Below are 72,089 nucleotides of genomic sequence, written 5' to 3' on the forward strand. Positions count from 1 at the left end.
GGTGCCCTGATGACAGACGGTCCACTGGTGGATATGCAGTCTTTATTGGATCCAGTCTAGTATCTTGGATCTCTAAGAAACAAACCGTCATATCCAAATCCAGTACTGAAGCAGAGTATCGATCTATTGTCAACACCATTGTTGAAATTATGTGGATCCAATTCTTATTAAAAGAATTGGGTATTCCTCAAGATAGAAGTCCCATATTATGGTGCGATAGCATCGACGCCTCATATCTTGCTCAACATCTTGTGTATCATAACAAGTGCAAACCCATTCAAATAGACTTGCATTTTGTTTGAGAAAAACTTGCCAAAGGAAAATTGATGATTTGATATATCTCAACCAAGGATCAGGTATTCGACATTTTGACAAAGCCCCTCATTTGGCAACAACACCTTCTTATGGTTAGCAAGTTCAATCTTATCAAAGATGTGATGAGCTTGAGGAGGGATATTAACCAAAACATAGAGAGTGGAGATGATATTGCAGAAGATCCAGATTCCACATTCAAAGGAGATAATGTTGCCAAGGATCCCACATCCAGAGAAGGCGATATTGCTGAGGATAATTGTGGTCAGTACAAAAATAAGGAAGGTAGTTGTAATAGCCATATCCTGAATAAAAATGAAAGGTGATACCAATATTGTTGAGGATAATTGTGGCCAACACAAAAATAAGGAAGGTAGTTGTAACAAAGGAAAGGCTGATGGAACACATATATATTACTATTGTATATAACGATTAAGAACATATGAATAGAGAGTGAAAAAAGGAAGGATTATTGTTGTGGACACAGGTCATATTCGACCGAACCAGGTTAAAACCATATATGCACCTTTTATTTGCTTCTCTTATTTCTGTTTTCCTATAGAATGCACTTTAGAATTTGATTCAAATCTGTTAAATATAATTGTTTTAAGATATGGATCCTATTTGGATCTAGATCAATATTGTAAGTTGGGTCTAATTATGTTTTATGTCAAAATCCACTCCATCTTCATTTTTTCCTATGTAAATAGTTTGCTTTTTCTTTCCTTTCTTTACCAGATCCAATATTATCACATATACTTCAGATCAAAAATTAACCTTAGCTCATGGATCTTATTTGAATCCAGATTCGGATTTGGATATACTGTTCAGATTTCAGCTCTAGATTAGGACCTGGTATGATGGGTCCGTTCTGATCAGTTTGCACCCCTACCGCAAACTGCATAATGCAAAGCATTAGCAATGTAAGGAATTCGTGAACAAGGTCACATATTGCTCAATGTCAAACATTAGAAATGTCGGAATTTTTTGAACTCGCCCGCATCCAGTTTGATACCTACTATAAGGTGAAACCTATTTGGTCTCAATCTTGGTGAGTTCCTCGCATAGTCACAGATCTCGTTCTTGTGAAAATATCGGCAAGGAAAATCTTGTGATATTTTGAAAAAACATATTTTTCTCAAAAAAAAAATGTTGGTATATAATACATAAAATAATGAAAACCCAACTAATATAGAAAATAAAGAAAGAGTGCTATATTGTGTATTATTGGGTTAAAATTGCAATATTTTCAAAACAAAAGATATTTTGAAAATATCAGGTTTCATGGGGTATATAACATCATCCTTTGAAAATATACGTGATAACATCATGTTACTTTCAATATATTTGTGATATTTGTAATTAGGATTCATTTGCTAAGAATTGGGTGTTGGATTGTACTTTTTCGATGAAAAATATGATTTTCTTAGCCTTGAAACTTATGAAAATTTCAGGCCATTGATTTTTGAAGTATTATAAAAACCTGCTCAAATGTTGTAATCGGATGACCCAAGAATCAATTCCTACTAAATAAACCATATAAATGACATTTGAAAAAAATGAATCTAAGAAATAAAAAATTCAAAAGCGTCCACACTGTATAGATGGCAGGAGAAATATATATATATATATATATATATATATATATATATATATATATATATATATATATATATATATATATAGAGAGAGAGAGAGAGAGAGAGAGAGAGAGAGACTGAAAAATAAAATGGATATAAGAAGCCGATGCGTGAAAGCAAAATCAATGAAGTGAGTGTTAAAAAAGTAATATGAAGCTACAAGTGGGATATAGTTGCGAAACGGTTATGCAAGAAGAGACATAAAAAGCCTTATAAAATGCAGGCAGAAGGAAATAAAAGATGACATGAACACAAGTACAAAACCATATAAAACTAATACGTAAGTTTGTTATAAAAAAAATATTGTTTTTTAATATGAAAAACGTAAGAAATTAAGGGAAATAAGTGATAAGAATTGAAAGGGAAACGTTAAGAAAGCAAAAAAAAAAATTTATTTTGTAAAGGAGAAGGAAGCAAGCTGCCCATTAACGAGAACTGAATTTCTCATATTTGGAAAGCAGGGGGTTTTCAAAACTTCCCCTCAAGCAAGGAATTTTCTGCTTTCGAAATGAGTATGCGAGGAAGTCAGCTTTCTCATGTAAAAAGAAGTTTGAATTTATTTTTTCTGCGCAGGATGAGGAAACCACCCTCAAAACCAGAGACCTAGTCATGCCGGCCTGTTGTACTTACGATCGTTGTCTTGACGGCATAAACCTGTGGAGCACCGCTTTCCCCTAGGAAAGTTGCTTCGGCTGAACAAAGCTTATCCTTGCTCTCAATAATGCAAGGGGTTGACCATAGGCGGAACCACATTGGGGCTAGGGTGGGCACGTGCCCACCCTGACCCGAAAAAGCCACTTTAAGGGGTATTGGGTTAGGGTGGGCAGTGCTAGAGAGGCTCGAGTCAAGGTGGGCACCAACTGAGCCCAATCCACTAGGTGTCATGAAGTGCCTCTCTCTCTCTCTCTCTCTCTCTCTCTCTCTCCTACTCGCAAACTCTGCTCGATCCCAACCCTGTTCTTGACACCCACACCAAGTTCAAATTCAGGCATTGTCTATGAGTCTGACCTCTCACGGCTTCCCTCAAACCTGGTGTGCCCTATTCAATTCACATTTAGGTATTGGTGTTTGTCTACCAGTATGTTATTGGTGTTTGACACTTTTTTTTAATTAATATTTAGGTATTTCTGTGTTTTTTCTTTTCAATCAATATTAAACTTGATTCTACCTGCTTGATTTTAGTTATGAACTTAGAATTTTAGGGGTTTTGTTTTTTTAATTATTATATATATATATGAATAATGTTTGTTAGGATTTAGGATTTAGGATTTAGGATTTAGATTATTATTTTTTTAATATTATGAATATTTAATTATATTTTAAGTTTTACACTTTCTCTAAGTAGCATTTAGGTGTTTGATTTTGGTTTTTTAAATGAGATGGATATTTAATTAGGTATTTTTGTGTTTTTATTTTAATCAACATTAAATATGATTTCACATACTTGATTTTAGTTTGAAACTTAGAATTTTAATAATTTGTTTTTTTAATTAGCATATATATGAATGATGTTTGTTAGAACATAAGATATAAATTTTTTATTTATTGTTTAAATAGCATAAATATTTACTTAGGTATTAGTATTTTTTGTGCTTTTTTTCAATTAACATTTAAGTGTAAAAATTAAGGTTTTGATTTGGTGTTTTTCTGCTTTAGAATAATTATTTTATTTTTCATTGAAAAGCATGCTGTTATTATTGTTTACTAGTAATTATTTTTCTATTTTTACTGTTCATTTGTGCCAGACCCAGATCAGGTTCAGCCATTGGAGATGACACTCATGAGAATGAAACCCTGACTACCTGTCTAGTGGATAAGTCCCCTTCCACTGCGTCAAACCCCTTGGGGGCTAAAAGAAGCTTCAGTTTACTGTGAGAAATATATAGTCTAGTTGGAGATCATAACCTTATGGGGGTCTAGGTCCACCTATCTTTACTCCATGGGGCCAAGGGGTAAGCCCAATTAGGTGCCCACAAGAATTTCGCTCGTCTGGTAGAGATGACTTGTGAATGTAACCAAGTTGACGGAACGTAGCAAATTCGAAACCCACAGGTGGGTCAGGTCGAAGCTGCGTTTACTCCAGGGAACCTTAATATAAGGAGGGTTTTACCAACCGGAGGCCAGCCAAGGTGCCGTCGGTGGTTGGGATTTTCTTTTGAATTATCCAAAAAAAAGAGCCAATCATTTCCCCTTCAGAAGGCAGGCATCGCTATGATCTGAATCAGCAGGGATCACTGATACAGTGATTGTGAGGGCAGCGTTCGTGCAACCAAAGCTCTCCTATAAAAGGGAATAATTCCCGTTTCCTCCTCACTCCTCTCCCTGATGATGAGATGATCAATTTCTTCCCCAAGATCTCTTCCCTCCCCTCCGCTCCCTCTTCCGCCTTCCCCAGCTACCTGTCAACCCCATATTCCCGCGGGTTTGCGGCCAAACCCCGCCGGGTTCTTCCCGTCTGCCGCCGGGTTCCGCCATCTTCCAGGCGGCGTCGCCGCAGAGATGCTCGCCCATCGGAGAACCCCCCGATGGCGTCGGAGGACGATCCCAGAGTCAAGATGGTCATCAATGTCGAAGAGGCTAGGGCTAGGGTCTCTAACGCCGTCAAGGGCTTCGTCTCGGACGGAGAGGAAGCCGTTCGGGATTTGCGGACTCTGGTCTCGTTCGATCGAGACCGTAGGGTAATCGTCGTCGCCTATCGTCGCTCGTCGTTGGAGTTCTTGGGAACGGTTCTGCTGTGCTCGCTTTGCTTGCTTTCTGTTGGTCGAGCCTTGGTGAGATTGGGATTGGGGTTTGGGAGCGGGAAATTCTGGGGTAGATTCGGGAATGAAGGGTTGGTCAGGAGGGATAGGAGTCTCGGAGGGAGGGAGGTCGTCGTTGGGAGGAGAAGTGGTGATTGGAAGGTGAGTAAGATGGATTTCGACGAGAGGAATCCGCTCTCGGCCGTTGGGAATGTCAGATTAGCGACAGGGGAGCAGGAGAAGCGTGCTCCAAGGGTTGAGAGTTTGCCGGGTTGGTGGCCGAACATAAGATCTTCTCAAACGAAGAGGGAAGTGGACCCAGAGTTCCAACGGGAGGCTAACAGGATAGCTCGAGGTGTGTTCTCTTTTCGCTTCTTTATTTTTGTTGGTGGATTTGAGATGGGCATGTTATTTTCTTACTTGATTTTTAGGTTGGATTAAAAACTAGCAATTAAACTACAAAATGTGAATAAACCCAAATTCGAAATTTCTCATTTGCTTTCTTTAGGGCTTCTATTATGGTCTTTAGCATCAAAGAAGGTTTTTGCAGTATTAAAAAAATATTTTTGCCATATTTTCTGGATATTTTCTTTTTGAAAATCTCACCAATAACAGTGAGAACGAGGGGGAAAAGAGGACCTTCCAGTGTAAGATATGCTGCCTTGTTGTTTTTTCCCAAGCATGTAATGCATTAAAAAAATTGTTCCTAGTATATAAACTGGAAGAAGACCTTCTTGAAACAAGAAGAACAATGGAATGGTTCATATAACATTGACTCGTTAGGAGAATTGAAGCCTCTCCAGGTTTGAACTATCGATTCTGGCCCTTGATTGATAATATGAAATGTTAGTACCCTCTTTTCCTTGCATTACCGATTGTTGTAGTTCAGAATAATAGGTCTCATTCTTTCCTGTACAAATCACTTCTCTTTGGCATGTCATGTTTTTCCCATACTGTTTCTCTTTTCTTTTTTCAATTTTTCTGTTGTGCATCCTGCCACTTTGTGTGACTTTAAATGCACCTCTAAGTCTCACTCTGGGTACTTTGCTTGTTTTCTAGGTAATTTACTTCCCTCGCATGCCTTGGAAATGTTTGACTAAAGGGCCTTTTTCCTTCTAAACTCGTGATCTCCTTGATCTTCAGCAATTATGGATAATAGACTGATCGGAAGGGAGATTACAGAAGATGATATGATGCAAGTTAGTGAAGTTTCTATCTTACGTTTTTCTTTTTATTCTGCAAATTTATTTTGTCCTACCTGCATGCATGTGCAAATGTACATTAAATTATGTATCTATACCCTTGATTAATGTCTGTTTTCATAATTAAAATAGGTACGGTTCATGGTTCCATATGAAAATGTTATTATTGAAACTAATTAAGAGTTTTTGGTTACCTGGCATGTAAACATTGGCTGGTCTAAAGAAATAGATATAAGTGTTGGCATGTTTAATATTTTTTTGGATTTATAACCTGAAGAAACCGCACCTGGCACAAAGACCTGGTCGTGCTGTCTCAGCCTGCCATACCTAAGGTCGTCGTGCTGGCAGCGTAAAACTCCAAGGCTAGGACCCCTGCCCCCGGGCCCTATGCTAAGCGTTGGCTTTGCACAGAGGGGCGACACCCATGGGAATCGAACTTTTACTGCCTGTCTAGCAGTCAAGGCGCCACCCCGCTATGCCACCCCCCCTTGGGGCTGGCATGTTTAATATGTTTTCTCCCGTTTTCCTTTTGGAACTAGCACGGGTTTTAGAAGATAAAATAACTAAAACCTCCCTTATTCAAAAAATGCATGAAACCCTAAAACATGCATATGAAATATTCTTAGTAGAACTTGAGTTTTTAAACTGAAATAGTTGTCGAGTATATCTATTGCTTGATTGAAGTTGTCAGATATTTAACAAGACTGATATATCATTCTACTTTGCTATTGGTCCATCAAACCACTCCAGATAAGGACTGATGGAACCAATTTTATTATACTGCACAATGAAAACATACTTGTGATACAGGATGACATGATAATGAAATTAACAGTGGAAGGAAGCTATGTATCCACAGTCTTAGTTTTGTGGCTTTTGTTCGATATTAACTATTTTTTAAAGTTTTTTCTGTTTAGTTTATAGTTCCTAGAATTGGCATATTTTGGGCCCTATTTATCTTTTGGTTGCTTTTATTTGCACAGGTGAACAATTTAAACCGTGAATGAATTCTTTATGGTGCTCTTTTTTTGAAGTGCCTCAATACTTTCTCTTGAGGAGATTATGCAAGCTTTGTAAAATTCTTAGCTTCTATTGTTGTACATTATTACGAAGAAGTTATGGAAGCTACATATGTTGTTATTTGATCATGACCTATTCTAGCTGTCCCAGCTTCACATAGGACAATTCCATAAAGGCTAGGCAACGAATCTGGCTGCTCTCCAACAAGCTGTGAGGCTTTCACATAGTTAGGAGCATAGTTATCGGAAATGCCAAAGGCATTGGGGAAGCACATTTCGGAAGTACAATTTTTTTTTTGGGAAGCACATTTCTCATTTTTGGGAAGCACACTTCTCCCTTTTTTTCATTTTATTTTTATTTTTATTTTTTTCTCTTTTTTTGCTTTCCCCTCACTTCTTAGGTCACTTCCGGTTCACTTCCTAGGTCATTTTCTATTCGCTTCCTAGGTCGCTTTCGAGACGATTCCTGATTCGCTTCTAAGTCGTCTGACACTTCCCGCTTCCTAAAATTTTGAAAGTGCCTCGCTTCCCATTTCCGCTTCCCATATCACTTCCCGCTCCCGCTTCATCAACTGACAACTCTGGTTAGGATTATCATCGAGTTGATCAGGCATGGTTCATTATAGAGTATCAACTATCAAGCTCCAGCTTTAGTCCAAACTAACCTCAGTCTTTGTCATCCAAGCTTGAACTTGATTTGGTTTAGTTCACAAAGTTTTTCAATGTCAACCCTCTGTTTGAAGTTTAAATACTTCTACTAATTGCCTTAAACAAGCTTCATTTCAGGAGATGCCATCACAGAGATTTTTTTGAATGATAAAACTTGAATAACAGAGCAGCACTAAAAAAAGGAAGCCAAGAGAAATTATTTTAAAATTTCGTAAGGCCTTAATTACTTGAAGTGCTTCAAAGGGAAGTTTTTATTTTTTCAAAAATACCATAAATAAGAACAAAGGTCACATATTGTATGTATGCAGAATGTTTTTCTCTCTGCATTACATTAAATACTATGTAACATGGGTACTTCTACCAGGCGCTGTACCTCTGCTATACCAATACCAATATTGGGTGCTCTTTATATGGACCAACTGGGTTTTGAACTGAACTTGACCCATTTTATCCATCTTGTGATTCAATCAATATGTAGCTTTCAACATTAAAAATGTTTGTTGTTAATTACATATTTGTACTTGTGCAGCTATGGGTATGATGCAAGTATGAAGGGTATGACATGGGAATTTCATTTGATAAGTTTGTAGTAATGTTGTGAAAAGTGCACCTCAAGTCATAAAAAGTATGCCTCTCCTCAAGGCGAGGGCATTTATGCCTTGAGGCGCACTGATATAGTGCAGCTAGCCTGAGGTGTGTGCCTCATACGCCATGAGGCATACACCTCATAGTGAGGCACACATCAGGTTATTTGGGTCAAATTGGGGTCGAGAAGAAGAAGAAGAAGAAGAAGAAGAAGAAGGAGAAGAAGAAGGAGGAGGAGGAGGAGGAGGAGGAGGAGGAGGAGGAGGAGGAGGAGGAGGAGGAGGAGATTGGCTATGTAATTGAGTTATCCGATTTGTTCTTTGTTAAGGATAGGACGTGAAGGGTATTTTGGTTATTATCAGTATCCCAGTCCTACGTAGTGCGTGCTTGACATTAGAGAAGAAGAGAGGAAGAAAAGAAGATAGGAAACAATAGAGGTCGTATTCCCCTAGGGAAGATAGGAAACATGTGGAGATAGATAAGTATTTTAATATAACTACTTGAATAATGAATTTACACAACTACCCTTAATACAATAATAAAGTGCATGTTTACATGGCCAAATATACCCCTGCTCTATAACACATATTAACGTATTCTAACACTTCCCTTCAAACTGTACAGGTTTCTAACCATGGATAATTTGCATTTTAAAGACCAATGTCTCAAAGAGGAGAGTGGTTTGGTGCACAAATCTACTACTTGATCTCCGCCTCTAAAAAAGAGTGGATGAATCTCTTGACTTTCAACATTTTCTCTAACAAAATGCTGATTTATCTCCACGTGTTTCATTTTTTCATGTTAGACCGAATTGGTGGCAATCAGTGTTGTGAAAAGCGTTGAGGCGTAGCGAAGCGCTCCACTAAAAACCGAGGTGAGGCGTAAGCCTCAAGGCGTAAAGCATAAGCTTTAAATTTTTTTTGAAAACTTTAAAAAAATTATAAAAAAATATCTAAAAATACAAATAAATAAAGAAATGCTTTATTGATGAAATAACAACCAATAAGAAATAGAAAATCTCAAATAAGTACTAAAAATATGAGATTAACATATAAAAGTAACTAAAAACTGATTACATAACTGGAAAATATATGAGATTAACCAACAAAAGTTAAAATATACTAAGAAACTGATTACCTAACTGAAATAACTAAAAAATATATGAGATTAACTTACAAAAGTTAAAATATATGAGATTATTTTAAAAAATATGAGATTAACATATAAAAGTGAGTTATTTTTATATGTTACTTTTGTGAAAGTATCTCCAACAAGATACTAATATCAAGACCTTAATATTCTTGATATTGAACCCACCACGAAAGCACAATAAGAACACTTTAGAACACTTGTGCACAAAAAGCACAACCCACAAATAACTCACAAATGCACAAAGGCATAAAATAATGGAATCAATTTATTGAGAACTTGGGCTTTGACTCAAAGCCATGAAGAAATACAAAGGGGAGAACCCCTATTTATAACATCACTAAAGGGGGCCTTGGAGGGGCTCCACCCATAGTCGTTGGAGCCCCTCCAACGGTCACAAATGTGGCCGTTGGAGAGGGCCCAACGACTATGTTGGTGGGCCCCCCAAGGTACCTTTTAGGTACAAATCCAAAAAAGAAATAAAAAGAACAAAAATAAAAATAAAAATAAAAATAAAAGAAACATAATTACAGTCACATCCGAAAAGTGAATGTGCGCAAAAATAGGGAAAAGACTAAACTACCCTTATGACAAAATAAATAGAAATATATATTTTATATATATATATATATATTTGAGTAGATACATATACATATATATTAATATATGTATATGTATTACTATATATATATAAAATATATATATTACATAATATGATTAATGTACATAATTTAACACCCCCCCTCAAACTTAGGGCAGGATGACCGAGAGTTTGCTAAGAAGGAAGTTGAAGCGCGGAGCACACAAGGCTTTAGTGAAGAAGTCTGCCAACTGATACTCGGACGTGACATATGGAAGGTCAATGATTCCTTGGAGATACGCCTCCCGAACATAGTGACAGTCCATCTCGATATGTTTAGTCCGCTCGTGAAAAGTGTGATTTTTAGCAATATAAATCGCACTTTTGTTGTCACAGCAAAGCTTGGTAGGCCCTTCAATTTTGATTCCCATATCTTCCAGCAACTGATGAATCCAAACAATTTCCATGGTAGTAGTTGCCATGGCACGATATTCAGCTTCAGTTGATGATAGAGATACCTTTTGCTGCTTCTTGCATCTCCATGAGATCAATGAGTCTCCTAAGAAAACACAAAAACCAGTGGTGGAGTGACGGTTATTTGGGTCACCTCCCCAATCAGAGTCAGTATAAGCAATTAATTTTAACTCAGAACAGGAAGACAAAAAAACTCCCTTATTAATAGTGTGCTTTAGGTATCTCACGACACGCAAGATAGCACCCATGTGAACAGAAGTTGGTGTATGCTGAAATTGGCTTGCCGTATGCACCGCATGTGAGATATCGGGTCTGGTGATACTTAGATACATCAATGAGCCTACTAGTTGCCTGTAGGGAGTAGGATCGGAGAGAGGAACACCATCATCAATCTTCATTTTTGCTCCCACTATAGCAGGAGTTTCACAAACTTTATCATCTGTAATACCTGACCTGTCAATAATCTCAGATGCAAGCTTAGTTTGAGACAAAAAGTACCCTCTATGAGAGTATGCAACCTCAATACCCAGAAAATAAGTTAAGAAACCCAAATCAGACATTTCAAACTTATCCTTTAATATGGACTTTATGCTTTTAATCCCTTTAGAATCACTCCCAGTAATAAGCATGTCATCCACATATAGCAACAGAATAACAATCCCTGCATTAGACTTTCTAACAAACAAAGCAGTATCAGTAAAGCATGATGAAAAACCATTATCTAACATTACAGAGTTAAACCTATCATACCAAGCTTTGGGAGCTTGTTTTAAACCATACAGTGCTTTCCGAAGACGAAGCACTTTCCCTTTAGGATACTCCATTCCAGGAGGAACATCCATATGTACTTCTTCGTTTAGATCTCCGTTTAAAAACGCATTCTTAACATCCATCTGATAGATGTTCCATTTGTTTATTGAAGCAACAGTTATAAGACATCGGACGGTGACCATCCGAGCAACGGGGGCAAAAGTCTCCTCATAATCAATCCCATATTTTTTACCATACCCTTTTGCAATTAAGCGGGCCTTATATCTCTCAAGAGACCCATCACACTTAGTTTTGACTTTAAACACCCATCTACACCCTATTGCTTTCTTATCTTTAGGAAGGTCTTGAAACTCCCAGGTTCTTGCTTTCTTTAGGGCTTCAAGTTCATTGTTCATAGCAACTATCCATTCTGGGTATTTACGTGCTTCCTCAAAATCCCTAGGTTCTATGTACGAGTGAATGGCGCTTAGACAGGCTCTATATTTTGGTGAAAAAGACTCATATGAGATGAACCTAGAAGGGGGTTTTCTTGATCTTTCGGTCCTACGAAGATTTCCTTCACTTGAAGGGGTAGACTCACTATCATATCTTTCGAGAGCACTTCTAAAAGTACTCCTATCTCTATGAGAGTAGGTTATAGGATCTCTATGTGGTTCTTCATTAATGGATTGATCAGTATGAGATTCAACATTTAGATTTGTTTCATCATCGCTAGTATCATCATCTTCAGTTAACAAATCAAACAGAAAAGAATAATCTATATTCTCATCATTAGTTTCAAGTTTTTCGAAACCACTAACATTTTCCAAGAAGCTTACATTTCTGGAAACATAAAGTTTATCACTCTTAACATCATAACAGCGAAAACCTTTATGAGTTTCAGAGTAACCAAGAAAGGCACAAGGAATGGCCTTAGGGGAGAGTTTGTCATTTTTATCAGTAAGGACAAAACATTTACATCCAAAAACCCTTAACCTGCTATAATCAGGTTCTTTTTCGTATAATTTTTCAAACGGGGAAATCTTGTTCAAGTTTTTAGATGGAAGTCTATTTATGAGATAGACAGAGGTAAGAGCAGCCTCCGCCCAGAGTTTTTTCGGTATATTTTGAGAAATGAGCAAGGTTCGTGTGGTTTCAATAATATGCCTATGTTTCCGTTCAGCCAACCCATTTTGTTGGGGGGTTTTGGGACAAGATTTTTGATGAAGAATTCCATAGTTTTCAAGATAGCTTTTAAATTCATTGGAAAGGTATTCGCCACCTGAATCAGTTCTAAAAATTTTCAAATTTCCATTGAATTGATTTAAAACCATCATATGAAATGTTTTGAAAGTTGAAAAAACTTCATATTTATGTTTAAGAAAATATATCCAACTAAACCTAGTGAAATCATCCACAAAGATAACATAGTACGAAAAACCTCCCTTGGATATCACCGGAGCTGGACCCCATACATCGGAGTGAACGATTTCAAAAGGTTTTGTTGTAAACATGGATCTTTGAGGAAAAGGAAGACTTCTCATTTTTCCAAGAATACATTCATTACAAACAAAATTTTCATTACAAAGATTCTTAACAAAAGGCAAATAAGAGATTTTAACAATGTTGGGATGACCCAATCTCTTATGCCATACATGAATATCTTTGTTTTGAGCAACATTACAAAATTGATTCTTGGGAATTTTAAGAAAATCAACATAGTAGAGGTCTCCTCTCCTAGAGCCTTCCCCAATCAATTTCCCGGACTGGCGATCCTGTATCCAACATTTATTAGAAGAGAACTTTATATCGCAACCATAGTCCGAGAGTTGAGAAACGGAAAGTAAATTTAAGTTTAGTTTTGGAATAAAACGAATTTTTGGGATAAAAAAATCTTGTTTTTCAAAATTACCCATTCCTTTAATTTCAAGAGGGGTTCCATCCGCGGTTGAGACAAAAGATGGAAGGCGATTTTCAGAATAATTAGAGAGAAAACAATGACTTGGAGTCATATGAAACGAAGCACCAGAATCAAGTAGCCAAGATGTCTTACCAAGAGAGGAAGAAGATGACATGGCGGCTCCAGAAGTGCCTCCTTTGAGAAGAGGTTGAAGAGCATCCATAATTTGATGAAGCGAAAGAGGTTCATTCGATGTTGAAGGCCGTTCCTCCGATTGGGATGCTAAAGCCGCGGCGAGGAATTTCTTCCATTTAGGACAATTTGGTTTGATATGTCCCGGTTCTTTACAAAAATGGCAAGTTAATTTGCTATAATCTCTCTTGCCATATCGATCATTTTGCCCTTGATTTTTGAAATGGGGCGGTTTGTAGGTCTTCAAATTATTACCGGGTCTTGACACGGCATTGACCACTTCATAGTCATTTTGAGAAGGTGTAGCAAGAATGCTTGGGTTATTTTTACTAATCCCCATACGTGTTTCCTCACCACTTAGCTTGGTGATGACATCTTCAATAGATGGGGAGGTAAAAGCCGATAGAAGGGAGGACCGAATTTGCTCAAATTCGGGTCTAAGACCATTTAAGAAGTTGAAGAAACGATCTTCCTCAAGTTGTTTGTGCCTTAACTCAATAGCTTCTCCACTCCATTTTGGTTCGAGCATGGCAAGCTTGTCCCAAATAGATGATAATTCGGCAAAATATTCCCGAATAGATAAATAATTTTGTTGAAGAGTCAAGGCTTTCTTTTGGAGGTAGTATTTGTGAGACAAGTCTCTTGACGTATACATTTTTTCAAGGTATAACCAAGCTTCGGAGGCCCTTTTAAATTTGATGATGTTGGCATTGATCTTGGTTTCAACGGACGAAAAAATCCAAGACAAAATTTTGAAGTTCTTCATTTCCCACTTATCATGCCTTTTGGAATATTCTTCTAAGGCCTTTTGTCTATCTTCTCCTTCAAGAATTTTGATTTCCCCTTTCTCTATAATAAAAAGCTTGGGTTCGGGTTCCGATATGGATCCTTGAACATAACCCCAAAGACCTTTCCCTTTGATGTGGGCTTCCATGTTGCCGGCCCAAACATGGTAGTTTGAACCACTAAGTTTAAAACCAAGAGAGAAGTGGGAGTCTTTTTCACCCATTATGGAGAAGAGAAGATGAAAAATAAAGCATACCTTAACGGATTTTCAACCTTTTCTTGACAAAAGTTGCTTCTAAAATATTGCCCGGAGCAAATGCTTTACTCAAAAACTTCACTGGCTTGAGGGCACGATTTTCGAGGTGCTTCACAAGAGGCGAAATGCACGATCTTCTTTCTTCCAACGAGGCTCTGATACCATGTGAAAGTATCTCCAACAAGATACTAATATCAAGACCTTAATATTCTTGATATTGAACCCACCACGAAAGCACAATAAGAACACTTTAGAACACTTGTGCACAAAAAGCACAACCCACAAATAACTCACAAATGCACAAAGGCATAAAATAATGGAATCAATTTATTGAGAACTTGGGCTTTGACTCAAAGCCATGAAGAAATACAAAGGGGAGAACCCCTATTTATAACATCACTAAAGGGGGCCTTGGAGGGGCTCCACCCATAGTCGTTGGAGCCCCTCCAACGGTCACAAATGTGACCGTTGGAGAGGGCCCAACGACTATGTTGGTGGGCCCCCCAAGGTACCTTTTAGGTACAAATCCAAAAAAGAAATAAAAAGAACAAAAATAAAAATAAAAATAAAAATAAAAGAAACATAATTACAGTCACATCCGAAAAGTGAATGTGCGCAAAAATAGGGAAAAGACTAAACTACCCTTATGACAAAATAAATAGAAATATATATTTTATATATATATATATTTGAGTAGATACATATACATATATATTAATATATGTATATGTATTACCATATATATATAAAATATATATATTACATAATATGATTAATGTACATAATTTAACAACTTTAAGTAACATATAAAAACTGATTACATAACAGGAAAATACATGAGATTAACCAACAAAAGTTAAAATATACTAAAACAAAAGTTAAAATATACTAAGAAACTGATTACATAACTAAAATAACTGGAAAATATATGAGATTAACCTACAACAATCTTGTTGATTATATCTTAGAAATCTTTAATTTTTTTTTTTTTGCACCTTAAGGCACAGAGGGCCGCGCCTTTTGCGCCTCAAGGCGCGTTTTTTATAACACTGGTGGCAATAGCTATAACACTCATGTTATCACAAAATAAGAGTGATTTCGAAAGTCAACCAAGAGTCTGGCATAGTTGCCTAGTGCATTGTAATTAGGCTTTTGTTGAGAAGCTTGTTTCTAGTGGTTTAATTTCTTCGTCCAGTTTGAGTCAAGAGTCAAATAATAAAATCTGTTCCTGTTGTTAGGTCTCAAAAAGTCACGTACTGCCATATGTTTCTTCTAATAAAAGAGCTTGTAAATTGGTTGAAATTGTTCATTCTGATGTATGGGGACCGGCTCCCAATACTTCTTCCTTTGGAATTCGATATTATATTACCTTTATTGATAACTATTCTAGGTATACATGAAATTATTTTATGAAGCACAAACATAAAGTTTTTAAAATCTTTTAAAACTTTCATGCTTTGATTCATGATCAGTTGTCCCTACCTATTCTTAATTTTCAGTGTGATAGTGGAGGCGAATACTCTTCAAATGACTTTATTGAATATTTTAAAGAAAATGAAGTCAAGCAAAAAGTATCTTGTCTCCAAACACCTCGGCATAATGGGCTTGCTGAGAGAAAACATAGGTACATAGTAGAGAGTGTTCTTGCCATGATGCATGAAGGATGTGTTCCTTCGTTTCTCTGGACGGAAGCCTTTAACATGCTGCCAATAAAGGTGATCCAACACAAATCACCATATTATGAACTGTTTGAACAACATCTTAATGATGATTATCTAAAGACATGCGGCTGCACCTGTTATGTTTATATTGATGCATCTTTAAGAACTAAATTTGTCAGGAAAGCCTACATTTGCAAGTTTATTGGATATGCTTATGACTACAAATGGTACAAATGCTATGATGTCAAAAACATGTGCATTCGTATTTCAAGAAAAGTTGTTTTTGATGAACTAAATTTTGACTTAAAGAACAAGTCTCAAAGTATACAGTTACAACCTACTCATCTATATCAACCCTGGTTGGATGATAGTTTGTTTCTCATGGAGATGGGTGCTGTGAATAATGCAGCTAACAATGAACTTGGTGATTCAGAAGTCTGAATAAAGGAGTAGATTATTATAGGACAACAAATCAGCAGAACAAATTCAATAGATGGGAAGTTTAAAGGAATTATATACAGCCGCAGGAGTCAAAATGAACCAGAAAATTGTTTAGAACATGGAACTTTTGAATTGCCATATGATCAAAATGTCCAAACAGCTAGAAGATCCAGAAGAGTGCGGCATCCTATTAATCATTGGGTGAGTTATAAGAACTTTAGTGCTGAGCATCAAGTATGTTTAACTGTTGTCTCCCAACATCAAGAGCCTCAATCCTACAATTATGCCTCAAAAACCAACAAATGGATTAAAGTTATGAATGAAGAGATGCAAGCATTGTATGAGTGCCTCAAGAGGCCTGAAGGGAAGAATGTGGTTGGATCAAAGTGGGGTTTTAAAATCAAATACTAACTAGATGGTAACATAGAAAGGTAAGGCAAGGTAGGTTGCAAAGGGGTTCACCCAAGAGCATGGGTTGGATTAGAAAGGTACAAGAAAACTAGATGGCAGCATAGAAAGGTAAAAATGAGGACTATCAGAGAAGTGGGATTTTAAAATCAAATACTAACTAGATGGTAACATAGAAAGGTAAGGCAAGGTAGGTTGCAAAGGGGTTCACCCAAGAGCATGGGTTGGATTAGAAAGGTACAAGAAAAACTAGATGACAACATAGAAACGTAAAAATGAGGACTATCAGAGGTATTTTTCAGCTAGATGTTAAAAATGCCTCTTACATGGAGACCTCAAAGAAGTGTACATGGAACAACCACAATGATATAGTGAAAAGGATCCGATGAGTTATGTGTGTAAGTTGAACGAGGTTATATATGGACTAAAACAAGCATCCATGTCATGGTTTGAAAGCTTCTCACTTGAAATTCAGTAACATGGCTTCCAAAGATCTCATCTAGATCACTCTCTTTTTATTTATAAAGGTCAGAATTGGATAACTATGTTACTTATCTATGTTGATATATCATACTTGCAGGGGATTCTGAGGAGCATATTGATGAGATCAAGGAGGTGTTGAGTCAGAGATTTAAAATGAAGGACCTAGGGGATTTCGAGTATTTCCTAGGTGTTGAAGTCAATATGAGAAAAAATGTATTGATGTTAACTCAACATAAGTATACATTTGACTTGCTTACCAAAGCTGAGATGAAAGATTGCAAGTTGATATTAACTCCAAATGTGTTGCAACAGAAACTTGGATGTGATGGAGAGATTTTTTATGATCCTACGAGGTATAGGAGTATTGTGGGTATGCTCCAATATCTCACTTTTACTCATCCTCATGTTTATGCGGTAAATCAAGTTTCTTAATTCATGCACTGTCCACACATTAATCATGTTGAAGCTGTTAAAAGGATCCTTAGATATCTAAAAGGCACTCTTGTAGATAGACTTTGTTATCGAAAGAGAGACCGTATTGAGAGTATGTTGATAATGATGACTTTCTCATATGCACACTGGGCAAGGGACCTAGATAAAATATGATCGATTTTTGAAAATTGTGTTTTCATTGGAAAAAATCTAGTTTCATGTAGTAGCAAAAAGCAAAAGGTAGTGGCTCATTCTAGTACTAAGGTTGAATATTGGTGAATGACAGTAGCTTTATCAGAAATAGCTTTATCAGAAATAACCTGGATCGGGTATTTCTTGTTTGATCTAAACCAATAGATGCCAAGCTCAATATTGTTTTGTGATAATCAAAGTGCTATTAAGATCTCACTTAATCCAATTCAACACGAAAGAACCAAACATATTGAGATAGATTAACATTTCATCAGAAGAAAAATAGAAAGTGGGGAGATCGCGACTCAGGATCGAGTTGTTGATATATTCACAAAAGGGCTAGGCGGTGTTTTTGGTAGTTGGAGAGCAAGTTGTCCATAGTTCTTACAATGCACAACTTGAGTGAGGCTATTGAGATGTGACGTTTTGGATCCAGATCCAGATTGATGTGTTTGGGTGCTACGGCCTTTTTATGTAATGCCCTAAGTCACAGGGACTCGGCAAAGCAGGTGCCGCACCTGCGTCGACGCGACGCAGGTGCGCGTGTGGGTGCGGCACCCGGTGTGGTCAACACGACCCTGGGTGCGGTCAATGCATCAGGTTCATTTTTGTCCAATTTTTTAACGTAATTTTTTTTTGATGCCCGATCAGAAGGGGCTGCAAAAGAGGATTAGGGCAAAATTTTTTTGCCCTAATCCTCTCCTCTCCTCTCCCACGCAGCTCCGCTCTCTCGCTCGCCTCTTCTCATCCCGACGTCTCACAGGGGAGCTCGATGCCACCTCCTCCTCTCCTTTGTCGCAGGTACCCTCTCGCTCTCTTGTTGGGTCGGCAGGGGAGGGGCCGAGCCCCCCCTGCTCCCTCTCGCTCTCTTGTTGGGTCGGCAGGGGAGGGGTCGAGCCCCCTCTCTGCTCCCTTTGATTTCAGGGGAGGGGCTGAGCCCCTCCCTGTTTTCGGCAAGGGAGTGGCCGAGCCCCCACCCTGCTCCCTCTGATTTCAGGGGAGGGGCCGAGCCCCCCTCCCTGCTCCCTCTAATTTCAGGGAGGGGTCGAGCCCCTCCCTATTTTCGGCAGTGGAGGGGTCGAGCCCCCACCCTGATTTCAGGAGAGGGGCCGAGCCCCTCCCAAGAAAAAATTTCTTCCGGGGGGCGCTGCCCCCCTACGACCCCCCATCAGGGGCGGCCCCCTACCACAAATATATATTTTTTTTGTGTTTTCAAGACAAAAATGATGGATAAAGGGAAAGGATTCGCGTCATCTTTATCCCCATATGTGAGTTTTGCTGCTAGTTTTGTTGATAGTTGTAGTGGGAGTGATGATGTAGGGCTACTATGGGTACATGTAGATAAACCGACAAAAACTGGAGAAGAAGGTGGTGGAAACAAGAGATTTTGATGCAAGCTCTGTGAAAGAGATTTTGTTGGGTCTTACACAAGAGTGAAGGCTCATTTGTTGAAGATACCAGGACATGACATTTCAGGATGCAAAAAAGTTGATGAGGCAATGCGAAGACAATACAAGAAAATACAAGAAGAATATGAGAAGAGAAAGACAATGAGTGATTCTTGTGCAATTAGTGTGCCATTTGGAAGCCACTAAGAAGATGCTGAAAAAGAAAAAAAAAGTCAATGTAGGAGGTAGAGGAATGATACAAGCATCATTCAATACATATGGAAGGGAGGATATAAATAGAAAAGTAGTGAGGTATTTTTATTCTATTTCACTCCCATTTAATACGGCTAGAAATCCTTATTAGAAGGATTTAGTAACATCTTTGGCAAATTATAATTTGAGTGGCTATGTCCCTCCAAGCTCATAAAAAATACGAACCACACTTCTTGCAGAAGAGAGGGCAAATGTGAAGAGGTTGCTGGAGATTAAAAGATATTCATGGGAGCAAAATGGAGTTTCTATTATTTCTGATGGATGAACAAATATTCAAAGGCGTCCACTGATCAATTTCATTGTTTGTTCGCTTAGTGACCCAATACTCTTGAAAGCAATTGATGCATATGGGGAATATAAAAATGCAGAGTATTTGAAGGGGTTGTTTATAGAAGTCATAAAAGAAGTGGGTGATCAGAAAGTGGTGCAAATCATTACAGACAACGCTCTACTTTGTAAAAGTGCAGTGTTGAGTTTGGAGAGTGGGTATCCTCATATTTTTTGGACTCTCTGTGTAGCACACAGCGTAAATCTGGCCTTAAAGAGCATCTGTAACCCCAAAGAAGAAGAAAATTTACAAGCATATGCTTTATGTTCATAGATTGAAGATTTAGAAAGAAATGTCAAAATCCTTAGGAATTTTGTTAACCACCATCGTGCTAATGCTATATTTAATAGGCATTCTGACCTGAATTTGTTGGTCGCTGAAACACATTTTGCGTCCATCATTGTGATGGTGAAGAGGATTAAAAAAGTGAAGAATGCTTTGGTTAACATAGTGATTGATGAAAATTGGACATTCTATCATGTTGATGATGATATCAAGACTCAAGAAATTCATTCTTGATGATGAGTTTTGGGATAGAGTGGTATACTTGCTTAAATTTACGCAACCTATTTGGGAAATGTTAAGAGAAGTTGATGAAGATGAGCCCATGCTTCACAGAGTTTATGAAATGTGGGATAATATAATTGAAAAAATACAAGCTATAGTTTTCAAGCATGAAGAAAAAAATCCATTCATTAAATGATTCAAATTTTTTTAACCATATTCATTCAATTTTAGTCAGAAGATGACATAAGAGCAATACTTCTTTGCATTGCATGACACATTCTCTTAATAAAAAATATTATGCAAATAAGTGACAGGAAGGTGGTATTGGTCGTGTCCCTCCAAATTTAGACCCAGAGCTATCAAGACATAAAAATATGTGTATGACAAGATTTTTTCCAGAAGCATATCTTCTACATCAAGTCACACAAGAGTTTGAGAAATTTTCATCTTCGAGATTATATGGACCGACATTATTCGCGAGAGAAGAGGATATTCGCAAGAGAAGAGGATAATATAGATCCTATCACATGGTGGTCAACATTTGGATCAGAAACACCTCTTCTCCAACGTCTTGCATTAAGATTGCTATCACAACCTGCTAGTTCATCTTGTTGTGAAAGAAATTGGAGCATATTCTCAAATTCACAATATGAAGAGAAACAAACTCACCAGTAAGCATGCAGATGATTTAGTATATGTTCATTCAAATCTTCGATTATTTTCGCGAACCAATGATGAATATAGGTACTGATTTGCTCTCTTAGTTATTTGATTATTTCTTAGTTTTCATTTAAATATACTTGTATTGTATTTAATATTTTCAAATTGGGTTTGTAATGCAGACAAGGAACATCCAAATTTTGGGATGTAAACCCAGAATACTGTGACTTCGAGGGAGAGCATAATTTCAACATGACAAACATGGGCCCAGTATTCTTTCTAATGATGCATTTGATGATGAAGAAAAAAATTATTAAGATCCATTACTTCATCGTCATATACATTGTAGGATATGCTTTTGGTATGTAATTTAATTCTTTTCTGCTTTACTTATATGATTGATATTTAGGTTGATTTATGTAATATCTTTACTTATTTGATTGATATTTAGGTTGATATATTGCAGGCATGATGAATGATATTATGACAATGTTAACTGTTGAAACTTTAAAATATATATATATATATATATATGCCCTGCCGCACCCCCGCACCCAAGGTTTTTGAAAGTGCCGCACCTCCGCACCCAAGGTTTTTGAAAGACCATAAAAAACTACGGTTATAACCAAGGTTTTAAAACCCGTGACTCGGAACTCGACTCGTTCTTTATTGACTCGTGACTCGGCGGGTCAACTCGGTGACTCGGACCGGGTTTTGTTAACTTTTAATTTTAAAAGAAAAACAATATATAATTTGTCTGAAACCATGTTTTTGAGTAAACATAGTCTCCAAATGTCTGTAAGAATATAAAAACAACTGCAAAGAGCTATAGAGGTTTGCTTGAATAATTGAATTTGATATCTATACGAGCACTTTGACAGTCAATTTGTCATGTGCCACAGAAATCTGGGAGTTTAAAGATTAAAAGTTTATTAGATGTAGAACAGTTGGTCACGACAAGCAAAAATTCATTAATTTTGCTAGTTTAAGTCCCGACTGCCAAACCATTTCATCAGCTTGCAGAAAGTACTAGACTCTTTTAGCCTTACTCAAGACTTGGTTCTCCATTTCAACAGTTTATCTGATTTTTCATATCAATCCCAATTTTGAGGTAAACAAGGTCTGAAACTGCAAAATAGACCATTTTTTATTCGACAAAAGCAAATGCATACAAAAATCTCCTGGTTTTGCCAATAGAGTAAGTTTTTCAATGTATGTTTTTACACAGTCAATTGTACATACAATCTATTAGAACACAATTTTTTTTTTCAAATAGTTTGTCAATATGTAAGCAAGTTTCTCAAGGGCTTCACAAATCAATGGCCTACAATATGCCAAAATTTCATGACTCAAAAAAGCATATTTTTACATAAAAAAATATGATAAAGGTGTGATTCCTAGCAAATAAACCATGTTGAAGTTGAACACATATATGAGGTCAGATTGCTTAGATACAACTTGCATCTATGATTTTTCAACTAGATTGTACAGACAGTAAACAGTAGACTGCATATATGTAAATATATCATTACCATTTTAAACTCAAAAAACAAATTTCAAACATCCCAGAACTCGCCCGAGTCAGACCGAGTCAGGCCCGAGTCAGGCCCGAGTTTTGGCAAACCGAGTTTGCCTTGCTGGGTTGACTCGCTGGAGGGCCGAGCCGAGTCAGCCGAGTCAACGAGTTGACTCGGCGAGTTTTAAAACACTGGTTATAACACGCTGATACCTATGTCACATGGGTGCGGCGCAATTTTAAAATTTTTGGACACGGGGACTCGGCTATATATATATATTATTTTTTTAAAAAGTGCACAGACACAACACAGTCTGTGTCTGTGTCTGTGTCTATGTCTGTGTCTGTGTCTGTGTCTGTGCACAGTCACAATTATTATTATTATTTTTTAAAAAAGTGCACTGCACTGTGACTGTGCACTGTGACTCTTTATATATTTTTTTAAATAAAAAATATAAAAAAATCATTTTTTGGGACAAATGAACATTTTTTGACTCTGTCAAAGTTGACCGAGTCCAAAATGTGGATGGACTCGGCCTCAACTCGTTGACCGAGTCCGACTCAGCGTTGACCCAGTCCAGGCCGAGTCCGAAGCCGCACCCGTGTCCCCACCCGTGTCGGGGCGTGTCGACTCGAGTGCGGCACCTCCCTAGCCAAGTCCATGTGACTTAGGCTGATACGTAGCGTGAGGGAGGAATCCGGGAAGGACTACCATTACGCCCATAAAGAATAAAAAAAAGTACTAATCATGAGTATTGTTGGTATGTATTCTAATGTTGATATAAAAGTAACGTACGACCCATGAGGTAGGGTGTGGAGATTATTTGCTGCAGCCTTCTTCTCCTTTTCTCGCATTCACTCTTGTGAAGTTCTTAGTGACATGATCTGAATTTACAATATGTACTCACATATCGCCCATTGACGGTCCTTATTCCAACACGTTTTCGTGTGCTCTCAAGTGTTCCTTTTGGAGCTCCAAGGCCCCTATCTCCTTCTCCAACATCGCCTTTGTGTTCTGCATTAGTGGCATCATATTAGGATCATGATACACTTAGCACCACGTTCAGCAAGTTGAATTTACAACAACCCCATATAGTGATTTCGTGGCCTACAGGTACATATGCACAACAAAATAGTAAAGTGCAGCCTGCTCCTTCCTCCTTTTAGGCTTCTTCCTCTCATAATACTTGATATCTCGATTCTGGGAAATTGAAGTAAATTTGTACATGCTATGCCTTATCATGGATTGGGTCGAATTATTACAGTGAATGGTAAACATCGCCCATCACTCATAGGCATTGTCTTGGTCCCTACCAATTTTGGTCCCCTTTATTTGTCCAATACTCTTCTTTCTCCCAACATTAAACACAATCTTATTTTTATCTCTCAATTGTCTGATCAAATGAATTCTCATGTTATCTTTTCTTCGTCTTTAGTTTTTGTGAAAGATATTCACACGAAGCGGATGCTTCTGGAAGGGAAGAGATGTGGTGAATGAAGTTTCTTCTGGGAAAATGTCTTCAAGACCAAAGCTATATGCACAAGGACACTAGATTCTCAATAAACAAATATGTGCACAAAGGCAAATTGAACACTCACAAAAGAGTACACATGCACAAAGGCATGAAAAAATAAAGAACAAATTTATTGAACGGATGAGTGAACCTTTACAAAAAGGATACTTTTACAAGGGTAATAACCAAGGTTGCAAGACTAGAAAGCGGAAGCGGGAAAGGATACGGTAAGCGGAAGCGAGAAGCGATGCATTTTAAAATGTATAGGAAGGAGGAAGCGAGGAATAAAATATATATATATATAAAATAATTGAATGTGAATAAAAATGAAACACAAATAAAAACTAAAATAAAAGTGACTAATATTAAATTTCATGATTTTTTAGGGTAAGAATTAAATTTTTAACAAAATCTAAAAATGATGATTACCAATTTAGAGAAAGCACATGGAAGTGAGTGAGAAGAGTGAAAGAAAACATATAAAAAACATGAAAAGTTGAGTAAAAGAACATATAAGATGAATAAATGAAGTGTGTGGAAAACGTGGCGGAATCGAGGTTCTCATTAAGTTTCGGAAGCAAGGAGTATCGCGCTTCAGAGGCGAGTTTCCGGGGAGCGAGCTTCCCACATATCTAAGAAGCTTTCGGTAACTCTGGTAATAACCATATTATTTATAGGCTACAATGGGACCCAAGGAGGGGCTCCATATAGACGTTGGAGCCCCTCCAATAGTCACATTTATGACTGTTGGAGGGGTCCAACACCTATATGGTTGACCCCTCCAACCTCCAATCAAAAGATAAATAAATAAAGAAAAAAAAAGAAAAAAAAAACGGCATATTCTGTTTTGAATATGCTTATTACAAGTGAAATGACAGTTTTATCCTTAGAGGATGTTACAAAAAGAAAAGTATATATATATATAGATAGATAGATAGATACATATACATATATATGAAATATATATGTATTTCTCTCTCTCTCTCTCTCTCTCTATATATATATATATATATATATATATATATATATATGAGATACAATTTAACACCCCCCTCAAACTTACAACGTAATGACCGAAAGTTTGCCAAGGAGAAAATTGAATCTAAAAGAACTAAGCGCCTTGGTGAAGAAGTCAACCAATTGATATTCTGATGTTACATAAGGAAGATCTATAACTTTCTTCAGATATTATTCTCTAACATAGTGGCAATTCATCTCAATATGTTTTGTGCGCTCATGAAATGTGTGATTTTTGACAATATAGATTACACTCTTGTTATCACAACACAACTTTGTGGGCCCTTGAACATGAATCCTCATATCCTCTAGTAGTTGACAGATCCAGACAATCTCCATGGTTGTAGTTGCCATGGCCAGGTATTCAGCTTCAGTAGATGACATGAACACCTTTTGTTGCTTCTTGCATCTATAAGAAATTAATGATTTTCCTAAAAATACACAAAACCAGTGGTAGAGTGACGGTTATTTGGATCACCTCCCCAACCAGAGTCAATATAAACAATTAAATTTAATTCAAAAGATAAGATAAGAATACTCTCTTATTCAAATATCCTTTTATATATCTGATGATTCGGAGAATTGCACTCATATAAACTGATGTATGTGTATGTTGATGCTGGAATTGACTTGCAATATGAACATGTGAAATATTAGGTCTAGTGATGCTAAGATACATTAAAGATCCAACAAGTTGGTGAGATATTTTAGAAGAACCCCATCATCGTTTTTCATCTTTGTTCCTATAACTTCAGGAGTTTCATAAACTTTTTATCATATGTAATTCCTGACCTTTCAATAATCTCAAATGCAAGTTTAGTTTGAGATAAAAAATAACCCCTATGAGAATCTCAAGTTTGACATTTCAAATTTATCTTTTAGTATAGATTTTATGCTCTTAATCCCTTTAGTATTGTCACTTGTAATTAGCATATCATCAACATATAATAATAAAATCACAATTCCTGCATTGGATTTCTTGACAAACAAGGCTATATCAGTAAAACATGAAGTAAATCCATTTTCTATCATTACATTATTAAATCGATCATACGAAGCCTTGAGAGCTTGTTTCAAACGATAAAGAGCTTTTCGTAGGCGAAGAACTTTACCTTTAGGAATTTTCATTCCTAGAGGAGCATCCATATAGACTTCTTCGTTTAGAACACTATTCAAAAAGGCATTTTTGACATCCATTTGCTATATGTTATATTTTTTAATTGAAGCAATGATAATAAGACACCTAACAATAATCATACACGCAACAGGGGCAAAAGTTTCATCATAGTCTATTCCATGTTCTTGACTATATTCTTTGGCAACTAGACAAACTTTAAACATTTCAAGAGACCCATCACTCTTGGTCTTGACTTTGAAAACCTATATACATCCTATATTTTTCTTTCCATTAGGAAGATTTTAAAATTCCTAAGTTTTAGCTTTTCTAAGAGCTCTAAGTTCATTATTCATAGATTCCCTGCATTCGACAATCTTCTTGGCTTATTCAAAGTTTTTAGGTTCCACATATGAGTGAATGACGCTATGATAAGCTCTATATTTAGGTGAGAACAGTGTTGTGAAAAGCGTTGAGGCGTAGCAAGGCGCTCCACCAAAATCAGAGGCGAGGCGTAAGCCTCGAGGCGCAAAGCGTAAGCCTCAAAATTTTTTTTATTAAAACTTAAAAAAACTATAAAAATTATCTAAAATTATAAATAAATAAGAAATGCTTTATTGATGAAGCAACAACCAACAAAAAATAAAAAATCTCAAATTTGCAGATTTTCATATCACGTGTATTTGCAGATTTTCATTAAAAACAAAAACACGTAGATACCGCGATTTCAACATATTATATCTTTTTCACTGTCAAACACGCGTATCAAAATTTTCCCCAATGCTGGAAATGCATATCAGGTGTATTTACAGATTTCCAGCAAAAGCAAAAACACGCAGCTGCAGTGATCGTATCCATTAACATACAAAAAAATTAACCATCTAATGAAACATAAATACAGACATTTTTAATGTAACACCATGTTTCTGTACATAAAAGAAATTGCAGGACCCCTAGCAGATACACGACAAAATGTATTTGGCACAGAATCATCCTGACAAAAATAAATAAAATCACGCCTCATAGCAAAGTGCACTAATCTTTTGTTTTTCTTTTATTTTCAGATGCATATTGAGAATGCCGAGCACATTCAGAGGTGTATTGAAAACGCAAAACACCTTTGGATGTGTATTGAAAACGCAAAGCATACTCGGAAGCATCTTGAAAACGCAGAGCACATTCAGAGGTGTATTGAAAACGCAAAACACATTAACTGAAAACAAAAAGAATAAATTAGAATAGTTGAATGCATTTTCTGTGCATGAACTACGGCAAAAAGAGAGACAAAATCTGTGCATTTTTTTGTATCACGCGAGAGACGAGAGAAGAGACAAGAAGAAGAGGAGAACGAGAGAGCAAAAAAAATCCATACCTGTTTCGGGGCTCCACCATACGAGAGAGAATGTTGTGAGCTTGTGAGAGCCGTGAGGGAGAGAAGGCTGTGAGAAAAAAATAGAGATAGGGGTGAGAAAAAAAAATAAAAACACATAAAGGGGTCGTAGGACTTTCTTTAAGCCCTAATTTTTTGGTCGAATGAGGGTTTTGACCCTCATTTGACCAAATAAATCGAGGCGTGTACGCCTCAGACCGAGGCGCGCCTCGCCTTAAGGTGTGCGCCTCAAGGCCTATGAGGCGCACGCCTCAAGGGTATTGCGTTTCAAGCCTGCACCTCAAGGCATAAAGGCCCTTGCCTTGAGGCGAGGCGTGCTTTTTGCGCCTTGAGGCGCATTTTTAATAACACTGGGTGAGAAGGAATTATAGGATATAAACCTAGAAGGAATTTTTCTAGCCCTTTCGGTTCTTCAAGGATTTAGATCATTTGTGGAGGTAGGTTCACTATATTTCTCAATTGCACTTCTAAAAGTGTTTATCTCTATGTGTATAAGTGATAGGATCACTAGATGTTCTTTCTACGATATGATGATCAATAGATTGATGACAAGAATTGTTATTTTCTTCTATATTTTCATTATCATTAAGATCATTATATACGAGCTCATCATCACTAGAAACATCATCATTTCTAGATAACAATTCAAACAAAAATGAATAATCCACATTTTCTTTACGAGGTTCATGTTTTTCAAAACCACTAACGTTTCCCAAAAAGGTTACGCTCCTAGAAACATATAATTTATCCTTTTTAATATCATAACATCTAAAACCTTTTTGAGTTTCGAAATATCCAAAAAATGCATAAGGAATGGATTTCGGTAAGAGTTTATCATTTTTATCCATAATAACAAAACACTTGCATCCAAAGACTCTCAACATATTGTAGTCAGGTTTTTTTTATATATAATTTCAAAAGGTGATAATTTATTTTAATTTTTTAGAGGAAAAACAATTTATAAGATAAATGGATCTAAGAGCCACCTCGACCCAAAATCTTTTAGGAATATTTTGAGAAATAATCAAAGTTGTAGTGGTTTCAATAATATGCCTATGTTTTCTTTCAGCTAAATCATTTTGTTGAGGTGTTTAGGACAAAAATTTTGATGAGTAATTTCATAATTTTCAAGATAGTTTTTGAAGTCATTTGAAAGATATTCTCCTTCGGAGTCGGTCCTAAAAATTTTAAGTTACTATTAAATTGATTCTTAATCATCGTGTGATATGTTTTAAAAGATGCAAAAAACCTCATGTTTATGTTTAAGGAAATATATCCAACAATATCTAGAATAATCATCAAAGGGTATACTTAGGTGCATGGCCTTGATTTTAATGAAACCTTCAGTCCTATTGTTAGAATTAGGGCAATTTATGTTATTCTTTTTTTTGTTACTTTTGGTTGGTAGTTGTATCAACTTGATGTAAAAAATGCATTTCTTCACGAAGAATTATATAAAAAAGTATATATGGAGCATCCTTCTGGCTATCCTGAAGTTGATGTTGCAAAGACAACTTTGAGATTAAGAAAGGCTATCTATGGCCTCAAGTAGGCTTTCGGGGCATGATTTGAGACATTCAGGAGGGTGCCGCACCCGCGTCGACGCGACTCGACGCGGGTGCGGGTGCCGCACCGGGTGCGGTCAACTCGATCCTCGGTGCGTTGACCGCACCCAGGATCATTAATGTCCATTTTAAAAAAAAAAAATTTGCCCAAATGGGCTTCGAAATTTTTTTAAAAAAACTTTATGCTAGTCTGTCAAGCATAAAGTAAGTTTTTCACGCACAGCAGCTGTCAGCACAGCTGCAGCAGCTGTCTGTCAGCTGCAGCAGCTGTCTGTCAGCTGCTGACAGCTGCAGCAGCTGTCTGTCAGCTGCTGACAGCAGCTGCCTGTCAGCTGCTGACAGCAGCTGACAGCTGCAAAGTTTAAAAAAAAACCCCGCCTATTCCCCAACCCCCTATATATATATATATATATATATATATATATATATATATATATATATATATATATATATATATATATATATATATATATATATATATACTTATTACATTTTTGCCCCTGCCGCACCCCCGCACCCGGGTTTTTTGGAAGTGCCGAATCCCCGCGCCCGCACCCGCACCCATGTGACATATCTTTATTCACCTACATTGATGATTGTGATATGATATTGATTCTTGTCTATGTTGATGACATAATTATAACACGGAGTAGTCACTTACACATTCAAGATTTAAAGTCCTTGCAACACAAGTTTTACTTGAAAGATTTTGTTCTCAGGTATTTTCTTGGTGTACAAGTGGACAAGACATCCAATTATTTGGCTCTTTAACAGAGTAAATATGCCCACTATCTTTTGCAACGCAGTGGTATGGCAGAACGTAAACCTGCTAAAACGCCAATTACACTAAATACAAAACTGCAAGGAGATAGTGAGTTAATTTGGACTTTCCAGAGAAATCCAAATTTATAGTAGGGGCACTTCAATACCTTTCTTTTAAAAGAAAAGAACTAGCATATGTCGTTAACCAGATATCACAGTTCATGCATGCCCCTAGGCGAAGTCATATTGATGTTGTGAAGAGGATCCTTAGATACATCAGAGGCATAATTATTGATGGTCTTGTGTACTCCAAGCTGACAAATCATACATATCCGATGGACCTTGTGGTGATTGCATATTTAGACGCAGATTGGGCAGGTGATCCCTCCACGAGAAGGTCAGTTACAGTTTATGGAATATTTTTAGGAAGACATTTGGTCACATGGCCCAACAAGAGACAAAGAACTGTAGCCAGATCAAATACAGAGGAAGAGTATAGGGCCACAACTGTTGTCACAGTTGAGATTTTATGGATTCGTTACCTACTTTCGGCCTTGAGGCAACAAATAGATAAATCTGTCATATATTGTGACAATCTAAGTGCAGTGGCAGTTGCAACTAATCTTGTTCAGCATGGGAAGATGAAGCATGTTGAGTAACGAGTGGAAGATAAGGAAGTACAACCACATCTTATTCTTGGAGAACATAAGTAGCTGGTCTTTTCAGCAAACCATTACCCTTCCTTTGTCATTGGATACTTCAAAAACAAACTGTCCATGGTCTTGACCCTTGCACAATTTAAGGGGTAGTGTTAAGGATAGGATGTGAAGGGTATTTTGGTCATTATCAGTATCCCAGTCTTATTATGATTCAGACCCTAGGTGGTGCCTTGCTGAGGGTATTCTGGTCATAATAGTATATAAGTCCTATTGTAATGCAAACTCTAGTTATATCAGTCTTGTTGTAATGCAAACTCTTGTAGATCTCATCTTATAAATAGATACATAAGGGCGTCTCCTCATGTATGAGAAGAAAAGAGGAATATCCTATTCTACTCTCTCTCTCTCTCATTCTAAACTACTCAAGTTCCTCTAGGGCTTGTTTGTTGGCTCGTCCAAGGTTGAACATAACTGACAAAACTCATGTTTTGTCTATTTTGTAACAACTGGACTAAGGCCAATGTTTGTTTCAATTGTACAAGAAGTTGTGCTCCATGTGTCTAACGTTTTATTTTACGTTGTGTGCGAACAATATGAACACACACGGATAATGGGTCAGATAACTTTGTTTTGGATCATACGACTTGATCCACCCAACCATATGGGTGTTTTAACAAACACATTATGGGTTTTTTGTAATGAAATATGCGGAAAAGCAAAGAGTGCACTAGGCACTTACAACATCCACTAATGAACAAACAACAAGGGCTAATACCCAAACCCACAAGAGACAACACAACATAAAAATATAAATGTCTCTTATTGAAAGAGAGAGAGCTCTCAAGAGTGAGAAATACAAGAGGGGTTCACCCCTATTTATACACAAGAGAAGGAGAGGGGAAGGGCCAAGAGGCCTTAAAAGGAGAGCCACATAGGGGGCTCCCCATGTAGTCGTTGAGAGCCCCCAACGGTCACAAATGTGACCGTTGGGGCCCCCATCGACTACATTGTGGGGCCCCTTTTGTGTGAGCAAAAAAACAAAAAATAAAAAATATGATTTACAAAAAATAAAGAGAAAAATAAAATAAGAAAAACAAGTACTCCTATCGGGTACTTGTGAAATGACAAAAATACCCCTATCGGGTATTATATATATATATATGAATTACATTTATTTTAACACCCTCCCTCAAGCTTTACGGGGATATAACCGAAAGCTTGTTAAGAAGAAACAAAAACCGAGGAGCCGCAAGAGCCTTAGTGAAGAAGTCCGCCAACTGGTACTCTGATGTGACGTAAGGTAGTGCTATAGTTCCTCTTAGGTATTCATCACGAACGTAATGGCAGTCCATCTCAATATGCTTAGTACGCTCATGGAAGGTGTGATTGCTTGTAATATAGATTGCGCTTTTGTTGTCCCAACACATCTTCGAAGGAGTAGAGATGACAATGCCCATATCACTGAGGAGACTTTTTAGCCACACAAGTTCCATGGTTGTAGTGGCCATAGCACGATATTCTGCTTCCGTCGAGGACAAGGATACTTTGTGTTGCTTCTTGCATCTCCACGAAATCATAGAGTCACCTAAGAAAACACAAAATCCGGTAGTTGAGACTCGGTCATTGGGATTTCCTCTCCAATCTGCATCAGTATAAGCAATTAAATCAAGTGACGAGGCAGAAGAAAGAAAAACTCCCTTAGTTATGGTATTTTTGATATATCTGACAATCCTTAAGACTGCACTCATGTGCACGGTTGTAGGTGCATGTTGAAACTGACTGACAGAGTGGACGGCATGAGCAATGTCTGGCCGTGTGATGGATAAGTAGGTTAGAGACCCAACAAGTTGCCGGTAGGGAGTAGGATCCTCGAGAGGTGTTCTATCTTCCAACCTTAATTTTGCATTGATGACTTCTGGGGTTTCTGTCTTCTTATCATCGGAGATACCAGATTTGGAACAGATGTCAGCAGCAAGTTTCATCTGAGAGAGAATGTACCCTCGAGGAGAGTACGCCACTTCAATTCCTAAAAAATATCTCAAGAAACCAAAGTCAGACATATCAAAATTTTCTTTCAAAACCTTTTTAATATCATTAATGCCTTGCTCATCACTTCCTGTGATGATCATATCATCAACATAAAGTAGTAAAATAACTATTGAAGACCCTGCACTTTTCACAAACAAAGCAGTGTCAGTATAACATGAACGAAAATTCAAACTTGTCACTACATTACTAAATCTATCATGCCAAGCCTTTGGGGCTTGTTTTAAACCATATAATGCCTTTTTAAGTTTGAGAATCTTATTTTTACCAATACATAATCCAGGTGGGGGATCCATGTAAACTTCTTCATTTAATTCGCCATTTAGAAATGCATTCTTAACATCGAGTTGATAGATAGGCCATTTTTTCACTGACGCAATAGCAATAAGAGTCCTAACACTAGTCATTCTAGCAACAGGTGCGAAGGTTTCTTCATAATCTATTCCATATTCCTGAGCATATCCTTTAGCTACTAACTGTGCTTTATAACGTTCTAATGAACCATCGCTCTTGGTTTTAATTTTGAAGACCCATCTACATCCTATTGATTTCTTTTCAGTGGGTAACGAAGTTATTTCCCAAGTTTTTGCTTTTTCAAGGGCACTAAGCTCTAAGTTCATGGCTTCAACCCATTGGGGAATATCTTTGGCCTCATTATAGTGTGAGGGTTCATGAAATGAATGCAACGCAATTAGACATGCTCTATATCTTGGAGTTAGGGACTCATAGGAAACAAACCTATTAGGAGGATTGGAGATCCGACTGGATCTCCTTAAAGAGGTTTCTTCTATGTTGGATCCTTGAGAGTATTTTTCTAAGGCGCTCATCTGAGATTGTTGACCACGCCTAACATATGTTTGGATTGGTCTATTATTTTCATCTATAACATTATCAAGAGGAATTTCCTCTAGGTCATTCAAAGACACATTAGAGATTTCCTCTTCTTGAGGAGTCTCATCTTCTTGAGATAGAAGATCAAATAAAAAAGTATATTCACTTTCGTCAATATCTTTAGTTTTCACAAAACCATTTTCATTTTCCAAAAATGTTACATCTTTGGATATATAGAGTTTGTTATTTTTCAAGTCAAAACATCTAAAACCCTTTTGATTTTCTCCATAACCCAAGAAAACACATTCAATAGCTTTAGGAGATAATTTGTCCCGTTTATTAGTAAGGACAAAACATTTACATCCAAAGACTCTTAATCTATTGAAGTCGGGTGTTCTTTCAAATAGTTTTTCGTATGGAGATGTATTTTGTAAGGATGAAGATATCATTCTATTTATTAAGTAAGTTGAGGTTAAGGCCGCTTCGGCCCAAAAATTCTTTGGAATTTCTTTGAAAATAAGGAGTGTCCTAGTGGTTTCCATGATGTGTCTATGCTTTCTTTCGGCCAAGCCGTTTTGTTGGGGAGTCCTAGGACACGATCTTTGATGACAAATTCCATTTACTTCTAAATAGTTTTGAAATTCATTTGATAAATATTCTCCACCCGAATCGGATCTAAGAGTAGAGATATTACTTGAAAACTGATTTTTAACTATCATATGAAATTTTTTGAAAAAGTCAAAGACTTCGGATTTTAAATTGAGGAAGTAGATCCATACATACCTAGTGTAGTCATCGATGAAAGTGACGTAATAAGAGTACCCTCCTTTAGACATGACGGGAGAAGGACCCCAAACATCCGAATGGACTAACTCAAAAGGTCTTTTGGACACAAAGGTTCGGTTTGGAAAAGGAGTAGATTTCATTTTGCCAAAAATACATTTCTTGCAAACAAAATGTTTCTCATTACAAAATTTCTTTCCAAATGGAAAGGAGTACATTTTTGAGAAACTTGGATGTCCAAGTCTTTGATGCCAAATATCAATATTTTTATCTTGGACATGGTTACAAAAAGAGTTAGTGGGGAGTTTCAAGTTGCTTATGTAATAGAGATCTCCCCTCCTATGACCTTGCCCAATCAGCTTCCCGGATCGGAGATCCTGTATATAGCAATCCTTAGTTGAGAAGGAGATTTTACATCCATGATCACATATTTGAGCAACAGAGAGGAGATTTAAATTAAGTTGAGGTACAACTCTCACGTTTGGCACAAAGAAATCTTTTGAAAAGTTTAAGGTTTCAAAACTTTTTACTTGTAAAGATGTACCATCGGCAGTTGAAACATAGGAGTTTTTATAATTATTACATAAATCGGAAAGCTCATTTTCAAGAGGGGTCATATGAAAGGAAGCTCCAGAGTCAAGGATCCAAGACGACATACCTGGAGGAGAGGAGGAAGCTACGATGGCACCCGAAGTTATGGAATCTTGAGTAGAGTTTGTAGTGCTTCCGATAGTTGAGCAAGAGAAAAAGAGTCATTTCCTTTGATTGCTTCCTCTTTCTTTTGAGTAGCTTCTTCAACGGAAGCAACCTTATTTTTCGGTGCTTCATTCAACTTAGGGCAATTAGGTCTTATATGACCCGGTTCTTGACAATGATGGCAAATGGCTTTTCTATAATTGCCATTATAGTTATTTTGTCTTCCAAAATGTGGAGGTTTGTAAGTTTTCATGTGGTTGCCGGGTTTTGATACGGCCAAGACATCATCTCCTCCTTTAATCATGCCAAGACGGGTTTCTTCTTGGCATATTTCGGCTATGGCATCTTCCAAGGGAAGAGGCTTTGATCTATGTAAGAGGGAGGATCTAACTTGCTCATATTCGGGCCTAAGCCCATGTAAAAATTGGAAAAAGTGTTCTTTTTCCATTTGTTCTCTCCTTAATTCCACATCTATACTAGAAACCCATTTTGGTTCTAGTAAAGATAGCTCATCCCATAGAGGGCCAAGAGTGCTAAAGTAGTCCCTAACACTCATTTCTCCTTGCTTGATAGTCCGGATTTTTTCTTGAAGAAAGAATTGACGAGCAAGGTCTTTTTGGGTAAACATACCTTTCATGAAGAACCATGCTTCATTTGCCATCCGAAATTTGACAATGTTGGCGCAAATCTTGAGCTCCACATTGTTCATGAACCAAGCAAGAATCTTGGCATGCTTACTTTCCCAATCTTCTATTTTAGATTGGTGATCTTCAATGGCCTTCATGCGGGCATCTCCTTCAAGAGGTTTCTTTTGATCACCTTCCATCTTAGTTAGTTGAAGTTGCGGTTTCGGAATAGTGCCCATAACGTATCCCCAAAGCTTTTTCCCCTTGAGGTTGTTTTCCATGGCGGCGGCCCACATCATGTAGTTGGAGCCATTGAGCTTGAAGGAGAGATCAATCTTTTGTTCTCCTTCCATAATAATCACTTACAAGATGATGAAAAGAAGAGAGATATAACAAGAAAAAAATATAGCTACACAACTAGCTATATTAAGAAGAAGAGCATACACAAGGCTCTGATACCATGTAATGAAATATGCGGAAAAGCAAAGAGTGCACTAGGCACTTACAACATCCACTAATGAACAAACAACAAGGGCTAATACCCAAACCCACAAGAGACAACACAACATAAAAATATAAATGTCTCTTATTGAAAGAGAGAGAGCTCTCAAGAGTGAGAAATACAAGAGGGGTTCACCCCTATTTATACACAAGAGAAGGAGAGGGGAAGGGCCAAGAGGCCTTAAAAGGAGAGCCACATAGGGGGCTCCCCATGTAGTCGTTGGGAGCCCCCAACGGTCACAAATGTGACCGTTGGGGCCCCCATCGACTACATGGTGGGGCCCCTTTTGTGTGAGCAAAAAAACAAAAAATAAAAAATATGATTTACAAAAAAAAAGAGAAAAATAAAATAAGAAAAACAAGTACCCCTATCGGGTACTTGTGAAATGACAAAAATACCCCTATCGGGTATTATATATATATATATAAATATATATATATATATGAATTACATTTATTTTAACATTTTAGCCCTGGATATGGATCTCAGACTGGATCTAAATACGAAAAAATATTTTAAATTTGAGTAATTTGAGAAAAATAAGAATTGATATTTTCTTATATATAAATAATTTAATCAGTGTCATATTACATCTAATTATGAAAGTTTATCATAAAAATATCAAACCCTAAAACCAAATTAACTATAAAAATCAAATTATCAAACCCTATTAAATCATAAAACCTTAAAATGCAAAAAAATAAATCATAAATAAACCAAAAAACTCTAAACTATAAGAAAAATGAACCATAAAATTAAATAAAAAGCCTTAATTCAAACCCTAATCGAAGAAAAAAAATAGGCCTAATCAAATACAAGTAAATTTTTAATCAAATTAACTATAAAAAGCCTTAATTAAAAAAATTTGATTCAAAGCCCTAATCATATAAAATCAAGAAAAAATTTCTAATCAAATCAAAGAAAACCCTAATCAAATTAACTATAAAAAGGCCTAATTTAAAAAATTTGATTCAAAGCCCTAAATAAAAAAAATCTAATCAAATTAACTATAAAAAGCCTTAATTTAAAAAATTTGATTCAAAGCTCTAATTAAAGAAAATAAAAAACTAATCAAATTAACTTTAAAAAGCCCTAATTTAAGAAATTTGATTCAGATCCTTAAGAAGAAGAAGAACGAAGAACAAAAAAAAAGAACGAAGAAGGGGGAGAGAGAGAGTGGAACAAAGAACGAAGAAAAGAGGAAAGAAGAAAAGGGGGAAGAATGAAGAACGAAAAAGAAGGGGGGAGAGACCAAGAGCGGAACAAAGAAGAGAGGAAAGAAGAAAAGGGGGAAAACAATGAAGAAGAGGAAGAGGCCTCACCACCGACGCTGCCTCACCCCCTCACTGCCTGGCTGCAAGAGAGAGAGAGAGAGAGAGAGAGAGACCCTCTACTGACTTTTTTTTAATAGTTTCCCCCTCCTTGTTCTAATCGTAACAGGGGGATGGGACAAAAATTATTGGTTTAAAAGGACGTGGGGCATCCGCCACGTCCTTATTTTGTTATATTGAGGGATGGCAGTGAATTGGGGGAAACGAGGCTCCACCCCAGCTCGCCTCGTTTGGACCAGGGATAGAGGACATGAAACGACGATGGAGGTTAAAATCAAAACTCGTCCAGGGATGGAGGCGGTGATGGACTTACGTGTTCCCCCGCCCCTTCCCCGATCCCCGTTAGTAAAATAATTGAAATACCCTTCGACGGTTTGACCTCCTTCGATGGCAGAGGATTGGGGGAAACGGAGCCCCGCCCCATTTGGACTGGGGATGGAGGACATAAAATGGGGGTGGAGGTTAAAATCAAAACCTGTGCGGGGGTGAAAGCGGGGATGGAGGGCAAAATTTTGAGACGGGGCGGAGGTGGAGACCTTGTCCCCCGCATCAACCTCGGCCCACTGCCATCCCTAGTTATTTTCCCCCCACCCCCCACATTCCCTACGTGATTTCTGTCCGAAATTGTGCGGAGACGGGGGATCAAACAACCCCCAAGGGTTGAGCTTCCCCCAAATATGACATTCTTAAGTATGTTAATCTGTGCAGATATGTGTATTAAATTTTAGATGAACTATTTTACATATGTAATAAGTTTGTGCAAGTCAAATTATGCAAAAAAATTCCATCATGTCAAAATAATACATCTACAACTACAAAAGCATTTTTTCTTGTCCAGCAATATAAGCTGGTGGAGCTTTCCCCAACTGGAAATTGAAATAGATTGTTCCCTTAGCTAACATTGTATATCATTTCAATTTGATTTATTAATATCATTAAATTCAAAAAATTAGTTAGAAAAGGTTACACAATCAATTAGTCACCAAATTCAAGTTATCTCAAGAACCTGTTTGATGAGATCATGCAATACTGTAGCATGCATTAAATGCACATATTTTATTTGTTAGATTCTTAGATCAAGTTGTTGCATTAATGTTACTTTTGTGTGTCATTCTCATATTTTTCGGTATGTTTCCTATTTCTTATTGGTTGTTGCTTCGTCAATAAAGCGTTTCTTTTATTTATTTGTTTTTTTAGATATTTTTTTAAAGGTTTTTTAAGTTTTTAAAAATATACTTTTGAGGCTTACACTTTATGCCATAAAGCTTACGCCTCGCTTCATATGTTTGTGGAGTGCTTTGCTATGCCTTAATGCTTTTCACAACATTGGTTTGTAGTATCAATCAGTTTTAACCTTCTGCTTTTATGCTTTGTTTTAGACTAGTTATTTTCAGGCATATTGATTTTGTCCTTTTCAACATTCAGCTTCATCGAGTGTGCAGAGCTAGTGGTGCAAGAGTTTCTTTCGATACATTAAATACAAGAGATTCCTTTTACCGTACTTCGGTCACCTTTGTTTTTAACATATGTTGCAGGTGCTTGCTTCAATCACTTCATCAAGACATTTTGTTTGTTCGTTGTTTATGTGTTCATGCTATTTATGATTTTTTGACCTCATGATAACCCTTTCATAAATCTCTGAAGCTCAACATGCGACAATGCACTGGTTCAAATTGATGGTGAGGCGGCACCACATTTTTTAGCTGGGCTTGCTGAAAACATAGGACTTGAAGATACCCGTGCTTCAAATATTGTTTCTGCAGCTGTAGCGGCACGCACACGGTCATTATTTTTGCAAACTTGGGTAAGTAGAGTTTCTTTTGCCTTTCATATTCATACTATAATTTTTAATATAAACTCTGGTTGTTAAATTTATACCTTGATTTGGTTTTATAAACTGTGCCATTTTACTGCACCGCAACTCTTTTGCATAATTTATTCAGTTTCCTTATTCTTTTTTTGCAAGTCCCTACTCTAAACAATTTCTGTGGTGGTCTAAGTAGTTAAGCTTGCAATGTTGCAGATAAGTCTTCATGCATATGCAAGTTGCATTTATTCCTTATTGTTAAAGAGCTCTTTTGTCTGGGTTTTCATTGTAGGATGAGGAAATTTAGGTATTGCTTTTTTTAGGTTTTGGGGTGAGTTACCTTCTCTGAAGAGCAAGTATCTTGTTTTTTTTTGGATTTTTCTTAATAGGGCATTAATGCCTTCAAAGTGTCTTCAGTTCCAAAATTGATGCTTCGGTCAATTGATTCTTGGTACTTCTAGGATGTCTCAATACATTTTGTATGTGAGAGAGGTGTCTCTTTCTGTGTGTATGTATGCACATGCATGCACGTTTCCTGTGCATTATGCCTGTGCATGTATGAGTGGGTGGGTGTGAATGTGCGGTGTCATTACTTGACATTTTTTTCCTTTTTTGTAAACCATGTCCTTCAAAAGAGCTTGGAATTCATGACTAAGTTCTAGGGTTCTGAATGGTATTCTTTTAAATGTTCTGAATCATCAAGTCACTGTTGTCTAATGCATGGGATCTGTGCAAAATATGTGATCTTTGTTGTCTAATGGAACAAACACTAATACAGTATTATCTTAATGGAGTTGGTCAAGTTTAAATCTATGTATCATAGTGCTTCTCCAGTTGCTCATTTATGGATCTGTCTAGTCCTTTGGCATAAACATTTGATTGCGTTAATGCACCTGTATCTATTTGCTGCATGCATTGTCTAGAAAACACAGTGGCATCATGATAAGTGATCACCAAGTTCTGATTGACTTACATTCTTCCAAATTTTCTATTGGTTGTTATCTTAATAGATCCAGTTGGTATGAATGTTACCAAGTGTTATTGGTTAGACATATTACTCTGTTTATTATTGAAATCTGCTCTTTTAAATTAAGGATAGATTTCTTGATTAGATCACATTTTTATAATCGCAATAGTTCTTGTGTCTGGTTTATGGTGATGAGCATGAAAGCTATATAATTTCACCTTGGCAGGCATTGGAGATTCAAGGTAAAAGGTCCGAGGCACTGCAGGAGCTTCAAAAGTTATGTCTTGTCCATCAGACATTTCCTCCTGATGAACATTCTGTACGTATCTTATCAATGAGATTTACCTACTTTTTGAATTCTTGTTATTGAGATAATTTTTTTACTGAAAGATAATATGCCTGCTTGTTTCCCTTTTGGTAATTTATGTAATAACTATAGTTAGGGCTGTGGAACAAACTGAGCCACTCATGGCTTGGCTCACAAAGCGATCGTTCAAACTCATAAAATAGGCTCTGCAAGGCAAACATAAATATTTGCTGTTCGGCTTGGCTCCACTCATATAAGCTCGATAAGTTAATAAATTTATTTTAGATATATTTTACATCATATAATAGGTGTAGAACATATGATTAAAGTTTTTAGTTTGCAAGCAATAGGTTTAGATATAAAAGCTTATTGCTTCCAGCTCTGAAGCAGTGTATAGTTTTGTAGGCAAGTCATCTCAAGATCGGATAGTTTACTTGGGCTCATTACGAGCTCAAACTTGGCTCCGGTCACCACAAGAAATGAGCCAAGCTTGAATACTTAAACCTCTGCTTGGTTACCAGCCCTGACTATATCTCATGCAAATTAAGGTTGTTTTTGTTTTAAACTTGTGAAATCTGAAGTGAAATTCTTGAGAATGACCTTTTACATATATGCAGCCTGAGATGGAGATGGTTGCACGAGGTCTTGAAAAGCATCTGAAATTGGAGCAAAGAGAGAAGTTGTTCAACCTTTACATTGGTGCCTGTAGTACCGGGAATCAAAGAGTTACAGCAGAAGCTCTTGGTCTGGTATGCAATTTTAAGTAGATAGTTCACTTTATAATGCATTAATAATAATTAACTTTTGACCTTTAGCATGCTTGAAGATTTTTATCCTGCAAAAACTTGGTAAAGATGATGCTGTGGACATTGGAAAAGACTGGATTATATGATGAGTAAAAATGAGTTCAGCTTCCAAGTCTAAGTGAATTTGGATCAGAGCTTCACTTGGCTCTCAGCCCCTCTGAGGAAGATCCACACATAATTGGGAAAGAATCACACATTTTCGCAGGTCTTGGCTGGATTTGTTTCCATAGTTGGATTAATCTGTCCTAATGTGCCGATTTTCTGTAGGAATCTTTATATACTAAAAAATGCAAAACAAAAGATTTGACTCTGCTTATCTTTTAAACTTGGTCAAATATTTTCAGGAACCATGAGGGAAACTGGTAATTGAACCTGCACACTTGAGTGACTTGGTTGCAGTGATACTTGGGTTGTGTTTGGATGTCTAACTTAAAAAATCGTTAATTTGTTACTTAAATTCTAAAATTTATAAAAGCATGATTCTGTAATTACTTTGAAGTTATGTTCATTGGGAACATCTTGTACAAAAAAGAGGAAGTGGAAAACCCAATAGACAGTTGGTGTACAGCATGAACACTTTTTACAAATTTAGCTTTCTAAGTCTGAATGTGAAGCTTCTGAGAGTGCAACGAAGATGGAGATGGTGACAGAGAAGAGGATAACCTCATTTTTATATTGAGATGAATGGTGATATAGAAGAGAGAAGTCCTCATGTGTTATCAACTGTTGATAAATTTTGTGAAAGTGAAGTTGCAAGAAAGCATTTCAAAGAGGACAAGACTTATTTCTGCAAGTACTGAAGAAATTCACAATGATAAATTTACTTGGGATGAATACGTGGCTTACCTATAAAAGTTTTTTTAGCTCTGAGTAGTACGATGCATTATCAATTATTTCAAATAACAGATTAAAATATAAGAATATTTCAAAAAAAAAATGAGTAGAAAGAATATTTCAAATTCTAAGTGTTTGTCATCCAGTTTTGGTGCATCTAGGGCAGTGATGTGATGTAACATAGAGAACTTGACTGATTGGATATATCCGTTTTCTATCAGTTCAATTTGAAATAGCTCTACTTTTTTATGATCACGGCAGACATTTCATCCCCAGCTTAGCTCTATCTTACACTTCTCAGTTCTTACAGAGCCTTTGTTGGCTGATCATGTAGTGGTTCCATTCTTCATTGTGAACTGTAAAATAACCCTATAAAATGATGCATTTATGTCAATCACTTCCACATACTTTCCTTAAAGCTTGATATTCACCAATCCAGTTACCTTTCTAACCTCTGCTTTATGTTCAAGTAAAGCTCGAAATAAGATGAAAATGTCTTGTTGACATAGGTCGTACAATCTCCTGTTTGCACTAGATTATTCCCCCTTCACGTCAAACAGTGATGCATACTGCATCTCTTTGGGGCTATTAAATAGTGTGCACCGATAAATTCAGTTTATGTATGTAATATGTTAAAAAATTCGGTGCTTGTGTCCTTGCTTTTTATCATGTAAACTAGAGGTCAGATAGTTTTCTCTCTAATTTTATGGCTTTCATAGTTATATAATTACTGATCTTGTGTATTTCTTCAGCCTAGTATTTCTCTTAGCCCTTCATTACAATAAACGTTCAATATTTTTAAGGGGTTACGCAGACCATGAAAATCAACTTTACTAATATCAAAAGTTCAAAATGGTTGGTAGGATAGTACTGCTACAATGTTTTTTATTCTTATGTTTTTCTGATCTTTGTTCACAGGTTTATGAGCCTCCCTAATATTCATTCACGCTCTGGATTGCTGCCTTTTTAAGTGTAGCGCTTCCATCATTCACCAATGTGTAACATCACAATCATATTCATTTGTAAAGTCTATAATATCGAAGCTGAAGTAGAGCTATTACATTCATACATTGTGTATCACTCACTACAAGGAATGAGTGTAAGAAACATTAATTTTTAACCTTTATCCACTACAATTTCTTTCCTTGTAATTTGATAATTAGATTCCTTGAATAACATTTACTCCATATTATCATCTTATACATTTTCTGTTTCACTGTTTGGCATATTTCAAATGTCTGGTGTCGCTAATCCTATAAATTTATTGGATGCAGTGCACTAGCCATTCTAAAATGTTACTTGTAAAAGATCTTGAAACGAATTCTTCTGTTCTAATGATGAAAGTCTCATTACACCTCAATTATAAACATAATCAAGCACACACCTTTGAAAGTAATCCAGACCTTTTTATCTGACTGCTGCCTCGGGCTTGAGGAATCCTGTCCATGGCGACAAATATCAGCGATATTTTGAGAGTCACAAAAATGTGGAACGGAAACATCCCAATATTTAAATATTCAAAATATTGTGATATTATTGTTTAAATGAAAATATCACAATTTTTATATTGATATTACTTTTATGTAAGCTAGTTTTTGGAATAATGGTTTTTATATTTTTACTGTTTTTTGCATATTTTTAACTTATTCATTTTCGGGATGATTTTCCATAAAAATGTGAGAAAAACTTTTGAATTTCGCACCAGAATTTAGTTGCTCTTGGTTTGAGTACTCCATAAAGATTCCCTACCAACTCTTTTGAGCCAGTTCGTATAAACTAGACCGGATAGAAGTTAGTTTTTTTTTATTACTAGAAACGGGGTCGGTTGCCCTAAAGGGGTTTGGTGCAGTGGAATTTTCCTTGGCAGTCTGTCTAGGTTCAAATCCCACAGACATCACCCCTTGCTTATACCTAAGCGTGTCCACTCCCTGTGGGCAAGGGGTAAGCTCACGAAATTTTAGGCTGTCAGGACAGTGATTGTAAGTAGGGGTGGCAAAATCTGACCAGACCCGCCAACCCGCTTCCTAGTTGGGTTAGGGTTTGGCTTAAATGGGTTCGTGTCGTAAATGGGTTGACCTGCCTAACCCGTTTATTAAATGGGTCGGGTTTGTGTTAGGGGTATGCCAACCTGCCAACCCACTTGACCCGTTTAATAAACGGGTTAGGCGGGCGGGTCAACCTGCAAGAGAGCAATAGCCAACCCACATCGCCTGAGCGGCAGCCAGAGGTCACCGGCACCGACAGCCAGCCGAAAGGCCACTGACGATGGCAACCGTTCCCCATTAGCATCATGATCGGGGTCAAAGGAAGAAAACGTCGACCAATGCTTGGTGACCTACGTCGTTTACCGGCGACCATCCGACAACCCTCCAATGGCGGCCTCCGAAAGAGGTCCTTGGAGCCTTCCGTCGATGGCAGCCTGATGGCCGGCCATCGTTGAGACTAAAGAGAGGAAAAGCTCCTATTGCGTCTCTGACGACAGCAAACTTCGTCGGCACGACGATGAACCCTAGTGAGACATAGGACATCGCCGGCGAGGCAGTGAGCCCCGGCGAGCATCCTATCAGAAAACCCCTTTCCACCAAAAGGGGTTTTGTGTCGGCAGCTACCAGAAAAAACTCGAAAACCCCTATCGACGTCGTGTAATCAGGTGTCGACCTGACCCGTTTATTAAACGGGTTAACCGCGTCATGTCGGGTTACCTGTTTAATAAATGGGTCGTGTTCGGGTTGAGGTATTCTGACCCGCCAACCCGCCCACCTGACCTGATTGCCACCCCTAATTGTAAGTACGGCAGGCAGAGCCAGCGGCAAAAGGTCAGGGCTGTTTTTCCATGTAAATATAAGAAAAAAAAAACAGGATCGGTTGTACATTTTAGATGGTAAATCACGAGCACCAGCTTAGCCCACAAAGGTAGAGATGGGATCAGGTCAGAGTGTGCTCTGAAGGTAATACCGTCAGGGCACCTTTGGATGCCGTTGATCTCAAGATGAAAACTGCATCCAAACCGTCAGAGGTAATACGGCCAGGGTGTAGTTTATTTTTAAGATTAATGACATCCAAGGCACTTCTCCGATGGTGTTTACCGTCAGAGGTGCCTCTGACCTGATCCTCTCACACATTGCAAATGGTTGGTCTACACCATACTAAATGGGTCCCACATTTTTTTTAAGAGCCGTTGATGCACTAGATGAACAGCATCGTTTGCAAAATGAACGGCTGAAAAAACAGTTTATATTTGTGATGCTGAACGGCATCAGAGCGAGCTGTGACGGATTACCTTAGAGCTTGCGCTGACCTGATACGCACTACAAACTTTAAGAAGGTTGACAGTCACACTATTTAAGTGATAAGAAAAATTATAGTTCGCCCATTTTTTTATAAGAAAAAAAATATTAGGAGCAAGTTTTATTCGGCTAAATTAACCTTAGGAATGTGTTCCACTTTAGATTGAGCAGTTTCGATTTAAAAACATGATTTTCTTAATATTGAAATTTTAAAGTATTGTAGACTGCTGAATTATGTAACCTTTACAAAAGTCTAATTTACATGACCAGACAATCTAAAACATGTTTTCACCAAGCAAAACATATAGATTGTAGCACATTTCGATTCAAAAGGCTTGATTTAAAAAAAAACGTTTAGGAGCGGGTGGTTTCTACTAGAGGCTGTAGCACACTCAAGGATGGCCAATATTTTCCTTTTTTAGGATCTAGTGTAAAAAAAAAAGACAGTCTGATCACATTCAAAATATGGAATCATACAATGCCTCTTGACTTGACTCAGATCTGAATCTGAAACTGGATCCACCCATAAAAAGTTGAAACCAATGCGGGTTCGGTCTCGAATCAGATCTGCCCATTTCCAACCCTAGGTCTAGTCACCAGGTTACCCACAGGTGTAATTACAATGGGAATTGAACACAAGACTTCTAGTACATAAAGACGATCGGAATTTTACATAACCACATGAGAAAAGAGAAAGTCTCTTTTATTTGCCTTGTGCATTTCTGGCCAAGTGATTTGTCTAGGAGTGCAAATGTGTTAGATCAAGCTTAACCTGAAACCATGTCCATTTTCTTTAGAATGGATCTATACTCTGGGTCAGGTCTCATAGAAAAGAACCAAACCTCAATCCGATTTGAGCTTTGTTAGATTTTCACTCAATTCTAACATGCACTTCATTCCTTCTAACTATCTGGAACCAATCCGGATTGGCAAGGCCCAGCCATGTATGAAGTAAATCCAGATTCTGGAAAGGGCTATATTTGAGAAAAAGGGTGGGACCTGGAGCACTTCCACCCTTAAATTTGGTGGAAACAATGCTACATTTGGATTTAAGGCATCAAGATTGCTTGCTTCCATCCTCAGACATATTGTCTCTTATCCAGAATATTTTTCTTTTGTTCTCTTTCAAAATACATTTTCAACAAGTGCCAGCACAATTCACAACAATAAAGGCTTGATCTTTAAGTTTTCTTTTGGTCACTGTTTATATGTGGTCACTGATTTCATTAATGGTAGGGTGTAACTGGGTTGGGTCTTATCGGACCCGTTTTTTAATCAGGTCTAAAAATTAGACCTAAACTCAAACCCTATTTGATGTGGGTCCGGGTATGAGTTTCACTATGGTTAAAATAAATGACCCACATATATAGGTTAACGGGTTTGGGTGCAAATTGGTTCAGTTCCAATTTCCAAATGGTTCAAGTCTTAAGTAGCGCTATTTTTCAATCAGGTTTAACAAATAGACCCATACATGGCCTTGTTCGATTTTGGTATGGGTTTGGATTTTGGTATAACTGAAAATTGTGGACCCGTATGAGTTAACAGATTTAGGTAAAATTCAGGTCAGCTCCAAATGGGTCGGGTCTTAATTTGGTTCGTGTTTGGGTTGGATCTAGATATTCTAAGGGTGTTTGAGTTAATCAGTTGAGGTACAAGTTAGGTAGAGTATAAATGGGTGGTTTTTGTTTTAATGCAAGATTTATTAGGATTTTTAACTTCTTAGAGTTAAAAAAATTGTTATCATAAAGGAAACCTATTGGATTAATGATGACTATGTTTCTATCAATTGTAATAATATTTAAATTTCTTATAATTTACATTAGGTTTGGATTAGGATCAGTTTGGGTGTCCGGTCTAAGACGAGTTCCGGTTCAGCTCGGTCCCAATACATATTATAAATGGTTGAGTATAAAATGGTTTTAGGTACATACTGAATCAGGTTTGGGTCGGTTTGCATATAAGTTACATAGAACCATTTGGGTCAGGTAAAAAGATTGGTTCGGATCTACTTGGTTTCAGGTTTATATTTTTCATACATGGAACCGGTCCATTTTTTAAATGGCCCTAGATTTTAGACCTGGTCCGAACTATTGGATTTATCAAAATGGGGCCTGTTCAGTAAATGAAATTGGAAAACGGGTTTCCTAGTCACATGAAAAGATAAAGAACGACAGAGAAATGAATCAAGAAAACCTCTGGCAAGCATGAATTTTGTATTTCAAAATAGATGTTCAAAGATTCAAATTTCTGATTGCAAAATGTTGCCTTTCAAAAAAAAATTTTGCATAATGCGTTAGTTTACAGTCTTTCTTTATGGGGAACACATTTAGACGTTTAGAAAATCTTCAATTTGATAATTCATAAACAGTTTCCACATGTAGGTAGGGATGCAAATGGGTCAGATCCAAGACGAAGGTTTTGCAATTTTATGATGTTCAGGACCCGGATCAGACTTCCCCATGTATTTAGTTGTTCCAGATTCAAACAGTTTGCATCGGTGGTAACTAGGGATGGCAGTGGGGCGGGGTGGGGGACAAGGTCTCCACCCCCACCCCGCCTCAAGATTAGAACCTCCATCCCCGGCGGGGATGGATTTTAACCTCCACCCCCGCCTTCATCCCCGTTTCATGTCCTCCATCCCCGGTTCAAACGGCGATGAGGCGGGGCGGGGATATTGCGGGGAAAAGTGACTTGGCGGGGATGAGGCGGGGCGGGGAAAAGTGTACGTCCATCCCTGCCTCCATCCCCGTTCGGGGATGGATTTTAACCTTCATCCCCGCCTCCACCCCCGTTTCATACCCTTCATCCACAGTCCAACGGGGCCAGGCAGGGCGGCCCCGCTTTCCCCCTGTCCACTGCCATCCCTAGTAGTAACCCTGGTTTGTCCTATTCCTATCACCAATTTAGCCAACAAAAACATGCTTATTTTTTTTTTTGAAAGGCAAGCTGGGGTTAGGCAGACTCCCACCAGTTATACAACATACCATTGGGTTTTGAACTTGCAACGTCCCAACACATGGTGACGTGCACTAACAGTGCCTACCAAACAAGCAGAGCCCCGTTGGTAAATAAAAAACGATTATGAACAAGGGTTATTAAACATTAACCATGTAAACGTTTAGGCCCTTGATGCATTTTTTGCTTATTGTTCATAAAAAGACAAATGCAGTTTACTTATAAAAAATCCATAAACACTTCCACTGTTCAATATACGGCAAATGCTCATAAACGCGAGATTATAAAGGACAGTGGTCAGTGCAAGAGGAGAGAAAGGACAGTATTGGTTCTTGGGCGAATGGAAGAAGATGATGATAATAGTGGGTGGGAAGGGAAGAGCGAATGACAAATGGTCTTAGCCAACGTGAAAGAAACAAGGAATATGATGCAAAAGGGTAGAGGAGGGGATTAGGCAGACCCCTACCAGTTCATTAATCAGTTAAGAAGTAAACTGTGTACAAAAAAATCAACCTTCTAACAGAGGGTGTAAATCTAGGGGGTGATCTTTTCATGTGTTATTCATCCCTCTCTATCTAACTTAGCTAAAGCTTTTACCAAAAAAATGAGCTTTACGGTTAGTATATAATATAACTTTAATCTTCTCAAAACTGAACAAGTCTAGCAGAGTTACGTTGTATAATAACTGGTGGGGGTCTGCCTAACCCGAGTTTGCCTTTCAAAAAAAAAAAGTTGGTTCAAACAATGGGCACTTCAGGATCAGACCAGGCAATGGTTGCCAAAGATAGTCATACCTTCACTAATAGACAGAAAAGAAAAGTTATCTGGTTAACATTACTGATCATACATGCAATGCATTATTTTTCTGATTGGCCAAAATATTTACCAGCAATAGTTATGATGATATTCAACATTACAACCTCGTCATCATACTCGGCCTTTGATGCGCGGAGGCTTGAACACTTTCTCAGCAAAGATCGGATAACTGCAGCTGTATCTGCATCAACTGGCTTGTCTAGTGCAACAAACAGGCCAAATGCCCATTCACAGTCGGCTCTTGACAAGGCTATGGCATCTTCAAGTGCACTCACATGATTCCTCAGCATCTTTGCTCGGGAAACCGCATCTACACCAAGGATCACACATAACAAAGGCATCTTACAGGGCAGCCTGCACGCACCACCTGGTTTGTCCAGCACTTTTCTCGTATATGAGGATGGCTTGCAATTGGAACTTTCAAGTTGGGACAAAGCCTGTTTTGTGGTACAGAAGGAGCAAAATATAAGCATGCAACAAGACATGTTACCACCGAGAAGCCTTCATGGCACTTCAACGAGCCCTGATCCAAACTCTCAGACTCTAGATCCAAACTCACAACTCCACGTGAATCCAGATCCAGACTATGCCATGAGAAGTCCCCATTATGAAGGGAGCCGTCCAAGAGTTCCTCACAATGAGGAGATTCCTAACAAGAAGTCTAGCTGATAGGACTCCCACCATTGAAAGTACTCGTCCCAACTGGGACTCGTATATGCATGGACTCTAAGGAGATTAAGCAATAGAGTCCTACCCACGTCTAAATGTATCTCTCATGTACCTGCTTATTTAATTGAAGAGAGACCGACTCCTATGTGAATTAGAGATAGTGTTCATCTTGAACATGGGTCGGGTTGACCAAACCACGTTATACCACATGCTCCTGTGAGTGTGTGTGCTCGTCCCCTAGACATGTGTTCCTTCTTTATATGGCATCGGAGCCAAACGGCATGCACCAGTTATTTGTGTACAAAGTTCTATGTTGCCTAGTCGTGACCATCATGGCATCCAGCTCAGCTTCATCTTCATAAGGTCTCTCTCCACTCATGTAGAATCCAGTTATTCAGTGAAACACATTCTTATCCTTGGTATTAATTAAGCTGGATCGACACTACTATCTCCTATTGAGATCGCAAATAGAGTATGTTATGTTCTCTTAGGATTTAATTAAATATGTTGAGTGGTCATTTCACACTCCAAGTCAATATATTAAAGAAGTTGAAGAGGTGAAACCGAATCTATATTTATGATATGAGAGATCAGTTGGCCCTTAGTTGGATTCGTGCAACTGTTATTGAGTCTACCCTGGGACAGATTATTTGTATCTCTATTGCTCATGAAGCCTGGGTCACACTGGAAAAGTTCTACTCCTCCCAATCTAGTATATGATGAAAAACCTTCAAGATATTCCAAAGAAAAAAAAAGTATGGTAGAGTATTTAAACCATATCAAATTTTTTGCTAATTTGTTATTTGTTGTTAGTGAATATGTATATGATGAAAATCTAATTCACTGTACATTAAATGATTTATTAAGAGACTATGAAAGCTTTGTTACCTCTCTTTTTACGCATGATTCTTTACCCACCTTTGTTAAAATTTATAAACGCTTGTTAAATCAAGAGAAGAGGTTACAAATGATCAATAAACAATCTTTGCAAGGAGAGTATCCACCACGGCCTTCTTTTCTCAAAGTGATTGGAAGAGGTGGTGCCCTTGGTCGAAGTAGAGGTTGCTTCAGAGGAGCTGAGCAGTTTTTTGAAAATTTTTAAAATTTCAATAAAAATAATTAAGGTAGCCAATCTCAGTATGCACGACCACAATAGAAAGAAGGACAAGTAATCTATCAATTTTATAGTTGTCGCAATCATACTGCCCACAAATGCTATGATATTTCAAAAGCGTTTGCAGCCATGGTCCTTAATAACATGCAAGATTCAACATGGTACCCAACACAGAAGCTACACATTAATTATGTCACATCTAAAGACCAAGGTAGAACATGGTACCCAACACAAGAGCTACACATTATGTCACATCTAAAGACCAAGGTATGACCAATAAGAGTGAATATTAGGAAGCATATTGCATCATGGTTGGAAGTAGCGCACATCTACCTATTTTCAGTTCAGGTGATCTCTTGTTGCAACTTGAAAATAAAGCTTTTATATTAAAATATGTTCTACATGTGCCTTTTATTAAGCAAAATCTATCGTCAATAACTAAGTTTATAATAGATAATCATTGTTTGTTTTAATTTGATGCTAATGGATTTTGTGTGAAGGATTTGCAAAGTAAGACTACTCTCTTAAGATGACCAATTAAGGGAGAACTTTACCCATGGTCGGTTGAGCAACATAGAAAAAAGAACCAATCTCCTATAGTTAGATTTGCTAAAGTTAGTAATAATATATTTCAATTTTCTGATGAAGTGTGGCATTGTCGACTTTACCCTGGTCTTAAGGTTCTAGAAAAACTTGAGAAAATCAAATCCATTTTATCTATGAATAATAAGTTTGAGTTATGTTCATCATGTGCTATCAACAAAATTTACAAGTTACCTTTTGGTAAAAGCTGAATTTTTTGCTCAAGCTCCGTTAGAGCAAATTCATGTGGATCTCTGGGTCCCGCACCAACGTTGTTCCATGATACATATGGTATGACCCAGTGACCAAAAAAACCTTTGTCTTAAGACATGTTTTTGATAAAGGACAATTCTTTTATACCATAAAGAAAGAGCTGATTACATCTCAAGAAGTGTCAACTTGGATTCAAAGTCAAAGGTTCAATCCTCCCAAGAGTCCTACATTACATGAAACTGTTGAACAAAGTCATCCCTAATTCCAATTCTCTTGCCTAACCCTGTAAGTCAACATGAAATTGGTCTATCTAGTCAATACGTTGGATTGTCCCAAGACTCTTTCCCTGGGATTCATCATGAAACTGATCAACCTAATCGGTTAGTTGGGTAGTCAAATGACTCTTCCCCTACAACGACTCCCCCTGAAACACCTCTCTTTTATCCACAAAGTGGGCCTGATATTCCCACGCCTGTCTAACCTAGTAAGCCAAATGAGTCTAAGGGACATGATCTGTGTTCCATATCTTCATTCCCATGCTTAAATCTTATAATTGATCTCTCTCATCAAATGCCTTCCATAACTCATCATACTATTTTTTGGAACCAAAGCCCTATTGTTCTCCTCCATGTAATAAATGAAGAAAATCAAGAACCTTATTTTTTTACCCAAACTCTCACCAAACCTAAGTGGCGTCAAGCCGAAAGAAGAAGTCAAGGTTCTTTATCAAAACCAAACCTGATCCCTTGTCTCTCCAGATAAGCCAACCAACCTTGTTGGGTGTAAGTGGATTTATAAGATCAAAAGGCATACAAATGAAATCATATGGGAACAGTCAACAGGAAAGAGTTGACTATTTTGATATATTCAATCAAGTTCTTAAACCTGTGTTACTTTTTATTGTGTGGCTGATCCATCGGTTGGACATAAATAATGTCTTTTTTCGTGACATACTAAAAGAAGAAGTGTACATGAGTCAACCACCTGGGTTTGAAGACAAGTATCCCCTTAACTTTTTGTGTAAACTTAATTGTGCTCTCTACGAGTCAAAATAGGCTCCTAAGTTGTGGTTTGAAAGACTACATATTTACTTAGAAAAATTGGGGTTTACTTAGTTGAAGGCTTATCCATTTATATTTGTCTGTCAGAGAAAAAAAAGTTTAATTTTTTCACGTGTTTTACAGGTAGTTAAAAATCTTGGGAGTTACACTCATGATAGTCGAAGGAACCTTCGTTCATGAAACACCAAGATCTTGATAGTCTCGTCTAAGATCATTATCATCTCCGTGAACGACAACCAGAAGATACTCATGTGTGAATTCCAGCACTCAGCCAGCACACTAATGAGTTTCTGTTTCACCCTAGGCCTCGTAGGAGCACGACACGATGGAGATGGAATTCTTTTAGATACTCATGAAGCAAAGGCTCAATAACAACAACAGTCGAAAGAGATTCTACAAAAGAATAAGAAATAAGACGGTTATTAAGTCAAAGCAAGGATGAAAAGAATGAAAAACCGAAGCTCCACTTTGGATCAGGCGATATTCATGCATGATGATCTAAATCATCGAAAGCAGAAAAAAATGTGATTCTTGGCCATTTTCACCATGTTTATGTGTACTCAAAGGGGGCATAGAAATGGCCTCAAGAAAAGGCCGGATCGAAGAGAAGAGATGATAAAATTCATACAAAAATTTGACTTAAAAAGGCCTATCAGAATGTTTGACGACAAGCCAACTTGTCGTCAGACCCCAGGCTCTTGTCATCCCAGATGAGCCAACTGTTGTCAAAAAGCTCAAAGTAAAGGAAAAGTTTTCCTGAAAATTTGACTTGTCCTTAGAAAGGATTTAGTTGGAAATGAATTGTTGTCAGACAATGTATGGAAGTTTTCAGGAATGTCATCATTCAGGAATTGGAAAAGATTCCCAAACGAGCAACACTTGCAGAGTTGGATCTGACGACATGTCAATTGTCGTCCCACTTGATGAATTGTCATCCGACCCGAGCATAAATTGCCGTCTCTTCGAGAGATGTCCAATATATTTTTCACATGCATTTATTGCATTTTTCTATGTATTTTCATACGTTTCTCATATTTACATACATCCTCATGCATTTTCTTGTGTTTCTTGCAGGAAAACCACAACTGGCTGCCTTCTATTTGATGTTGGGCCCCACAAGCCGAGCTTAGGCTCAAAAAGGTGCCTATGTTTCAAGACTTTTCAAAAAAGCTGCTCATATTTTCAGCATATTGCTCATATGATTGCCAGTATCACTTTTCTTGCTAAAGTTATTAAATTAACTTTAATTATACTAGTTCTTAAAGGACAATACAGAAAACAAAAAAGGAATCACTTTTTTCAAGATTATAGATGTTGACTTGAAGCCCTTATTTGACTGTTTTATGGGCTATATCTAAAATTTCGGAAAAGTGAGACCTATTTTAGAATTAGGGGCAAAAGGTTAGCTTTTCAATGAAACTTTTTCCCTTCATTTTTTTGATACGAAAGCTGAGGGATAACGACCCGAGACCCCACGGTTACGATGGTGTGACCTAACCATCCAGCTGTTCAATCACGAAGCACATAGACAGCTAGTGGGTCCCACTGTACACAACATGAGTTATTATATTGATCATGTTAGATGGTATTTGATCATCTCTCCATAATTTGCTTAGAATGTATTAATGTAATAACTTGTCTACGGTTTAGGTGCATCACAGGTACATCTAATACAACTTGTTCGTGTATCTCACGTATAAGTTGACACTTTAACCTTTGCTCTTTCTTTAAATTAGTGAAAAGAATGGTAAATAAGTAAATTAAAATGGTAAAACTATAGTTATCAGAAACTTTTTGCTAGATGGATGGTGTATATCACTTTCTCGAAAACTCATTTGGAAAGCGGAAAAACACCTCTTTTTAGCAGCTTCTAAAATATGATAAACTTGATTGGTTTTAATGGAAAGCGTGCTTCCTCCTCATTTTCCAAATCAATTTCCTTTCACTTTCTTAACATTTTTCTTTCACTTCTTGTCACTTCTCACTAGCTTCTCCCTCACTTTTTATATTAGTAATTTAAATATTTTTATAACAAGCTTGCCTGTTGGTTTTATATATGTTTATCTATGTCTTTACATCACTTCTTATTTGCTTTTGCTCTCACTTCATATTGCTTTCTATGTGTTTTCTTTTCATTATTCCTATGCTTGCATAATCACTTTACAATTATATCTTGCTTCCCGCTTCCGCTTCATGCATTTGTTCTCGTATCCATTTTTGTGACTAAAAGTAACAAATTTTTGCATGTGAATATTTTCTTAAAAAGTAAAGCATGTGTGTAAGCATATTACCTTGCAGTAGCACACAAAAAACCATTAAACAGGGATAAGGAGAGCCCAATGAATTCCCAAATTGTAATTAATTGCATATAGGAAGAGTGGCCAACAAGAAGAAACAAAGCAATCACAAATGCTAAAGTTCCCTTCTTAGCAAAACTTGACTCCTCTTCCTGCACACATTCTCATGGGCAGGACAGATCAATAAAGAAGATCGCCCACATATCACAAATTGGTTCTTCCTCGCCAACAAGATCGCCAATGGACAACCCTCAGATGTCCCATGTGTCTGTTGGTCCAACCGCTGTTCCAAAAAACAGGGAGAGCACTACCAGATTAATGACTACCGTATTGGTCATGGTGTTGGCTTTTGTTCTCTCCTTCCTGTCTTTAATAAGAAGGGCTTCTCTAAGGATAAGCGGTACATGTATATATACTTCTATATCTAGATGTTTGATGAGTGCATGTTTATACTTGCATATCTAGATATTTGATGAAAATATGCCTTTCAACGAAAAGGATAAGCTATTTGACAAAAATATTATGAAAAACTGTTCATTACAGTAAACACAATGGCATGATTATATTGCAGCAACTCTGAGAGAGAGAGAGAGTGACCTAACTTTAATAAAAATTACAAATGCCTTCAAAAATAAAATGCCCAACTTTTGGCTTATTTAAAACACACCTAGCTAACTTTAGAAATATTACAAATATGTGCCTAACTTTTGAGAATTGCTTTGTTAACTAGGTGTGAATTTGTAATATTTTAAAAGTTAGTTCGGTATTTGTAAATAGACCAAAAGTTAATGTAATTTTTTCAAAAAATAAAAAAACATAAGATAATGCAATACTTATGTGGTTTTCTGATAATGTAGTACTTACCGTACGCTGTTTTCTTATTGAGAGGGTACCTCATTGCAGTATCGGCGATTGCATGCGTCGTCGACAAACTTGTTCAGTTAGGGTCCGGGAAAGTTATGATGCAACCGGTTCCCTTGTTCATCGATGTTTTAGGCAGCCAGGTGAGTTAGAATCATGTTGGTGAACTCCATTTTTAACCCCTTTGCAGTGCAAGTTTCAAACTTCCTTGTTGCAACATTTTGTTTTTTTTACCAACGGAGGCTCTGGGTGGTTGGTAGGAGCTGTCAGTGCACGTCTCCCTGTGGAGTTGCAGGTTCAAAACCCCAGTGGTAGGGATGCACACTAGCCGAGCCTGGGCTGTTCAAACTCGGCTCGATGCAAAATATCTGTCCAAGCTCGGTGCCGAGCTTGAATGACTTTGTCCGGACTCGGCGTGATTCCGAGCTTGAGCCGAGCCGAGCTTCAAGGCATTTCAAGAAAATCATTTTTTAAAAATATTGTTGAAGGTGGATTTCAAACCCTAACATCTCTCAGGTTTCTCATGTTACCCACAACTAAGCCAAAGCATACATTTATTAGTCAATGACACCCAAAATAATATATACATACTAAACTTAGTCTCAACGGCCTACCCATTACACTAACAATAACTTGTTGAATGAAATTGCAAATATATTATATATATACTTGTATCCGAGCCTTATCGAGCCTACCGAATCTTATCGGTAGGCTGATCAAACTCAGCTCGTTTGCTCGTCCCAGCCAAGTTCAGCTCATTTAAAGCACGGACAAGCTTTGAGCCGAGCGGGCTTTGTTTGTTGTGCATCCCTACCCAGTTAGTTGTAAGTTGAATAATAACTGGTGGAGTGGGGGGGGGGGGGGGGGGGTCTGCCTAACCCCAGCTTGCCTTTCCAATTTTTTTTTTTTTATTACATAGGAAACTCCTCACAGAGAATCTGGTCACTTAATGGGAAGATGTGGGCTGAACGAAACAGGCTGCTGCTTCAATAACCATGGCTTTCTTTGCTTTCGTAGCTTACGCAGTCTCTGCTCTCCTCTCTGAGTCCAGATTTTTTAAGGCATGGAAGCCGTGATCTGTTGTTATTCAGCTAGTCGTTTTGTGTTAGCAGGGTTTATGATGGTGTTATGCATGGTCTCATTTCTCTGCAGTGTGAGGGTTCTGTATAAGTTAGCAACTTTTTTGCTGGCTGTTCACTTCCATATATGTTTCTAGGTTGTGCAACACTTTTGAGTGTTTCTCATAGTTTTGAATGGTGTAAACACCTTATTGATTTTCTTTTTCTTTTTTGTTTCTCATAGTTTTGAATGGTGTAAATACCTACTTTGAGTGTTTCTCATAGTTTTGAATGATCAGTGTTTCATGTTGTTTTGATTTTGATCAAATCTCATATTCTCGATAAAGTTTTTTTAGAACATAAAAATTTTGGAGATGCAGACGCCAATCTTCACTAAATGGACCGTGTCAATCTATGCAGTCCGATTTGATCAAAACAACTTGCCACAATGAGATCTTCAGAAGTGTTATGACGATAGGGATGATTTTGAGATGACTTGATCCCAATTTGCTTAAAAAGCATGTGATAGTTGCGTATCAGTCATAAATAGGTGTCAACGGGTCCGGTTTGGTTCGGACCCAGGTGGTACCAGACTTGGACCCAGTTTTCAGGTATGGTATCAGGTTCAGACCCGAGTCTAATCGGGTCCACTATAAGAGAAACCATACCCGAACCCGCTAAGAACTACATGAACCAGAACCGGACCATACCCGGTAAAACCATATTTTTTAATCATTTTTACATTGAAAATTTTCAGTCTTAATCAGAACTCGGGTCGGGTCGGGGTCTAGTATCAAATTTCACAAACTATACCCGGGTCCATGTATTAATCAGACCTTCGGGTCTGGATTCGGGTCTTGATCGAGTCTTATTAATTATCACCATACCCGGACCTTATAGGGTTTGGTTCGGGTTGGGTCCAGGTAAACCAGGCCCGTTGACACCCTTAGTCATGAATATAAAGTTTTTCCTCATAAAAGCCTGTACGTTTGAGGGGAAGATGACCCCCTCTTTCAAATTAAGGACTTTTGTTTCATTCTCTTGTAAATTAAAGGCTTTTCACAAAAATGGGCACCAAATTTTAAAAAAATCCTGCCAGCTCAGCCTTTTATGTGAAAGCTTTCACTGGGGAAATAATCCGGCCAGCTCAGCCTTCTTAGGCGAAAGCTTTCACTAGGGAGGTATGAAAGGATTGACACATAAAAAGTAGTTGAAACCCTCTAGATGTAACTCATAGGAGGAGGTCGTTTTGACCTAATCTAACCTCATGGATGTATTCAATATGGTCAAAATAGTAAGAATTGACTCTTGGACCATAGTTTTTTGACATAAAAATATGCTTTTTTGAGGTTTAAATATTTGGTACATTGTAGGCTATTGGTTTTTCAACCATCATCACTTGGGGGATTTAGGCATGTATAAACATTTTTGTCTTAGTGAGCATTTCAAAAGGTAGCCATTGTTTTTTATTGGCTTTTAAGATTTGAAATGGCCTTTTGGTATTATGGAAAAATTGTTTAGATGTATTCTAATTAACCAAGTACATTTTATAGTTGGTTTCCATGTTTGTCTTATAACTGTAAAAGTACAGAGCATGAGAAGAACGTGGAAAAAGAAACTTCTCAATAAATATGGTCATGCATAATAGGTATAACCATGAAGTTTTTTCTTAAACTAATACTCAGACTCACTGGCATCAACAGATTTAAAGTGATTATTGTGCCAAAAATGAATATCCCAAAAGCTTCCATGAGAATCACTTAGTCTACAAAGTCCAGAAATTAAAATAGCTAGTACTCAGCAGGGAAGATGCTTCCCAATTTTCCAAAGAATGAATAGACATCATTAGAAGAATGAAGTTGATCAGATCTTAATCTTATAAGGAAAAAAATTTATGCTCTTCAGGAAAGGAACCTGGACAGAGTGCTAGGTCCAACGCTACCAGTATTGATGCTTTTCTATCAGTCGTTCAGCCATCTAAGAATTTGTCATCAGGCTTTTGTCTCCCGCAATGTTCTGCAGACTCAGGGGAACATATTTCCTTCATATTTCAGTCAAAGCTATACAAAAATTATTGCTACTTAGTAATTGTGCTTCATAGACCTTTGATAATGAGTGCTCTCGAGTACTTTATTATCACGAACAGTAATCCATCTATTTTATCACAAGACTATTCTATTAGCATGAACTCTATCCATACTAAAATACTTTTCAGGATAGTTGTGGTTTCTGCAGTCCATGTTCAATTTCAAGTAAATTCTAAGTACCATGTAGGTCATACTTTTGGACTCCAATCTAAAAATTGCAGTCTACTATGTGCTTTTTTAGGTTGCATAACTATGTTTAAGCCATGATTTAGTATGTAATTAGACATAAATCTTGATCTAGGTTGGGGTGCTGTTTGCACACAAATTTGGATCCAAATAAGTTAAATGTTAGGTTAAAGTTGGGTCCTAGATACAGTGTACAACTTAATCTTTGTAATGATTGTTAAGACTTTAGGAATGATTGGAAAAAAAACTAATGTACATAGATTTGTAACCTTGCTATCGCTTTTCCATTAGCAAAAGTTTGGTAAGAAAATATAGTAATGTTTGAATACCTTGAACCTTTAATCCCAGCCATCGAGGTCAGATCTGGTGCGATCAAAGATCTGCTGCACTTTGTACAGATAGATCCAAATCCACATGTTGAGATGAATCCTCATCAAATTGGTCCACAGGTTGAGATGGACCCACATTGTGTGAAGGAAATATCCAATGCTGAAAAGATAAGTTCTAGTCAGGACTCCTACATCAGCGATTGTACAAAACAAAGACTCCTTGGCAACTAAAGCAAAGAGAGGAAAAGAGAACTCATCATCCAAGAAGAAGACCCCTAATGAATGTATATCTGAACATGTATGTAAACAGAAGGAGTCTTGATGTAATTGGGTTTCTTTGTATTTGGAGAAACCCCCTAAATGCGTAACCTTTATGATCCTTAATAAAAAGGGAAGATACCTCCTTTATGGGGTGTGAACACACACACACACACAGAGACCCACAATGGACGTAGGTCAGTTTGGACTGAACCGCTTTAAAATCATGTTTTTCTTGTGCATGGGTGTATGAGTTTGTGTGTTTCTTACTTTTACATGGTATCAGAGCATGTTGGTTCCATCAAGTTAGTATGATCCATTTGTTTCTTCCGTTAGTTAGTGGTGATGGCATCAAGCTCATCCTCTCGGTGCCTAATTCCGCAATAAAATGTGTTCTCTTCCCTAATGTCCATCAAATTAGATCAGGACAACTACTTGTTATGGTACTCGCAAATAAAAACTATCATGTATAATCAGGATCTCATTAAGTGTGTTGATGGATCACACCCAGTGCCAACTCAATTTATAAGAGAAGGTGAGCATCTCAAAACTAATCTTGAGTATGTTATTTGGAAGTTGGCTGATCAACTCGCGTTGAGTTGGTTTAAGGCCATTGTTACTGGAGCAAATCATTCAGATTCCCTTTGCTCAGAATGCATGGGTTGCCTTGGAACAATCCCGTGTCTCACTCAAACCTCAATATTCTCTGGTTAAAGTGCAACCTTCAAAACATTAAGAAAGATGACAAGAGTTTACCATTAGAAGTTATGCATGCCAACCTATGGGGCCTACTTCCTCTCCTTCTAGAGAAGGATAGGTTTACTACTTGCTCCTAGTGGATAACTACTCATGTTTTTCATGGATCTTTCCATTGTTTAGAAAATATGATGCTTCATGTCTTGAAAATTTTAAAGTGAGAATCTGCTTTAAAAGAAAATCAAAATTTTTCATAGTGATGGTGGTGGCAAATTTTTCTGTAGTGCTTTCTTTAAATTTTTAAATAAACATGAGATAAAAAGGTGGTTTACTTGTTTGTGTACACCTCAACAAAACCACATTGTTGAGCATAACACAAACATGTTTATGTGATAGGGATGAGTCTTTTGGTGCATGCATCTTTAGAGGTCAAGTTCTAGGTTGATGCTTTCTGTACTATTGTGTATCTGATCAATAGGCTCTTGAGTCCAAACTTGGGTGACAAAACTCCATATGAACGGTCATTGAAACATGTGGATTCGGATCTAGATACCAAGAATAGTGTTGCATATTATTTAGAGCCATGTCTGCAAAAGCTTTCAGACCACAAGATTTTGATCATGTCATCTAGGAGCCAAGGTGGCAACACACCATAGAAAATAAAATAAATACCTTGTATAGAAATCAAACCTAGACTCTTGTCCCATTGATTGATGCCCACAACTTAGTTGGTTGTAATGGATACACAAAATAAAATGCCATGCTGATGAGACCATTGCCAAATACAAAGTCTGGTTAGTTACCAAGGGGTACAATTGTAACACCCCGATCTGGGACCTCAGGAGTCCGAGTTCGGTTGGTATTACTTCCCAGAGGGAAGAGTGCAAAGCTTACACAGTGAAAACGTGGCTAAAAAAACTTTTCATTTTATTTCATAATAAAACTTTTTCTTACATTGATCATCATTCATAACAGAGAAAAGCAATTACAATTTATTCTCAATGACAAGGAAAGTAAAAGTATACCACTGCTCTGCTGAAGACTGAAAAGAGAACTGCTCACAAGCGACTGATTTAATACCTGGCACCTACAGTTGTAATTAAACACAAATGGGGGTGAGTCTACAACCCAGTAAGAGATAATCATAAGTAAATAAACAATAATTTACAACTGTAGTGGGCTCTAAGCCCCTAGTCTTATTTTAATTTCTCGACACACCACACATGTTTGTATATTTTAATTTCCCCCATTATCATTCTCAAAAACTCTTTCTCTCTCTACTATCACTAGGTTGGCTATACCGGTAATAGCCATCTATGGGCGTAGCAACCCTGTAGAACACCCCAATTCTACGTGTTGGCCAGACTATGAACCATACACTCCCAGTGGTCCCCAGACCACCAGGCACTGCAGTGAACCACCACGGGGACCCCACCGGTAGCTAGCCGGGAGGTCAAGCTCTCAATCTCGGCATGGTTCATGCTACATCCTAACCATGATGGTTATTAACCCTCCATTGTCCTCTAGAGTCTCAACCCAGTGTGAGTGAAATCCTAAGTCATAACTAAGTTCACACGTTGAACAATATTCTCAAATTCAAAATTCACTCGTTCCCTCACGAGTGGTGTCATGACTAATCACAACAATCTCATTCTCAATCCCATGATGACGTTAGGACTTACACCGCTCTCACTTAGCACGCAATGATGTAGTGTCTCTACATCATTAAATCACCGGCGGCCCACTCTCCATGGTGGCTGCACTCTGGCCGCGAACCAGGTAGCCCTTGCCACAGGTCGCCACTTCCGGGATTTAAGGGGTACTGCATGCTGAACTCTAAATATCCATTCACACCACATGAATGAATTAAATGAGACTCTAATCTAACTCAATCTCATCACAATGCATGATATAAATGCTCAATTAACATGCAATCATAAACACAATCTCTTTCTATCATGCATGACATATTAACCCTAACATACATCTCAGAATAAACATGTATTTAAAGTAACTCACAATTGTCAAGCATGAATTTTATGCATGTCATGGTCTAACTCAAAGCTATCATGCTAATCACATAACCTTTATAGCACTACGATAACAAGCAACGTGTAAAGGGTTTATTCACATCTAAAATTACTTATAACATCCCTTACCTCAAGTGCGAATCTGTACTTTCACCAAGAGTGAGTCTCAAGATGCTCTAACAGTAGGATCTGGTAATTAAAGCAATATATTTGAATTAATCACAAAACCTCTTACTAAAATTACCAAAATACCCTTCCCGAATCTTATTAAAGAAACCACGATTTCTGTATTACTATTTTGACTGACGTTCATAGACCAATGGATTCCTCTCTTTAATACAAATCCAACGCACCAAACCTCGCTCGATTCCAAGTTCGGAGTGCGAAGATATGTCCATTTTACTGAAATGGATCTCACGGATCCAAATGGATCTCTTGGCACATTTCGGATTTCGGGCCACTTCGAAACTATTTTCAGATCCAATCCTGATCTGGATCCAAACCCTGTCTGTTTGGATTCAGATCCTTCTCATACTGGATCCAAAATTGCTGACTGGATCCAGAAAGTCTGATTGGGTCTGAACCGGATCTGTCCCATTCGACTGGATCCAGACTAGTCTGACTGGATCCAGGACAGATTGACTGGATCCCATTCGATCTGGGCCTGCTGGACTGGATCCTGGATAGTCTGATTGGATCCATATATGCCTTAACTGGATCCAGACCTGTCTGACTGGGTCCAGATCCGAGACTGATCCAGTCAAATCTGGACCTGGTTAATCTGGATCTGATACAGGTCCAGATTGAACTGGATCTGATCTAAATACCTGGATCCAGACCCGAACCAGCATAACCAACTCAGTTGCCTTGAACCGGTTCATCCCGAACCGGTTCGGCTTGAACTGATTCGGTCTGAACCGGTTTGGCTTGAACCGATTCAGCCTGAACCGGTTCAACATGAGTTGGTTCGTTTCGAATCGGTTTGGCTTGAACCGGTTTGATTCGAACCGGTTCACCCAATTCTCACGACCCGGTTCGGTCTGGGTGCGACCCGGACCGACCCGGTTCGGTCTGGGTCGCACCCAGGCCGATCCAGACTCTGTTTTTTTTTTTTTTTGAACACTCGGTCTGGGTGAGACCCAGACCGGTGGGCTCGGTCTGGGTCGCACCCAGACCGACCCGGTTCGGTCCGATCACCCGGACCGAACCGGTCCCTCGATAAAAAAAAGGCGGAAGGGGCTGTGCCCCTTCCGATAACGGTTGCAGAGGGTCGGCCCCTGCCGACCCTCTCTCTGCATTCCCTGCCTGGGCCGGCCTCCGGGGCCGGCCGATAGTGTCTGTCGGTCGCCGGGGGCCGTCGGAGTCGGCCGCCACAGGGGCCGGCCGACCTCCCCCCCTTTCTCTCCATCTCTGTGACTCTTTTTTTTTTTTCATTTCCTGAAACTTGCCGGCAGCCATGGCTGCCGGCCCTCCGTGCTTCCAGCCGAAAAGAAGGACGAAGAAGGAGGTGGGGACGAAGGGGCTTACCTCCCTGCCGTCGCCGTCGTCACCGCCGTCGCCGGTAAGTCCTCTCTCTCGCTCTCTTTCTCTCTCTCTCTCTGGGGCGCGGCAGGAGACCCTGCGTGGGGGTTTTTATAACCCTCACGCAGGGTGAGGGGATGAGGATAACCTCGCCCCCTCTCCCGCGGATTTTGGGGGGTGAGGTTTATCCTCACCCCCTTCCCGCTACGCGGTTTCCCCTTTGGGGAAACCGTTTCCCTTTTTTTTTTTTAAACTTTATGTTTATCCCCTCCGGCGACTCCGCCGGAGGGGGTCTTACAATTCTACCCCCCTTAAAAGAAGATTCGTCCCGAATCTTACCTGGAAGCAATTGTGGAAATTGCTCGCGGATATCAGATTCACGCTCCCACGTAGCCTCCTTATTGCTGTGATGGCTCCATCTAACCAATACCAGAGATAACTCCTTGTTTCTCAGCTTTTGCACTTTCGTGTCCAGGATTTCGATGGGCTTTTCCCTCATACTCAAATCGTCTTGTAAATCTAATACAGTCTCGACTGTATCCAATATATGGGAGGGATCTGGTACGTACTTCCGTAACATGGAAACATGGAATACGTTGTGAATTCGAGATAAAGAAGGTGGTAGAGCTAACCGGTATGCTGCCTGACCAACCCTCGCAAGTATTTCAAACGGTCCAATATATCTGGGGTTCAACTTTCCTCTTCGACCAAAACTCATTACTCCCTTAAACGGAGATATCCTTAAAAACACGTGATCACCTTGCTCAAATTTTAACTCACGACGTCTTTTATCTGCATAACTCTTCTGTCGACTCTGTGCTGTGAGAAGACGCTCTCGAATGAATCTCACTTGATCTGCCATTCGTTGAACCATCTCTGGTCCTAACAGCCTCCTTTCTCCGACTTCATCCCAACACAAGGGAGTTCGACATCGTCGACCATACAATGCCTCAAATGGAGCCATGCCTATACTTGCTTGAAAGCTGTTGTTGTAGGCAAACTCCATTAATGGCAAAATATCATTCCACGAGTCACAATACTCCAAACTACATGCCCGGAGCATGTCCTCGAGGGTCTGAATGGTTCGCTCTGACTGACCATCTGACTGAGGGTGAAAAGCTGTATTCATTTTCAGTTGTCCCCATAGCTTCTTGAAAACTTTGCCAAAATCGCGATGTGAACTTCGAGTCTCTATCTGAAACAATTGAATCTGGTACTCCATGAAGTCTCACAATCTCTCTAATAAACAATCGAGCCAGTTGGTCACACGAGTGAGTTGTCTTACAAACTAAAAAGTGTGCTGACTTAGTTAGCCTGTCGACAATCACCCACACAGAATCCATCCCATTCTTCGTCTTAGGAAGCCCCGAGACGACGTCCATTGATATATCCGCCCACTTCCATTCGGGTATGGGGAGTGGTTGCAAAAGACCACCTGGTCTTTGGTGCTCAATCTTCACCTGCTGACATACTAAACATTTGCTAACAAACTCAGCAATGTCTCTCTTCATACCACTCCACCAAAACGTATCTTTCAGATCTCGATACATTTTAGTGCTACCAGGATGGATGGCATATCTAGAATGATGTGCCTCTTCCATCAACATATTTCTAAGTTGATTATCCTTAGGAATGCACACTCTCTGACGAAATCTAAGAAGTCCTTGATCATCAATTTTGAATTCTGACTCCTCACTTTCTGAAATCTTCTTTCTTACTTGCATAAATTCTGGGTCTAAGAGTTGCTTTTCCTTAATTTGATCCCACAATTCTGATTTCAATGTGGTTTGTACAAATAATAATCAACCTGGTAAGCATTGAGCTTCTGCCTTCTGATGAGCCATCGAAGAAAATAACTCCCAGTCTGCAAGTCTAGCTAGAGCTCCTGCCTTTCTGCTAAGAGCATCAGCGACAACATTCGCCTTATCCGGATGGTATTTTAGCTCGAAATCATAGTCTTTCAGAAATTCCAACCATCTCCTTTGCCTCAAATTCAAATCTTTCTGAGAAAACAGATACTTAAGGCTTTGATGGTCGGTAAAGACCTCAAATTGCTCGCCATAGAGGTAGTGTCTCCATATCTTAAGGGCAAAAACTACTGCTGCTAACTCCAGATCATGCGTCGGGTAGTTGACTTCATGTGTTTTGAGCTGACGAGATGCATAAGCTATCACCTTTCCGTGTTGCATCAGAACACAACCCAAACCTTTGTGAGAGGCATCACTATAAATAGTGAAACCTCCAGATCCAGAAGGTAAGACCAACACTGGAGCAGTGGTCAAACGCTTCTTTATCTCCTGAAAACTTTGCTCGCATTTCTCATTCTACTTGAACTTTACATCTTTCTTTGTGAGTTTCGTCATAGGAGCCGCCAACAACGAAAATCCTTCAACGAATCTCCGATAGTACCCAGCTAATCCCAAAAAACTGTGAATCTCAGTAGGATTCTTGGGTCTTGACCAATTGGTGACTGCTTCAATCTTTGCAGGGTCTACCATAATCCCATCTTTAGAAACAATGTGTCCAAGAAATGACACTTGTTCTAATCAAAAAGCACACTTAGAGAATTTGGCATAGAGCTTATGTTCTCTGAGTGTCTGCAGGACAATCCTCAGATGCTCCTCATGTTGCTCCTTCGAGGTAGAGTATATGAGGATGTCATCAACGAATACCACAACGAACTTGTCCAAATAGGGTCTGAAAACTCTATTCATCATGTCCATGAAGGCAGCTGGCGCGTTGGTCAGACCAAACGGCATGACCATAAATTCATAATGGCCATATCTTGATCTGAATGCTGTCTTGGCCACATCTTCCTTCTTAATTCTCAATTGATGATAACCTGATCTCAAATCGCAGTTGATCGAACAAATCATCGATTCTTGGCAAAGGGTATTTATTCTTTATGGTTACTGCATTCAATTGACGATAGTCTATACACATACGCAGTGATCCGTCCTTCTTCTTCACGAACAAAATTGGAGCACCCCAAGGAGATACTGAAGGTCGAATAAATCCTTTTTCCAATAACTCCTGTATTTGCTCCTTGAGTTCCTTGAGTTCCGCAGGGTCCATCCGATAGGGAGCCTTCGAAATGGGTGTTGTTCCCGGAACTAGATCGATTTGGAACTCAGTCTCCCGATCAGGAGGGAGACCAGAAAGATCTTCTTGAAAGACATCATCATATTCACAGACTATGTCTACATCTGATATTGAGAGATCTTCTTTCTCTTCGGTTTTCATGTACGCCAGGAATCTCATGCATCCATTTTCAATATATTTATTGGCCTTCAAATACGATATGACAGCTGGCTTATGTAACTTTCTAACACCCTGGTATGTGAAAGTTGGAGTATGGGGTATCTGAAAGCTGACACACTTTCTTCTACAATCGATAGTGGCATGATGGTCCGACAACCAATCCATGCCTAGAACAACATCTAGATCTTTGAAGTCGAGTTGCAACAAATTCTCAGGCAACTCTCGATCTTCAATTATCACAACGCAATTTGGATACACAGTATCCACAATAGTGGTTTCTCCTATAGGGGGTCTCTGTTAAATAAGAAACACTCAATGGAGAAGGTGCCACTGGCAACCTTTTCCCAAAAGCTGAAGAAGAAAAACTATGTGTGGCTCCTGAGTCGAATAACACACGAGCAAGAACACCAGAAATAAGAAGTGTACCTTCAACCACATCAGGGTTGGCAAGAGCTTCTTGCTGAGCAGTCGCATAGGCGCGACCTGGTACTGCTGGCTTCGGCTTTGGTGGAGCGTTGTTTCTTCGATCAGGCTGTGGGCAATCATTAGCATAATACCCCATCTGCTGGCAGTTGAAGCATTTGACATTCCTCAATTGGTTGCACTCATGACAGTCACCTAAATGACTCGAAACATATGTTGTGTCCTTGCACTAGCCATACAAAACCCTTCCTGAAACGCAAAGTTTGCGCTAAGGGATGCTCTCCTTGTAACTCCTCATCAAGCCATCATCTAATCTCTCATCATCTGACCACATACTGACCGAGATCTCTGACGGTGGGATTGGTGAGTCCCACGCCCATAGGGCTATGACTATTGCCCGAAAGTAGTGTCGATGTAGTCATGTCCATACCTATCTCTTCTCCTAAATATGATGTAAATTGGTGACATCGTGGTGTAAGATCTATAACAATTTGAGACATGCTTGCCATGACTTCGGTAGTCATCACCATTGCAGTGATGAACACTTTTCTCTCTCTGACGGAAGGCTCAGCATGGTCTTGAGCCCTTGGGTCTTCGTGGTTTCCTCATTCGCTAGCTACTCCTAATCACGCAACAATCTAATCATTAACGTGCCTAATTCGAGCAGAGACTTAGATCTTGTCATTGAGTCTTATTATGAATGATGAACAGTTTTTCTGTGTAAACCTGGCTTTGATACCACTTTGTAACACCCCGATCTGGGACCTCAGGAGTCCGAGTTCGGTTGGTATTATTTCCCAGAGGGAAGAGTGCAAAGCTTACACAGTGAAAATGTGGCTAAAAAAACATTTCATTTTATTTCATAATAAAACTTTTTCTTACATTGATCATCATTCATAACAGAGAAAAGCAATTACAATTTATTCTCAATGACAAGGAAAGTAAAAGTATACCACTGCTCTGCTGAAGACTGAAAAGAGAACTGCTCACAAGCGACTGATTTAATATCTGACACCTACAGTTGTAATTAAACACAAATGGGGGTGAGTCTACAACCCAGTAAGAGATAATCATAAGTAAATAAACAATAATTTACAACTGTAGTGGGCTCTAAGCCCCTAGTCTTATTTTAATTTCTCGACACACCACACATGTTTGTATATTTTAATTTCCCCCATTATCATTCTCAAAAACTCTTTCTCTCTTTACTATCACTAGGCTGGCTATACCGGTAATAGCCATCTATGGGCGTAGCAACCCTGTAGAACACCCCAATTTTACGTGTTGGCCAAACTATGAACCATACACTCCCAGTGGTCCCCAGACCACCAGGCACTGCAGTGAACCACCACGGGGACCCCACCGGTAGCTAGCCGGGAGGTCAAGCTCTCAATCTCGGCATGGTTCATGCTACATCCTAACCATGATGGTTATTAACCCTCCATGGTCCTCTAGAGTCTCAACCCAGTGTGAGTGAAATCCTAAGTCATAACTAAGTTCACACATTGAACAATATTCTCAAATTCAAAATTCACTCGTTCCCTCACGAGTGGTGTCATGACTAATCACAACAATCTCATTCTCAATCCCATGATGACGTTAGGACTCACACCGCTCTCACTTAGCACGCAATGATGTAGTGTCTCTACATCATTAAATCACCGGCGGCCCACTCTCCATGGTGGCTGCACTCTGGTCGCGAACTAGGTAGCCCTTGCCACAGGTCGCCACTTCCGGGATTTAAGGGGTACTGCATGCTGAACTCTAAATATCCATTCACACCACATGAATGAATTAAATGAGACTCTAATCTAACTCAATCTCATCACAATGCATGATATAAATGCTCAATTAACATGCAATCATAAACACAATCTCTTTCTATCATGCATGACATATTAACCCTAACATGCATCTCAGAATAAACATATATTTAAAGTAACTCACAATTGTCAAGCATGAATTTTATGCATGTCATGGTCTAACTCAAAGCTATCATGCTAATCACATAACCTCTATAGCACTACGATAATAAGCAACGTGTAAAGGGTTTATTCACATCTAAAATTACTTATAACATCCCTTACCTCAAGTGCAAATCTGTACTTTCACCAAGAGTGAGTCTCAAGATGCTCTAACAGTAGGATCTGGTAATTAAAGCAATATATTTGAATTAATCACAAAACCTCTTACTAAAATTACCAAAATACTCTTCCCGAATCTTATTAAAGAAACCACGGTTTCTGTATTACTATTTTGACTGGCGTTCATAGACCAATGGATTCCTCTCTTTAATACAAATCCAACGCACCAAACCTCGCTCGATTCCAAGTTCGGAGTGCGAAGATATGTCCATTTTACTGAAATGGATCTCACGGATCCAAATGGATCTCTTGGCACATTTCGGATTTCGGGCCACTTCGAAACTATTTTCAGATCCAATCCTGATCTGGATCCAAACCCTGTCTGTTTGGATTCAGATCCTTCTCATACTGGATCCAAAATTGCTGAGTGGATCCAGAAAGTCTGATTGGGTCTGAACCGGATCTGTCCCATTCGACTGGATCCAGGACAGATTGACTGGATCTGGGCCTGCTGGACTGGATCCTGGATAGTCTGATTGGATCCATATCTGCCTTAACTGGATCCAGACCTGTCTGACTGGGTCCAGATCCGAGACTGATCCAGTCAAATCTGGACCTGGTTAATCTGGATCTGATAAAGGTCCAGATTGAACTGGATCTGATCTGAATACCTGGATCCAGACCCGAACCAGCATAACCAACTCAGTTGCCTTGAACCGGTTCATCCCGAATCGGTTCGGCTTGAACCGGTTCGACCTGAACCTGGTTCGGCTTGAACCGATTCGGTCTGAACCGGTTTGGCTTGAACCGATTCAGCCTGAACCGGTTCAACATGAGTTGGTTCGTTCCGAATCGGTTTGGCTTGAACCGGTTTGATTCGAACCGGTTCACCCAATTCTCACGACCCGGTTCGGTCTGGGTGCGACCCGGACCGACCCGGTTCGGTCTGGGTCGCACCCAGGCCGAACCAGACTCTGTTTTTTTTTTTTTTTGAACACTCGGTCTGGGTGCGACCCAGACCGGTGGGCTCGGTCTGGGTCGCACCCAGACCGACCCGGTTCGGTCCGATCACCCGGACCGAACCGGTCCCTCGATAAAAAAAAGGCGGAACGGGCTGTGCCCCTTCCGATAACGGTTGCAGAGGGTCGGCCCCTGCCGACCCTCTCTCTGCATTCCCTGCCTGGGCCGGCCTCCGGGGCCGGCCGATAGTGTCTGCCGGTCGCCGGGGGCCGTCGGAGTCGGCCGCCACAGGGGCCGGCCGACCTCCCCCCCTTTCTCTCCTTCTCTGTGACTCTTTTTTTTTTCATTTCCTGAAACTCGCCGGCAGCCATGGCTGCCGGCCCTCCGTGCTTCCAACCGAAAAGAAGGACGAAGAAGGAGGTGGGGACGAAGGGGCTTACCTCCCTGCCGTCGCCGTCGTCGCCGCCGTCGCCGGTAAGTCCTACTCTCTCTCGCTCTCTTTCTCTCTCTCTCTCTCTCTGGGGCGCGGCAGGAGACCCTGCGTGGGGGTTTTTATAACCCTCACGCAGGGTGAGGGGATGAGGATAACCTCGCCCCCTCTCCCGCGGATTTTGGGGGGTGAGGTTTATCCTCACCCCCTTCCCGCTACGCGGTTTCCCCTTTGGGGAAACCGTTTCCCTTTTTTTTTTTTTTTTAAACGCGAGGGCTAAGGTATATAAGGAGGTTTATGACAAGTTGGATACCAAAGAAGGCGAGAAGGATATTTATAGGCTTGCAAAGATGAGAGATAGGAAATCGAAGGATTTGGGTATGGTTAGATGTATCAAAGATGAAACGCAAAGGGTTTTAGTCAAAGATGAGGAGATTAAGGAGAGATGAAAAGATTATTTTGATAAGCTATTTAATGATAGTCATGCTCAAGATCTTGGAGACTTCTCCACTCCTTTTCATGAGATAAATCGTGACTTCATGCGCAAGATTCAAAAGAAAGAAATTGCAGAGGCTTTGAAGAAAATGAAATCAAGAAGGGCAGTTGGCCCAGATGGTATACCTATCGAGGCTTGGAAATGCTTGGGAGAGAAAGGTTTAGAATGGTTGACAAATCTTTTTAACTTGATTTGGCGAACAAATAAGATGCCTAATGAGTGGAGGAAGAGTACTTTGGTGCCTTTATATAAGAATAAGGGTGATATACAAGATTGCACAAACTATCGTGGTATAAAACTCATGAGTCATACTATGA

At 38.6% G+C, this 72,089-nt stretch overlaps 2 protein-coding genes across 3 annotated transcripts; one reads left to right on the forward strand and one right to left on the reverse strand.

Moving 5' to 3' along the window:
• Positions 1 to 4,161: 4,161 nt before the first annotated feature.
• LOC149846348 (phosphoribosylformylglycinamidine synthase) lies at positions 4,162 to 43,285 on the forward strand. 2 transcript variants are annotated; one of them, XM_089996311.1, is made up of 7 exons: positions 4,162 to 5,045; positions 5,834 to 5,889; positions 38,803 to 38,912; positions 39,022 to 39,181; positions 40,378 to 40,470; positions 41,076 to 41,207; positions 43,017 to 43,285. In XM_089996311.1, the coding sequence occupies exons 1-7, from the start codon at positions 4,286 to 4,288 to the stop codon at positions 43,032 to 43,034; spliced, it is 1,329 nt and encodes a 442-aa protein (XP_089852437.1). In that variant the 5' UTR covers positions 4,162 to 4,285; the 3' UTR covers positions 43,035 to 43,285. The 2 variants fall into 2 exon arrangements, with proteins under 2 accessions (XP_089852437.1, XP_089852438.1); XM_089996312.1 differs by lacking the exon at positions 40,378 to 40,470.
• Positions 43,286 to 49,197: 5,912 nt separating this feature from the next.
• On the reverse strand, positions 49,198 to 64,992 carry LOC149846349 (uncharacterized). Its single transcript, XM_089991043.1, has 2 exons — positions 64,458 to 64,992; positions 49,198 to 49,466 (listed from the first exon to the last, which is right to left on the reverse strand). Exons 1-2 carry the CDS (start codon positions 64,990 to 64,992, stop codon positions 49,198 to 49,200), a joined length of 804 nt encoding a protein of 267 aa, XP_089847169.1.
• Positions 64,993 to 72,089: the final 7,097 nt, after the last annotated feature.

The sequence above is a fragment of the Nuphar pumila genome, chromosome 2 (genome assembly GCF_984573655.1).
Source record: "Nuphar pumila chromosome 2, dmNupPumi1.hap1.1, whole genome shotgun sequence".
Lineage (NCBI taxonomy): Eukaryota > Viridiplantae > Streptophyta > Magnoliopsida > Nymphaeales > Nymphaeaceae > Nuphar > Nuphar pumila.

What these genes read in the sequence shown, in the direction of transcription:
- LOC149846349 (XM_089991043.1), bottom strand. Translation starts at nt 64,992, where the DNA reads ATGGTTCAACGAATGGCAGATCAAGTGAGATTCATTCGAGAGCGTCTT. An exon ending in ATTTCCACAATTGCTTCCAG is followed by an intron (nt 49,467 to 64,457) that starts GTAAGATTCGGG and finishes TCCTTGGTGTAG; the next exon opens with ATGCGGTTTCCCGAGCAAAG.
- LOC149846348 (XM_089996311.1), top strand. Translation starts at nt 4,286, where the DNA reads ATGATCAATTTCTTCCCCAAGATCTCTTCCCTCCCCTCCGCTCCCTCT. An exon ending in GGCTAACAGGATAGCTCGAG is followed by an intron (nt 5,046 to 5,833) that starts GTGTGTTCTCTT and finishes CTTGATCTTCAG; the next exon opens with CAATTATGGATAATAGACTG. An exon ending in CATTATTTTTGCAAACTTGG is followed by an intron (nt 39,182 to 40,377) that starts GTAAGTAGAGTT and finishes TCACCTTGGCAG; the next exon opens with GCATTGGAGATTCAAGGTAA.